Source organism: Pinus tabuliformis, chromosome 4_2, assembly GCF_031772625.1.
Source record: "Pinus tabuliformis cultivar Carrire ecotype Pingquan chromosome 4_2, CPIR1, whole genome shotgun sequence".
NCBI classification, from domain to species: Eukaryota; Viridiplantae; Streptophyta; class Pinopsida; order Pinales; family Pinaceae; genus Pinus; species Pinus tabuliformis.
Genome location: NC_142304.1, coordinates 689714543 through 689786631, shown reverse-complemented (window position 1 = coordinate 689786631; position 72089 = coordinate 689714543). Strand labels below are relative to the sequence as shown.

The 72089-nt window shown below is 37.9% G+C and overlaps 1 protein-coding gene and 4 pseudogenes across 1 annotated transcript; 2 read left to right on the top strand and 3 right to left on the bottom strand.

Moving 5' to 3' along the window:
• Positions 1-7551: 7551 nt before the first annotated feature.
• Positions 7552-8224, bottom strand: LOC149171339 (2-methoxy-6-polyprenyl-1,4-benzoquinol methylase, mitochondrial pseudogene; annotated as a pseudogene).
• Position 8225: 1 nt separating this feature from the next.
• LOC149171338 (uncharacterized) lies at positions 8226-12598 on the bottom strand (annotated as a pseudogene).
• Positions 12599-50125: 37527 nt separating this feature from the next.
• On the top strand, positions 50126-52073 carry LOC149171337 (chlorophyll a-b binding protein 8, chloroplastic-like; annotated as a pseudogene).
• A 5549-nt stretch (positions 52074-57622) lies between these two features.
• LOC149171336 (uncharacterized) lies at positions 57623-67010 on the bottom strand. Its single transcript, XM_089425931.1, has 5 exons — positions 66849-67010; positions 66107-66689; positions 65535-65959; positions 58287-58571; positions 57623-57892 (listed from the first exon to the last, which is right to left on the bottom strand). The coding sequence occupies exons 1-5, from the start codon at positions 67008-67010 to the stop codon at positions 57623-57625; spliced, it is 1725 nt and encodes a 574-aa protein (XP_089282057.1).
• Positions 67011-71723: 4713 nt separating this feature from the next.
• LOC149171335 (serine/threonine protein phosphatase 2A 55 kDa regulatory subunit B alpha isoform pseudogene) overlaps positions 71724-72089 on the top strand; it is a 905-nt pseudogene continuing 539 nt past the window's right edge.

Sequence of the window (72089 nt, the reverse complement as noted above, 5' to 3'; positions counted from 1 at the left end):
AATACATCAAGAATTATAGAGCTATTTCATCAAAATTTTCCAATTGTTTTATGCTTTCTAATATGAATACTTGATTTTCCTGAGGAGAATATATACGAGCCACAAAAAGAGGGGTTTTATAGGAATATTTGACAAAACATCCCCAACAAAACACAAATTTTACAACACAATGCTACTAGGGAATTTTTTTTAACAGAGTTCATTTACCATTAGGGAATTATAGCAACCCTGATTTGGCCATTAATCTTTAATTCACCTATCTTTGATTTACACCCCTCGTTAGCATATTTCTCTTCTATTGAAGTCTCTTAGGACATGGAAATATGCTTTGGATGGGATATCTTCTGCAATTTTCCCGATTCTTTTCATGATGTTTTCCATAGATTTCTCCTTTGGGAGGAAGACTTTGACCATATGATGCACGATTAGGAGAGAATCTCTTATAACTGGAAGTGTGTCCACCTAATGTTACTTGGCTAACTAAATTACCTGGTAGAGACCATATACCTCTACTTGATTATTTTTAATATGACCAGACCCCTCCTCAGGGCCATAGAGTATCCCTTACACTCCTACTAGCCCTGGGTTTCATTTGGATGCCCCATAAAAATAGAGAATCCATCCTTGTTGCAAGCTCTTCCACGCTCTTAATTCTACCTTTGTCATTATTAGCTTCCAGCTTTTATCTATTCCAGTTTTGTTCCATCATGTGTTTTGGGGAAAATGCACAAAACTATAAACATTCTAAGTCAATCCCATTCCATTTTGTCTTAAGGTTTGTTGAGAAGAGTTCTAGTCTATTTTTTGAGCTCCGAACCCGACACACATTGAGATTACTTTCATTGCTATGTTCTAGGGAGGAGTGCTCACGTTATTAAATATTGCATTATTCCTTGCTAATCATACTTTCCAACATATTAATTTTGGGAGAGCTTCCCAATATTTTTTAAGAGAGGTTTCCTTGAAAAGCTTCCAGCATAATTTTTTGTACAGTAAGAGAATAATTCTTGAAAATCAAAGGACCATTTCACTCTACTGGAGAGTGGGGCAATTGCTTCCATCCATGACGCTCTGGTATAATCACAATCTAGAAAGATATGGGAGATGTCTTTTGCTTGATGTAAGAAAAATGACACTGAGAGGGGGGGCATGAATGCCTCTTTTTCTTAATTCTCAGCTTTTAGAAATTTTCTATGAGTAAGAAGCCAACAAAAAGAGTTTACCTTTGGATTGGCATTAACTTTCCATATTTTCTTCCAAGTTTTGAGCTTTGGGGGAACTTGAGACTAGAAGAGCAGACCAACCTATCCCTCCTTCACCAAATATGTCAAGGTGTTCCATCCTACTTGATCCACTTCCTCTTATCTCCATGGTGCACATCCCACTAGTCCAATTACCTTCTTTGTCCCAACTAGAAATATCAACTAAGGTGAATTTTCTTTGAGCACATAAGAATTATCTTAGTGGAAGAAACTCCTAGAAACATTATAGTGGTTGTTGATGCATTATTTTATTACTCCACAATTTTATACTTTCCCCATTTTTTGGCTTCCACTATAGGACTGAATGAATGAGAGGGTTTGTTGATACAAATAGATTCCAGATTGAGGAGCACCTCTTGAGGCTTGAATTGAATTCAAAATTCTAATGGTTTCTCCTTGAAGGTATTTTTCCTTGAGAACTGCCTTCCACCAATCTTCTTCTTGGGTGATGAATCTCCAAACCAATTTTCCCCTATTGCTTTATTCATTAGAATAGGGTCCCTAATTCCAAGCCCTCCATGATTTTTACGATGCTTCACAATAGCCCATTTAATCAAATGGAATTTCTTTATACTTGTTTTTTCCTCCTTCCCATAGAATCTTGCATATTTCTTTTGCCAAAGCAGAAAATGCTTTATGGAGCAAGAAGCATTGAGAATTGGCAAAGTGGGAAAGCAAAGAGAACTACTTTGATCAAAACAACTCGCCCTGCGAGATTAAGCCATCTAGCCCCTAGGGCAATGAATTTTCCTTTGAATTTTGAAAGAACACCTTCCCAAGCTTGGGTTGAGTGTGATTTCAAGCAAATAGGAATGCCTAAATACTTAAATTATTTCCATGTTTCCATCGATTGAAAGCTCATTATTCTTCCAATTTGTCTTTGCTTTCTAAATGAAATATTCCATGTATAAATTTGAGATTTCCCAAAATTTGTTTGACCTCCCGAAGCTTCAAGAAAATTATCTAGAACCCTTTTGAATCTTCTTGCTATTACTAAGGAAGCTTCCACCCATCAAAAGCGTATCATCAACAAATTGAGAGTGATTGATGCTCTTGATACCTCTGACAAACTTGATTCCTAGGAGGTGCTCACATCTTTCAAATTCCAATATATGGCTAAGGAATACGCCATAATGATATATAAGAAGGGAGATAAGGGAAAACCTTGGCGAAGGCCTCACGAGGCACAAAAAAACCCAACCACTCTCCCATTAAAGAGGGGGAATCCAAGGCAATTTTATGCAAAGAAAAATGAATCAATTTAGCATCAAGACAAATTTTGTCATCACCTTAAATAGGAATTCATGACTCACTCTATTAAAGTCATTTTCCATGTCAAGTTTGACAATCATGCCTTTGTCTCCCCAATTTTGACTAGAATTGATAACCTCTCGAACACGAATGATGTTATGAAATATTTGCCTCTAATGCACAAAATCTCCTTGATTTTTTGATATTATTTTTGGAAGAAAGGGCTTAAGTCTTCTAGAAAAAATCTTAGAAATCACTTTATATGAAACATTACAAAGAAAAAATGGGTCTGAATATTGAAAAAAAAGCAGGGCTTAATTCTTTTGGAATCAACAAAGGAAGAATTAATTTCAGCCCCTATGCAATTATTCTTAAAAGTGTAACCCACCATTCTAAAAAATCAAATTTTATTGCCTCCCAAAACCACTGATAGAAATGGGAAAAAAGTACATCTGGTCATGGAGCTTTGTTTGGGTTAAAGGAGAATACCTCCAGATGGGTTTCCTTTTTAGTGGATTTTCTATCAAAGCAAGGTTATCCTCCTGAGATATTGATTCTGGAATTTGTACCAACATTGATAATTCCACTTCATATTTGCCTAGGTTCATGGCATTGTACAAATCATTAAAGTGATAGACCGCCTCCTCCTTGATTCGAGCAAAGACTGAGATTTTAGTACCTCTTGTTGTTATCTCTTTGATGTTATTTTTCTAGACTTAATTTTTTTCTCTTGCCTTTAACCAAATACTCTGAGACTTTAAATGCCAAATTTCCTCTTCCTCTTTTAATGTTTTATGATAAGCTGCAATTTCTTCCCTTTCTTCCTTAAGCATGTCATTTGTTACAAGACCATCCTCTATTTTGGATTTTATAAATTCCATTCTCTTTTCGTGTGCCTGTATCATTGATTGTCTCTCTGTTTGTTGTTCTCAAGCCCACCTTTTGAATGCATTTTTTAATCACTTAATCTTTTGTTCTCGGAACATCACGGAGCTACCCATGACCCATTCGCTCCAAAATTCCTTTGCTAGATCATTGAAACATATTATCCTTACACATATTGGAAAATAAAAGAAGGGGAGGGGCCCAAAATCAATATTTTTAGTGATTTCAAGAACAATTGGTCTATGATCCAAGCTATTCCAAGGAAGAATTTGAGAACAAAACAATATATTTTGAGACAAGAATGAGTATGTTATTAAGTATCTATTTAAACTAGAAATATGCGTTGGTCCAACTCATTTATTGCTCCAAGTAAATTTGTTGGAGGAAGGTTTTATGTCTAACAAATTTAATTTATAGATGAGATCTTCCAAATTTTCTTGAAACTGATCTCTAACCCAAGATCCCCCTTTCTTTTCCCATTGTTGCAGAGTTGTATTAAAATCTCCTCCAAAGATGCAATCAAAGGCAAAAATGGAATCCCCAAGATCTAACAAAGAATGCCAACATTCTTGCTTTTCTTGAAATTGTACTAGGATACAGATGTTAACAAAATAACATACCTAATTTGAGGGGATATGAAGAAATCTGGTAGCCAACTAGTGGGTGAATAACAGATGATCAAGAAACCTAAGCGATTATTGAAACCATAGGGTGGGCACATCACTTGATGCTCCCCTTGAACTAACATAAAGAATCCCACTGCTATTCCAAATCTTATGTTGTTTTTGAAGGATCTCTTGATACCCTATTTTTGTCTTATGGAGTAAGAGAACTAAGGGTCATTCTTTCTTGATCAATGAATTCACCTCCTCCATTCTTTTTTTACCTCAATCCCCTGCAATTCCATGGGAACCTTCATTACTTATTGCTTGTATGAATTTCCCCTTGATGAGGGACATAGTTTCCTCCTTTTTTGTTGTTTCTATATCCTTTGATATTTGGATCTATAATTGACTAAGTGCCCATTTCCTTATCTTCTTTTGTTTTCTCCAAGATCACCTCTATGTTAGTCATTCGACCTACCTTTTATTGTAGCCTCTCTAGTTTTTTTTCCTTCTCAACCTTTGATTTCTCATTTGCCAAACTCGGAAAATACAACCCAATCCTATTGATTTGAGGGGAGAGGAATTCTTCCTCCACCATAGAAGACTCCACGATCTGTTGTGCTAGCATCGGATCTTCTTCTAATGGAAACATATTTTCATCAATTATTTTTGGATCTGGATTTTATATCCACGTTTGATGTTTCTCTTGTAAGAAGGGGTCATTTTGTGGAATTTCCGTTGTTACTATTCATCATATTTAATGCCTCATAATTGTTACTATTCTTTTTCTTCCCTTTGTTGTTTTTTTCTCTGCTTCTAGGATTGGTTTATTTTGGGGGAGGTTGGTCCCTTTCTTTTTATTCCCAATATGATCTAGTTGTCTTGCCTAATTGTTCTATTGTTTTATTGGGACTTTTCTCCTTTTTGTTGTTTCCATTGTTCTCCTTCCTCCCCTTGTTTTAGTGCTCCTTCTATTTCTTTTTGCAACTTCTCACAAATTGGCCATATTCATGCTATACTTTGCATTTGAATGGAAGTTGATCGTAGTTTACTTCTTGGATATGGGATCATCTATCCATATCAAGATTTATGGTTGTTGGGAGTCCCTTATGCAGATCCACTTCCACACAAATCTTGGCACAGGGGAAAACCCCCTCTTATGGCTCGGCATAATCAATATACTTGCCAGTGGCATTCCCAATACTTCTGAAAATGGTATTATTCCAACAATGCAATGGAAAAAAGGGAAGTTTCACCCATATTGGGATTGCAGATGGAACATCACTTTTCGTGTTAAAATATGGACTCCACCAATCCATATATAACCCTTGAACCCCCATGAAATAAGGCCCACTTCTAAAGATCGTGTCTCGATTTGCCTTGTTTTCAAAGAAGAAAGTAAAAAATCCTTTTTCGTAAAAAGATGAAGAGATAGGACCATTGATCATGGGTTTCCAATTTTTTCCCCCCACAACCTCACAAAACATGTGGAGGGCCGAATCCCCATGACTTGGTTGACCAAGCTACACTTAGCCAGTTGCAAAGGGTTGAGTTCTTGATTGATTCGTAAATACCTCCACATTTGGGATTTTCTCCAATTTCTTACTGAAATGAGAAGGGTTTTCCTTCTGAAACCTTGGCACATTCACAACCAACAAGATAAAATCATCTATATCGGGAGTAGGCGAAGGGGGAAAGGGTGCAGAACCCCCCAAACTGGTCATTGAGCCGTTGAAAACACCAATACATCAAAAACCCTCAGAGTCACAGATCCTCACCCTTAGAGCAATTTAGAACATTTATGAATTGATTTTCGCAAAAGAGAATCAATCAATTATAATATACTTAATTACTCAATAATTATTTATGACCTTTTCTTTCTCGGTTTTACCTACCCTTATTTCTACTAATTTTTCCTCCAATGGTTAATTAACCCTAATCCTCTTTAAATTAATTGGTCTTGCTCTCTCTTCACCATGAATTTTCAAGATTAGGGTCAAGATAGGTTAAGTGTTCACCCTAAACATCGGACTTTGTAGTTTCTCCATAGTTTTTTCCAAAAAAATTGTCCCCGACATGAATTTGAATTATGGAAATCTACATTCTCTATTAGTCATATTGTCACAAGTAGTGAACTAATTAGGTTTTAAATCTAACTTGTCATTTTTACAAATTTGTCTTAAAAGTTTAAACAAATAACAAATGCTAATTTGGGACAAGTCAAAACAACCCACCCAAAAAGAATTCACAACTCTAAATATGGAAACATACACAAAGTGTTAATCCCTTTGAATCATCAAATCATTTTACAGTATCTACAAGCAATTTAAAGGAAACCTTTGCAAAGAAGTAATAACGAAAAAAAAACATGAAAGATTAAGAGGGGCTTGTGTACTATAAAGCATACTAATTTGTGAACTATACCAGTTTATACATTTTATAACCAAATTCAAGGAAATGCAAAATGCTCCAGCACCATTGCTTTGTACTAAACCCTGTTAGTGCCTAAATCTACCTCAGGCTGAAAAAGACAGGTTTTAGGGTAACATCAAACCACGCTTAACTTGGTAGCTAGCCCTACCAAGTCGAGAGAGGGCTCTCTCCTTGCCAACAAGATGTGGCTACAATAAATGAAATTTTAGGCTAACTATGGAGTGCAGGAATTTGTTTGAAAGGTTTTGGGTCGAAACAACAAGAGAAAGGGTGATTGGGCTATGGAGTCAATGCCAATTTCTGTCGGCAAACTTGGGGCAAATTAAGTGCCATGTTCAGCGAGATAAAGATTGTGAATGTGAGAAGAATAGAGGAGAGAAAGCAGATGAAAGAGAAACACGAGACTGCTCAACAGAGCATCTAGTAAAAGATGAATTCTGCAAAGACAACCATTACAACTAACAACAAAATCATCATGAAATGAGCATCATAGGGAATGTATTCCTAACATATCACTTAGATAACGCTGTGACAAAGCAGAAAAAACAAAACATGTAAATGAATTACAAGAAAAAACATATTGAACAATAACACCGTGATGGATCCGGGGTCCAAAGAGCAAAACACTGATTTATTAAAATAATATTCAGAAAATTTTACACAATGCCAAACAGCCTCTCTACTACCAAAATCTAACCCTTACATCTTCAAAACTAATTCTATTTATAATATTACAAAATTATTTTTATTTCCTCAACCTAGGAAATAAAAAATAAAATAAAAATTAATAATAAAGTCCTAACATAAAACAATATCATAACTATAAAACAAAATTAAATAAAACTCTCGTGAACTATGGCAAATAGAGTTGTTTTGAAAACCAAAATTAGAGAATTTTTGGTACAGATATGTTTCCTTCCAGCGTGGAATTCCACAAACTCTGCCCTTTTACAGCTGTTTCAATCTTTCACCGCTGATATTAAGCCCTGAAATCCGAGATTTCCTCAACCACTGCTGGATTTGTAGATTGCCTACAACTGGATCAAGAGAATGTGAAGCAGGTTTGCCTCCTTCTGTGTCAGAATGTTTTTCACTGCCCATCCTCAGAAAGCACATTAGGCTCCTGCTCTTCTAACAGCATCTGTGTCCTTAATCATGGCAGTGAACTTTCCCTGAGATGGAAACTTGTGTATGCTCTCCACTAAATATTGGTAAGATGTGCGATCGCCAGCAACAATTTCTCCAATAGATGGAATAACTGAAAATGAGTAAAAATCATATAATTGTCGGAAACTAGGGATGTTGACATGGCTCAACTCAAGACACAGAAATCTTCCACCCCGCCTTAAGACTCTGTATGCTTCGCTCAGAGCTTTTTCTATATGTGTTACATTTCTTATTCCAAAAGCAATAGTGTAACCATCCATTGACACATCTTCAAACTTAAGGGCTTCTGAATCTCCTTCCGTCCATATTAGTGAACGGGCTTCTCCCAGCCCTTTAGCATTCGCACGTCTTCTACCAACATCCAGCACTGCAGGGTCGATATCACAGATAAAGACTCGAGTCTCATTTTCAGCATCTTCATCCACTACAGCATTTGAGATCTTTTGACGTTCAAGGGAATGGAGAGCTTCCAAAACACGAAATGCTAAATCTCCTGCCACACCAGCTACATCAAGATGCTGCATTCCTGGAAATGGACAGCCGGTGAAGACCAACACTCGTTGTGTCATTCATGATGTCATATTTTGAGGTAACACCACTGAAAACATCGATAAACTGAAAAATTCTGCAAAAATTCTGGAATAAGCTCGTTCAGGTCAGCAGTGTTATTTAGGACGTTTTGCCAAGATTCTTCCATGCTATCAAAAAGTCAATCTGGCGTGTCAAACCGTCCATTCTGCAAACGAAGCATGTGAGCAGGGGCAGAACGGACAAGCCAATATAGCACACAGCCAGGAGTCGAATAATGTGTCCCATACAAAAATGGTGGCTCAGAGGTACCACTTTCAATCATCTGCAAGTAGCGATCCTTGAATATAGCAAGTCGATTAGGATTAAGAGCTCCTATTGGCTTGGAGAGGTCGCGAAAGCATTTAGGATCAGACAAAACTGGAGTCCTGCTTTTGTAATCTCTCAAAATCCAAGGCATCACTGGCCACTGAGTTAAGTCACAAAGCTGCGGCCTGCTGCGAGATTCAAGTACACCAAGTAATCATAGTTTGAAACCCGGCGTTCCTGCCATGCTTTACATATGGCTCGCAATACAGAGGTTTCTGTATTGAGTAAAGAACCCACGAAGAGTGGTAAATCAGCGTGCCCTTTAAGTTTCTTAAACAACTCAGTAACTGTGGTATCACGTTCGTGTACATTTTGGAAAGTAAAGAAGGCACTTGCTCCATAGGCAGGCCCAAATCCAGTTGCATTTCTAAAATTATTATCCTCTTCCTTGACAAATATTTCCAATCCAATCTGTCTTAATGCATGCCGCCTCGTCGCCACTGAAATGATTGAACTTAAAGGATGTAAGCGCACTGGACTGTCATCATTAAGATTGAACAATGGCTGAAAATATAAATGTGCGTGGGTAATTACAAGTCGTCCAGGCTCTCGTACCAGAGGCGTCGCCTATGCTGCAGGAAGATCAAGGGAAATCTTCTCATTTAAATCCACTAAGCTGGTAGTATCAAAATGAGCTCGAGCTTCTTTTTGAGCTCTTGTATTGTACAATACCATGTCTCTTTCCATGCTTGGAAGAAGATTTATTGAAATGTAGGATTTAGCCTGTTTGAGAAACTGTTCTACAGGTGAAAATTTTAAGGCAAACCACCATATACTATCTTGCTTCTCCAAAAACATCTGGAGCATCAATTCCATTCTCCTTCATTGTCACATGTAGAGCTGCCTCTAAAACAAAACGTTATTATATCCCAAACCATTCCCCATTCACAAAGTTAGATGAGCTGGGTGTTTCTGTTAAGGCCTCAACCCTTTTAACTTTGTTCATAGGGAACCTGATGATTGGCACTGAAAAATTATCAGGCTCAAAGAATATTGATTGAGAACACAAACGCAAGCGTCTCTTCATTTGGTGTAGCTGCCAAGATAGCGGTTGAATTTTCTGCAAACCATCAAATGAACCCTGCCTGCAGGTTGCTATCCAGTCTTGGATATAGAACTCCCCTTCATCCAACAAGAGGTACGAAACCGTTACATGACTTTGGAACAGAATCTTTCCACCTGACTTCCCAACTTACGAAGAGCTCCTCCTAGTCTTATGATCCATATCCATGTATAAGAGGTTTCGAAATTCGAGTTAGACCTATCAAACTATAGCATGAGTTCTTCAATGCCCTTGTTCAAACTGTTACATCAATCAACAACATTGCTATACCCACATAAATCCTCAGTCTTTCCAATTGTTGAAGCAACAGAGATTAATATGGCAACACAGAGTTCGGGATTGCCTTTCTCACATACAACCCATAGACATCTAATGTAGGTAAACAGATAGACACAAGCTGATGAATTGAAAAGCTTGGAAAAGATGTAAATGACAGCAGATACTAAATGAACATCTATAAATCTTCAAGTAATTCCTCTTTAGAACCATGAGACCAGCAGCTGTAAACCAACCTTTCACCCGCAATATCACTGTCAGCGATGTACAATGCCCTCCGGATCATTCAATACTTGAACTGCTGCACGGGAGGGTCTCTGAGCCAATCACTCATTTGGTCATATCTTTTGATCCGGGAGCCAGTTTTTGGAGTGTAATATACCGTTGGAAAGCTCTTTCCGAGCTGCTCCTGATGAACAGACTTATGACATGTTTTGTGCTGATTATCATGTGCAAAACATCTAACCAAACCAAACCTAGTAAGAGCTCATGTTGATCCCTGGTGACAGGCTGCAAAGACTGGAACTAACCTTATTGGAAATGGCAGCTCCTTGGAGGTGTCAAGAACACCGTAGACCAAGTGCCTCATCCATTGGGCAATGCGGCCAAACAACTGCGAACCCAAAACAACTCATACCAATCCAAACATACACATACTGCAACCTGTACATAAGAAAATAGCATGCTGCCTTGGGCAGCTTATTTATTTACATAAACCTACCCTACTTTGCTGCAAAATCAATGGATCAAGTGATGTTGTAATGCCATATCAACCATTCAAGCAATTGTGACAAAGATGCTGCTTGAAAGTGCTTCAACCAGAACACAAATGTAAATGCTGACAACCATCCATGCACAAACTGAATTTGGATGTGTGAAAGACAATGTGACTTATCATTCAAACTGAAAAATACTCCATATATGCAACAATAGGATCAAAGAAACCAGACTCTGTTTGCTGCCCTAACTCCTCAACACAAACCTCCAACTGCAAACTGTCAATGCAAGCATCCACAGGTAGCTCTATTGTTTTTTGTTTTGAATGAGGGAGAGTTTCCAAGAACTTTTTGGGATCTCAGAATTCATATGATTGGATTTGATCATTTAAATATTGAATCTCCTTCTCAAATTTTTTCAACAATTAACTCAAAGAAATTAGTTTTAGCTTTAGGAGGAAACTTTGGAGATCTCAAACATTGAAGCACAGTAATGAAAAATACTTCATCAATTTCAATATCCACTAACTGATCTCTAACTTATTTTAAAACTTCACAAAACACAGGGTTTTTCAGAATACCTTCACGCTGCAAGAGATAATTAAGAAGATTTATGATCGGAAGGCAAAGGCAGACAAATTTCAGATTGAAGACATAGTGCTAAAGTGGGATGCTAGAAACGAGGATAAAGGCAAGCACGACAAGTTCGAGAATCTGTGGAAGGGACCATACAGAATTGCTGCATATCGGGGTCAAAATGCTTTTCTACTCAAAGAAATGAACGGGGAAGATTGTCCAGGAGGGTCGGTCAATGGTCAGCTTCTGAAACGGTATTATCTTTGAGAAGTTTTCTGCTGTCACATTTGTCATTGTACATACCATTTTATTTCTTTCATTGCAAAGTGTGTACTGTCGTCATTCATTCAGTTTGGGGCCCGAAGTGAAGGCTATAAAACTGAATGTCTGGCTTCAGTCTTTCATTATTTAGTGATTGTTGATTGAGTCAGTTTTGAGTCAGTCAGAGTTAGTTTTCAGTCTTTGTAATTGAGTCAGTTTTGAGTCAAGAAATTTGTTTTAGTCTTCAGAAGTTATTGACTCCATTTTGCCCAATGGAAGAGGCACTGGTATGCTTTCCAGAGATCTATCGTTCTTGGCATCTCCCAGGAGCTACCATTCCCATCGGAGCCAATGCTAGTGTCGGTATTTTCGTCCCTCCATCAGTGATCAAATTTCTCTTTTTGCATGCATATTAGGTGTCCCATCTGATCAGCTGCATTCCATTAGGTCTTGGATCAACTGATGGTAGTGGTTCATTGTCATTTTCCCTCATGACATTTACCTGCTGGCCTGTTTTCACGTGTTTAGGTCATGTACTGTTATTTTATTTCATTCCATTTACCAAAACCATTTTTAGGGTTTTAGGTCTCACTAGGTTTAGGGTTTACCACCATGGTCATAAAAAACTCAATAAAGGGTCAGCAGGCACATGAGGTGGTCTTATAAGTTCATCAGATCAAAATTTCACTAATAATATGCTCAATAAATGATTTTTACCTCAAAACTCTGTTTTGAGGTGAAAACAGAGTTTTTTATTTTTATGTACAAAATTTATGTAATTTGAAATGTTTTCTATATGTAATAAGTTCCAGCTGCTGCCCTTGCTCACCTTGCCAACTCCAGCCACTGCAGACAAAAGCAAAAGCATCAATGCATCAGTTTACCAAGTGACCAAGAAAAGTCAATTTAAATGAAAAAACAGAGCTAATGACCAAAAGTGACTTGGACATTAGAAAAGTGGGTTTGAATAAGTAAAAAATTTAAAGCCATCCATATATAAAGTCAAAGGAGTGCCATTCATCATTTCATTGTGCAAAAGACCATTGGAGAGCAAAAAATCGCGATTTGGAGCAAAGAAGGTCAAAAACCCTGTTTTTCAAGCAAACTTGCCTGGCGTTGCGCATCAGAGGCAGTGTGCTGCGCATCAGACTGGCGTTGTGCATTAGTCACTTTTTTCCAGTGTAAATTTGCACGGGCGCTGCGCATTGGGCCCAGTGCACTGCGCATCAGTCTAGAAGTTCCCAAATCGTTCCAAATTGTTCAATAACCCTAAAAAATGTTGTATTTCCACTCTACAAGTAAGTTATCATCATCCTCAAGCTGAATTTGATCTCTTACCACTGTTCTTCATGAGTTTTGCATGTTGAAAGTTAAACCCTAGCTTGTCTCCACTATTCTCCATTTCATTGTTAAATTTCACTCCATAATCACAATCCATATCATTAAAACTCTTTCCTCCCTTCCATTTGCCTAAAACACTCCATTTATCCCATTTTCCATATCCCACTCCCCTAAAACAACTCATTCCCTTCACCAAACCCTAAATCCCTCACTAAACCCTAGTTTCTCAAAACTAATCCCTTCATCCCCCAACTCCATTTCCATTAGTAAAATCTCTTCATACTCATCACTCTTGTCCTCCCTCATTACCATTTTTCACCATATCATCATTACATCCCTTCCCTAAGACAAGCACCAGCACCATGGCAAGAAACAGTGAGTCAAGCTATGAAGAGGAGACACTAAGTGACAGTTCAAGAGAAAGGAATGTACAGCCTAGGAGACCTCACAAGGGTGGGAAAATTATCAGAGAGGAACCTATTAGCATTGTTGAACTCCTTGCTTGCCCCCTTGCAACCACTTGTTTCAGATACCAATCTTGCTTTGAGTTTTGTGAGATGGTTGAGAGGGTTAAGTATCATCATGAATTGGCAAGGCAATTTGTCATCAACATGGAGAACAATATGGTAAACCTTGCTGGCATCAATTTCACTCTTTCACCAGCCATTATTGCAGAAGCAACTAGAATGCCAGATGTAGGGGAAAGGTGGAACAAAAGACAGAATATCAACAAACAACATTATGAACCATACATTAAGGCCAAATATCATGGTAAATTGAGCAGGGTGTTTCCTTTCAAGTTCTTGGAGGACCGGTATGTTCCACTCATGAAACTCATCATCAAATACTTCACATGTGAGGGAAGGTTCTCCAGACTCTATGCCTATCATATCAGATTACTTATGCATTTCACCAGGGTTAGAATGATGAGTATTCCATATTTCATTTGCAAAAACATAGAGAGGATGACTGTGATTGCAAAGAGAAAACCATACCCACAACAGCTTAACAGTATTTATCACTTTGTTGTCATCAAGATTATTGTTGTGCATCAGCTTACTCAATGGGCCTCAAATTTTTGCGAATCCTCAAGAGGAAGGTGGACCTTCCGGGCAACAAAAAGAGCATGAAGGCAAAAATTAAGAGGCTCACATTCCTATGTTTATAACTTATGAAAAAGGTACAAGAAGACTTTTTGCAGCTGCCAAACGAGTATTATCTCCACCAGGGGTGGAAGGGGTCTCATTTCCTTCACCGGATCACAGGCAAATGCTATCTTCACCTGGGGTGAAAGGGGCTTTGCCTTCTTCTTCAGCAGTACAAGTACAGGACAAAGGAAAGAAAAAATTGCATGATGAAGGGCCTACTGAAGGGCAAGACAGAGATTTTGTTTTGGTTGAAGAAGATGACACTGATTTGGGCTCCCAAAGCTCAAGACTCAAGGATGTGGTCATCAAAGAGAAAGAAGCTGAGATCCAAGCCTTATCACTTGACCTTGAGAGGGCTAAGTGGATCATTAATTTCCTTGAGCAAGAGAACAAGAAATTGGAGGAGAAACAAACAATCATGGAGCTGCAAACCATTAGGGAAAAACAAGTGGCAAAAAGAAGGAAAATCAAGATGACATCACTAGAAAAAGAAATAGAGGTTGACCGAGAATCATGGTTGGAAAGAGTGAATGTCCACCTTGAGAAGCTGCTTGATAAGGCTAACAAGGAGAAGAACATGTTGCGCCACATCGATTATCACTATTTGGCCTGGAACAGAATTTGCAAGACAAGGATAAGAAACTTAAAAGCTAAGTTAAAGAGAGCCTTAGAAGCCAAAAGAGAGCAAGATAAACTTAAAATTTTGGTTGAAGCTTCCTTAGCTCAGCAAAGCAATCAGTAGCTTGCCTCTTGCCAAATTTGAAGCAATTTTTGTCATTTCACAAATTTTAATTGCAAAACACAGCAATTTTGCTCTGATGCGCAGTGCCACTGGCGCTGCGCATTGAACTGGTTCAGAATTTTGACAAATGGCTTACCATTTTGGATTCATCATGGAAAAATATTGAAACCTAGAAAGTTTCATGAAATTTGGAGGAGATCTGGGTCACCTAAAGGGCAAAAAAAAAAACCTAAAAAATGCCCTCCCTGCCACTTTTTGGACCCACAGGAAGCAGTCTTGGGAGAAGTGATTTTTGAAAGGGCAAATGGACTCAAAATCCAAAAATTTCAGTTGTCCTAGAAATTAGACAGACAGAGCTTTCCAACAAGCTATCTTGGAGCTAATTTGGTGAAGGGGAAGGCCTTCAAACTCAGCCTTGAAGCGGTGCTACGCATCAGGCAAAATTTTGCCAATTTTGCTCAAAAACTGAGAGTTTTGCCTAGTTTTCTACCAGTTTGACTTTTTCTTCTCTCATGGTAAAATTCATGATATAATATGATGTAACTTGATGTGATATGATGTAAAAATTATGAAAAATTATTTAAGGAGGTAGATACATTAGTTATAGGTGGTTTTGAGTTGAATGAATCAGTTTCCATAGTTTTAGAGGCAAGTTGTTCCACTGCCTATTTTTCAGTTCCTAGTTTATATCTTGTTGAAATAGCTCCTTGACTCATGGATTCGACCCTTGATGGCTAGCATAGGTGGTTTGATGCCTATATCTTGTACTTTCTTAGTCATTTGTCAAGGTTGGACTCTTGTGGATGCATTGAGCACTATTGTACATCACTTCTGCAGTTTGGCAAGGAAATAAACTAGGGTTTTGCAGCATTTTGTGGGATTCTTGTGGTAATGTGAATTAGCATTGTTTTCTTCTCTGTTATTTAGTTTATCTTATGTTTATGTGTGCCATCATCTCTCTCTTTCTGCATAACTAAATGAATCAAGTTTAAAAGGTGGAATCCATTGGTGTTTCAGTGCTCTACCTTGGGGTTTATTTAGTTTTAAATGTTTTCTGTTGTTTGAAGAGGACTCATGACATTTGCATGCCCTCTCCAACTCCTCACCAGTCTTTAGACTCACCATTACATTCATTTCAAAGTGCTAAAACACTTGCCTACCTCGCCCCACAGAAACCTCTACAAATCTGAGTTGATTTCCCGGACCCAAAGCTGCCTTCCTCATTTGATCCAGCAACCAACCATTAAAATCAATCAAAATCCTCTGAGCATATACCTAGCCTAAAATTAGTATTCATATCAGTCATCTCAAGCCTTGTTTGCCATATTTTCTTTGAGATTGACAAGGAGAGAGCCCTCTCCCGACCTGGTAGGGCTAGCTACCAGGTTAAGCATGGTTTGATGTTACCCTAGACCTGCCTTTTTCAGCCTGAGGTAGATTTAGGCTATAACATAAGCCAAAAAATTATGGCTTCATAGTCATTTAAATATGTTATAATCACCTTCCAAACTTGTTCTTGAAGGGAGAAATGTATGGAACATGAGTACTTTTGAACACATTGAAATTAGGCTTGGCATTTCTAATAGAAATAATAATTTGATTTATATTGTTAATTGCTCCGCATCAACTCAATTTTTGACTCTGTTCCAAGAAAACAGGCCTCAAGTTTGGGCTTGGCTATATGTGGTCTTTGTTTTTTTCTCAATGATTATGATGATAGGCATATGTATCGATGAGTTCTGCCTCTCTCGATCTGGATCCATCTCATAGAAGTTTTGAACATTGGTCTGCTCTTTTTTCCACAGTCTCCATGTTTAGCTGTGCTATCTATCATCCCTCTTGTGTGCTTTTTCTCAATGATGTCTTGATATGGGGTTGTTCAAGTCATCCTTTTGTATCTAATCATGGTTTTTATACTGACTTAATATAATCTATGGCGCTTTTTTCTCTGAAAAAAAACATGTAGGTATAATGTAAGTATGTAAACAATTTTAAATGTAGGCTTAAAAAAAAAAAAGAGTTAAAAGTGATATGGTGGATGAGTGCAAACATTTAAATGTTGGCTCAATTAATAGTAAAAAGTTAAAGCAATAAAAATAATAAAATTCAATTTGTTATATTTTGATTTAGTTATTAACTTGTGAATAGGTTTTGTTAAAATATTATGGACCAATACCATGGCTTATTAATACCACATGCCCAAAAACCATAACTTATTTCACAACCAAAATATTTTATAACAATATGACAAGATTCTTAACCATGGATATTCACCTGAACTTTACCGTGGATATTATTAACTAGTAAAAACTAGGCTTTGTTACAATACAATGGGCTAATACAATGGCTTATCAATACCACATGCCCAAAAAAACATAACTTATTTTACAATCAAAATACTTTATAACAATATGAAAATATTCTTAACCATGGATATTCACCCTCACTTTACCATGGATATTATTAACTCTATAAATAAGTTTTGTTACAATACCATGGGTCAATACCACTACTTATCAATACCACATGCCCAAAAAACATAACTTGTTTCACAATCAAAATATTTTATAACAATATGAAAAGATTCTTAACCATGGATGTTCACCCTGGATTTGTCATTGATATTATGAACTTGTGAATAAGCTTTGTTACAATACCATGGGCTAAAATCATTGCTTATCAATACCACATGCCAAAAAATCATAACTTATTTCACAATCAAAATATTTTATAAAAATACCATTATGGGGGTGCGTGCCCAGGAGGACAGTTGGATAGACGATCACTCCCACGTGGAGACATGACTCGAAGCTTAATTCAATGTGGTGGGAGGGAAGGTGAGCCGCCCCCAACATTGTTTCATTAATTCTGCAAGTGTGTGACAGTTTAGCCCCTCTGGAATGGTGGCGGTACAACAAGATGGGTATAAGAGATTGGGAATAAGCCACGACAAAACATTCGAAGATGAAGTCGTTGTTGAAACAAGCTTTGCAACACCTTTTGTATACCAGTGGGGTCTCGAAAGAAAGTTGGTGCATGTCGGCTATGGTATAGACAGGAATCCAGGAGACTCTAACAATCTAGGCAAACCTGGACTCCAAGGTGGCGGGGTCCTTTTGGTAAGTTTGCTCATCTTAAATTTTTTTTGTTCATGGTGCATTCAACTGTCTAGATTCTCTGTATATTGGTCTTTGAACAAGGCTAGGGTGGTGTGGGTGTTGAACCAGTTTTATCAAGATCAAGTGTTGCTCTGGTGGATTGTGCATGGGGTTCTTTGGGGGTATTACCAGTTTTTAGGCTCAATATTCACATTTGCATACTGGGTTTTGGCTTGTTCAATGTTCTAGAGAATTGTCTCTCCTTTGCTTAAATTTTTAGTTTGGAAGGTTACTGTGTTAGTGTTCAGGGTGCCTAATGAACTTTGGTAAGCTGAGGAGCTCTTCCTCCTGGTTGCGGTAAAGAGACGACCCCGCAGGTTTGTCAGTGCTATAAGATTGCTTGGGATCTCTGGCAGTGGGGGGAATACTATTTGTGGTGGAATCTGTGGAGGTTGGGTGTCTGGTGCACGAATGCACAATGGATTGATAGGAATTGGTGGAGTGAAGTCTGGTTAAGGGGGATAAATTGTGAATTTGAAAGTGAATGGCGATTTAGGAAAGGAAATCTCCCTGTTACTCCTCTTGGTGTGGTTACAAGTCGTCTGGTTGAAGGGTCGGTGCACTCCCTGGGAGGTTTGACATGGTTTCGAGGTGAATGAATTTTAATTGTCTATATTCATGCCTGTTGGTTCTTTGGTGGTGCTGGTGAGGCTGGAGAAAAGATATATATGACTTCGAGGTCCTTGCATTGGGTCAAAGCCTCCCTTGCTACGCCTCGTTATGAGGGAAATGTTCAATGTGGGGGTGTGAAGGCTGGTCGTGGTGTAGAGGGGATAGACATTCTTGTGGGGGTCATGGTCGTGGCAGTGGATCCACCCATCATAGCGGCAGGGGTGGTCGCAGGAGCCCTGCTGGGCGTGGGAGTCCTCGTCATGTGACCTCTTCCAGGATATCAATGCATTATGTTCAGGCAATGTTGGAAGCTCAGGACAAGACTCGCCGGGAAGAACATGAGGTTGTGATGGCAGCAACTACAATACTTCCAATGCCACCTTCATGAGCATGTGGTTGTTGTATGACATGGAAAAAATCTGTTGTCGGAAAAACTGGACAATTTGGAAGCAAGGGTGACTCATCTAGAACAACATGTAGATTACCAGTATCACCCACCCCCCACTAGGGACAGGGCTTGATAATCCTGTGTCCATCACTTCCGATGAATAGTCATGGTGACTGGGGTGCTATGTATTTTGCAAGTTTTTTGGTGTCTTTGACCTTCTCGAATATGGGCAGTAAGCCCTTAGTTTATTTTGGATGTTTTGTAATGATATGGTCAACCAACTTTATCGGGGTGAGATCACTAGTTTTTTGATGTTGCATGTAAAACCTTTTGACAATTAATAAAAAGTGTAATTCACAAATATATATATATATATATGTATGACAAGATTCTTAACCATGGATATTCACCCCCACTTTACCATGGATATTATTAACTTGTAAATAGGCTTTGCTACAATACCACGGGCCAATATCATGGATTATTAATACCACATGTAGAAATTTGGAATAATTTAACACATATTCAACAGAGATTATCCTGATCATGTACTATTGCGGAATACATACACAATACATAAGCTCCTCTACGTTGATCATCAATATAGCAGCATCAATAACAATAAAACATCAAGAGCATTCACACATTAACACAGTATGTAACCCGGGGAAAGCATCTCGCTAAAAACCCCACACTATCTGTATATTAATGATTGAGACCATGTAACATTACAAAGTACAATTCTTATCACAAGCAATCCAGTACCAGCTCCACCTGTTACACACAATACAGCTAAGATCTGATCTCCAAATCTATTCCACTGCTTGCCTGCCTCCACTGCTCAATACCTGCTCAAGAACTGAATGAGAATGGTCTACCAAACTCGTATTTCACCTCCAAAGAATCACTCACGCTCTGTTGGGCGTGAGCACAAGCTACAAACTGGGCAAATACATGAGCAAACTCATTGGCATACTCAATCCCTTGATTGTGCAAGATTTGATGCACAACTATAGTCACAACTGATAGCAATCTGATTCTCTAACACCTGTCCCTGCTGAACTAAACATGCATTGACATGCAACTGAGTTAACTGATGTATTCTATAGTTGTATTATGAGTTAATAATTAGTTTAACAACTCATCATTAGTCTATCTGCAGTTAGACTAACTACAACTAGTTTAACCAAGTCAAACTGAACACAACTCCATCAACTCCACAATGAACTCCACCAAAATCAACTGATTGAGTTCTAACTGAAGTCATGCATGCAACAACTCAACCGACTCATAAGAAAAGTGTACTTCCTTCTGACAGCTACATGGGCCACATCTGTAGCTCAAACTGAAGTGCTCCAAGAGAATAAGATCAAGTTTATAGTCCAAATATTATTATGAGACAATAATATTTGACTTTTCTATTTTTGACAGCCAGTCTAAAAATAGACTTTGATCACCCACACTGTGGTCACCCACACTTTGGTCACCCACACTTTGGTCACCCACATTATGATCACTCACACTTTGGTCACCCACATTGTGATCATCCACACTGTGATCAAAAATAGAACTTGCGCCATAATTTGCCTGCGGGCCCACTTAGTGAAGGCGACTCTTTTCACTAAGCTCCATCATCTTGTTGCAATCTCAACACTCCCTCTCGACAAGATATGGATTATCAGAAACCCCTATCTTACCTCGGTGGTACTCGAATTTGCTCCTGGTGAGAGCCTTCATCAGAATATCAGCATCCTGATCCTCCGTTGGAATGTATGAAAACAAAATGATCCTCCGCTGCACACAATCTCTGATATGATGGTACCTGATGTCAATATGCTTAGATCTATCATGAAATACAGGATTAGCCGAGAGTTTAATGCAACTCTGGTTATCACAGTAAATCACAGTAGGATCCAAATGAGAACCGAACAAACCAACCAGGATCTTCCTCATCCATATAGCCTCGCATGCAGCCAAACTTGCTGCCATATACTCGACCTCCGCTGAACTGAGTGCCACGGATCTCTGCTTCCTGCTGTACCAAGAAACTGTTGTCGATCCAATACTGAAGACCCCTCCTGATGTGCTCTTTCTATCCGTTGCGCTCCCTGCCCAATCTGCATCCGTGAAGCCACATAGCTTCACCTCATCCTCCTGTCTGTACCACAAACCATATCCCGATGTGCCTCTCAAGTAGCGCAATACATGCTTGCCCGCCTTCCAGAAGAGCTTGGTAGGCTTAACCATAGCTTTTGAAAGCTGGTTAACTGCATAGCATATATCAGGTCGTGTATTGACCAAATACATCAACGACCCCACCAATTGTCGATAAACAGTGGCATCCACTTCTTCTCCCGAAGTGGCATCCTCCTTCCTCCAACCTCCAGGAAGAGGAGTATCAACAGGCTTGCAGCCATGCATGTTGAACTTCTCCAGTATCTCCCGAGCATACTTGCCCTGAGAAACAAACAGTCCACCATTGCACTGCCATATTTCCAATCTTAGGAAATAGTGAAGGAGGCCCAAGTCCTTCATCTCAAACTCTGTAGCAAGATCCTTCTTGCATGACAGTATCAACAACTCATCACCCGTTAGAATCAAATCATCAACATACAGTACAATGATAAGCAACTTACCCTCCACCACAATCTGGTATAGGTTAGGATCCGCCTCGCTCTTGGAGAATCCAAGTCCTGTGAAATAGTTGTCTATCCGTGTGTACCAAGCACGTGGTGCTTGCTTCAACCCATACAACGCTCTCTTGAGCCTGCACACATGCGACTCGCTGCTGAAGACCTCAAAGCCTTCGGGCTGCTCAATGTACGCCTCCTCAATGAATCCATTGAGGAACACAGTCTTCACATCCATCTGATGAATGTGCCATCCCATCTGCGCTGAGAGAGCAAGAATCGTCCGTATGGAAGAATACCTTGCGACAGGTGCAAAGGTCTCCTCATAATCGATCCCCTCTATTTGTGAAAAGCCTCGGGCAACAAATCTTGCCTTGTACTTCTCCACACTCTCGTCAGCTGCCTGCTTGAACTTGTAGATCCATCTCGAACCCACCACTGATTTCCCTTCCGGTCTAGGAACAATCTCCCATGCACTGTTTCTGACAATAGAATCATACTCTTCCACCATGGCGTCTACCCATGCAGGATCCTCCACAGCTTCCTCGAAAGAGGATGGCTCAGTCACAACACACTTGCTCATCAGAGCCATGTATCCAGTGTACCGATCAGGTGACTGTCTCTGCCTGCGTTGGGCTGTAGGTGGTCCTACAACTTTCTCTGCATCTTGAGCCAGTCGCTCAGCTTCTGTCAAGCGCTTTCGCCCTCTGATGGTTGGCGCTGCATGAGTGGTCTCTTCCACTCCATGAACCTCGTCCTGTGCCTGATCCCATCCTGAAGCTCATCCTTAGGAACTAATAGCTCCTCATCTGCATGCAATTGTAGCTCCCTCTCAAGCAAACACTTCATGGCTTTCTCCTCCTGAAATTTTATATCCCGTCGCACAACAGTTTTACCACTGTCTGCAAATACACACGATAGTTGTGGGGCGTATCAGTGTACCCCACAAATATCCCAACCTCTGCGGTCGGCTCCAACTTCTTCCTGGCATCCTTCGTCACATGCATGTAAACGTTAGCACCAAAAATCCTCAAATGAGAAAGATCAGGCTTCTTACCAGAATAAGTCTCCTCAGGTGTACTCATGCCAAGTATCCTATGAGGACAACGGTTCTGCACATAAACTGTTGTATTGCATGCTTCCGCCCACAAGTGAAGGGGTAGGCCCTGATCATGCAACATTGCCCGTGCAGCACCCACAATCGTTTTGTTCTTCCGCTCAGCTACCCCGTTCTGCTGTAGGTTATGGGGAGCTATGAGCTCTCTACGAATCCCTTCTACCTTGCAGAAATCCTTGAACTCGTCCAAGATGTATTCACCACCATTATCGCTCCTAAGAGCCTTCACCTTCTTCCCCGACTCCTTCTCGACCAGTGCTTTGAATTCACAGAACTTTGAATATGTCTCGCTCTTCTTCTGCATGAAGAAGATCCAGCACTTACGAGAGAAATAATCAACAAAAATCACATAATACCTGAAGCAACTGAGAAAGGTCCACACACGTCTGTGTGAATTCTCTCAAGGATCGTCGTGGCGCGACTATCCTTCTCGTGAAAGGTGGCTTTCACAAACTTCCCAAAGTACACCCCTTTCACTGATATGACTGCGCAAGTGTGCCTTTAGGAAGCCCTGTAGTGATCTGCTGCAGTATCTTCAAGGTTCCATGGTGAAGGTGACCCAATCTCCTATGCCACAACTCACCATCATCCCGGCTCACCAATCCTTCTGCCTTGCTTGCCATTGCTGCGCATCCATCTACATGCAACTGATAAAGGTTCCTCACTCGAACCCCTATCTTCCGGGTCTCACCAGTTGTCTTGCTGCGCAGGAAAGCCTTTCCCTCGTTGAAAACAACATCATACCCCTTGTCTTCTAACATCGCCGCTGAGATGAGATTCTTCGTCAATCCTGAAACATGCATGACTTCCTTCAATACGAAGGGTTTACCAAACTCCCTCTCAAAGGAAATGGTACCGATACCGGTCACACTGTATCTGCCATCATCGCCCATCTCGATGTGCACTCCAAGATCTTTGTCCTCCAGATCAGAGAACAAATCTCTATCTCCCATCATGTGAAAAGACGCACCACTGTCCAAGAACCACACTGATCCCATCACACTTGAAACCAAGCATGCAATCAATGAAAAATCAAGCTCAAACTGTGAGGCTAGAGCCTCTCCTGCTGCAAATCCAACAACCTGCTTGTTCTTCTTCTTCTGCGGACAATTAGTGGCATAGTGTCCGTGCTGGTGACAGTGAAAACACTTCACCTTGGACATGTCCTCCTTCTTGCCTTTCGCACCGGAATGAGAAGCTTTCTTGTTCTTCCCCTTCTTTGCTTTGGCAGCCAAAGCGCAATTCTCTTCATCAAATACCTTTGATGAAGATCCATTCTCACCTTTATTGTTTCTGAGTTTATCCTTGAGCGCCAGGTCGCTCTTGCTTTGGAATAACATTTGCAATCCGTTGAAAGACATTTCAACAACACTGCTGCAAATTCGATTTCCACCAACTCAAACTCAACTGCTTCCGATCTAAAATTCGTGAGAACACAATATTTCTCGTACAGAGATTGACTGTATGGGCATTCACTAGATATCTCACCTTCCAAAGGAAGGATGAATCCAGAGGCTACCTGGCCCGATTATAGACTCTGCCTGAAGAAATAAAATGTAAACACTTCCTGAATAGTAGATCTGATGATCAATCCTCGCTTGATATCCTGTAAAAATCTCTTCTACAAATCAAGCAGCTCTGATACCATGTAGAAACTTTTTCTACAAATCATCTAGCTCTGATACAATGTAGAAATTTTGAATAATTTAACACATATTCAACAGAGGTTATCCTGATCATGTACTATTGCGGAATAGATACACAATACATAAGCTCCTCTATGTTGATCATCAATATAGCAGCATCAATAACAATAAAACATCAAGAGCATTCACACATTAACACAGTATGTAACCCAGGGAAAGCATATCGCTAAAAACCCCACACTATCTGTATATTAATGATTGAGACCATGTAACATTACAAAGTACAATGCTTATCACAAGCAATCCAGTACCAGCTCCACCTGTTACACGCAATACAGCTAAGATCTGATCTCCAAATCTATTCCACTGCTTGCTTGCCTCCACTGCTCAATACCTGCTCAAGAACTGAATGAGAATGGTCTACCAAACTCGTATTTCACCTCCAAAGAATCACTCACGCTCTGTTGGACATGAGCACAGGCTACAAACTGGGAAAATACATGAGCAAACTCATTGGCATACTCAATCCCTTGATTGTGCAAGATCTGATGCACAACTATAGTCACAACTGATAGCAATCTGATTCTCTAACACCTGTCCCTGCTGAACTAAACATGCACTGACATGCAACTGAGTTAACTGATGTATTCTATAGTTGTATTATGAGTTAATAATTAGTTTAACAACTCATCATTAGTCTATCTGCAGTTAGACTAACTACAACTAGTTTAACCAAGTCAAACTGAACACAACTCCATCAACTCCACAATCAACTCCACCAAACTCAACTGATTGAGTTCTAACTGAAGTCATGCATGCAACAACTCAACTGACTCATAAGAAAAGCATACTTCCTTCTGACAGCTGCATGGGCCACATCTGTAGCTCAAACTGAAGTGCTCCAAGAGAATAAGATCAAGTTTATCGTCCAAATATTATTATGAGACAATAATATTTGACTTTTCTATTTTTGACAGCCAGTCTAATGTTGAGATTGCAACAAGATGATGGAGCTTAGTGAAAAGAGTCGCCTTCACTAAGTGGGCCTGCAGGCTTTTTTTGGCGCAAGTTTATTTTTAGACTATGTCTATTTTTAGACATATGGATCATGTCTATGGATTGCAAGTTGCTGTTTATGGATGATTGGTCAAGTTGGAAAAAATAGATGGACTTCTATTTTTTATCAAAGTGTGAGTGATCACAGTGTGAGTGATCAAAGTCTATTTTTAGACTGGTTGTCAAAAATAGAAAAGTCAAATATTATTGTCTCATAATAATATTTGGACTATAAACTTGATCTTATTCTCTTGGAGCACTTCAGTTTGAGCTACAGAGGTGGCACATGCAGCTGTTAGAAGGAAATGCGCTTTTCTTATGAGTCAATTGAGTTGTTGCATGCATGACTTCAGTTAGAACTCAATCAGTTGAGTTTGGTGGAGTTGATTGTGGAGTTGATGGAGTTGTGTTCAATTTGACTTGGTTAAACTAGTTGTAATTAGTCTAACTGCAAATAGACTAATGATGAGTTGTTATACTAATTATTAACTCATAATACAACTATAGAATACATCAGTTAACTCAGTTGCATGTCAGTGCATGTTCAGTTCAACAGGGACAGGTGGTAAAGAATCAGATTGCTATCAGTTGTGACTATAGTTGTGCACCAGATCTTGCACAATCAAGGGATTGAGTATGCCAATGAGTTTGCTCACGTATTTGCCCAGTATTGTAGCCTTTGCTCACGTCCAACAAAGTGTGAGTGATTATTTTGAGGTGAAATACGAGTTTGGTGATCCATTCTCATCAGTTCTTGAGCAGGTATTGAGCAGTGGAGGCAGGCAAGCAGTGGAATAGATTTGGAGATCAGATCTGAGTTGTATTGTGTGTAACAGGTGGAGCTGGTACTGGATTGCTTGTGATAAGCATTGTACTTTGTAATGTTACATGGTCTCAATCATTAATATACAGATAGTTGGGGTTTTTAGCGAGATGCTTTCCCCGGGTTACATACTGTGTTAATGTGTGAATGCTCTTGATGTTTTATTGTTATTGATGCTGCTATATTGATGATCAACATAGAGGAGCTTACGTATTGTGTATGTATTCCGCAATAGTACATGATCAGGATAATCTCTGTTGAATATGTGTTAAATTATTCAAAATTTCTACATCTAAAAATAGACTTTGATCACCCACACTGTGGTCACCCACACTTTGGTCACCCACATTGTAATCACTCACACTTTGGTCACCCACATTGTGATCATCCACACTGTGATCAAAAATAGAACTTGCGCCATAATTTGTCTGCGGGCCCACTTAGTGAAGGCGACTCTTTTCACTAAGCTCCATCATCTTGTTGCAATCTCAACACCACATGCCAAAAAACCGTAACTTATTTCACAACAAAAATATTTTATTTTAATTTAATTTTAGAAAAAAAAATATTAATGAAGCTAAAAATAATTTTTTTAATTACTTTTGAGATATATCTAAGTTATTCCTATAGAAATTAATTAAGGTTTTATTAAAATTAAAAATGAGAATACTTTTATATTTAAAGTTGTGAAATGTATATAATATAAATAGTATTATTAAGAACCAACATAGATCCATCTTAACTAAGGATCCAAGCCATAAGAGCAAGCAAAGTGACTAACAATAATAGAGGAAAGATAATGCATGATTTTTTTTAAGTTTTTCATTATTGTATTTTCTTTGACATGATTGATCAAAAATATAGGTTTAATATTTTACAACCAATTGAGTTTTTTCAATTTAGATACTTTCTTAAACACAATACAGTGGGATCAAATTTAAGGGGGAGACGGAAGGAGATAGTGAAAAAGTTGGAGAGAGAGAGAGAGAGAGGATGATGGAGAGAGGAGATGGGGGGGAGATAGGGAGAGAAGGGCAAGAGAGAGAGAAGGGGAGACACAAAGATAGAGGGGAGAGAGAAGGGGATAGGGAGGGAGATAATGACTGAGTTGGAGGGAAAAGAGAGAGAGAGAGAGAGGAAGGTGGGAGAGAAAGGGAGAGAGAGAGAAGGAGAGAGAGATGGAGTTGGAGGGGGGGAGAGAGGGTAGGAAGAAAAAATACATAGAGGGAGAAAGAGGGAGTGACAAGGGAGCGATGGAGAGAGAGTGAGAGAGAGAGGAGAGTGTGGGCCAAGAGAGAGAGAGAAGGAGATAAGAGGGAGAGAGAGAGAGAGAGGGAAGAGATAGAGAGAGAGAGGAAGAGGGAGGGAGAAATAGAGATAGAAATGGAGAGAGAGTGTGTGTGTTTGGGGGGTGACATAGAGAGAGGGACTACGAAAGAAACATACAGATACAAATATAGATATTATACAATATTATATAACTAGCCTAGAACCATCCTAATTCTAGATCTATCAAGCACCAAGAGGGATCAAATCTCTCGAGGTGCAAACTTTTCCTCAAGTTTTTCACTCAAGAAAGAGGTTTGCACCTCGAGAGATTGGATCCCTCTCAACGCTTGATAGATATGGAGTTAAGATGGATCTACTTTGGTCTTTATTATTGTTATCTCAAAGTTGTATCTATCTTATGTAATGTATTTTAATTTTGTGGTGTCACTGAGAAAAAGAGTAATAATAACTAGTGTTTTTTCCAGTATTAAAGCCAATTGTTACTTTTGCTACTTTATCTTTTACATTTTAGAACCACATAGACATAACTCAAAGATTCACCTTGATGCTTTGAAATTCTTTCCATCACTTAATGCAATTGGTAATTACAACTTTAGTTGTTTTCCTTGTTATATTTGAGTTCCACTTGTCATTACAAGAAAGTTTGAATGTTGTTTCACTTGTGACTATAGTGAAGTGGATGTTGTTTTTCTATAAAACACATATTTCCTTGAAATGTGTAATAATAACCAGATATTATTCCTTGTAAAAGGCATTAAGATGATTAAGATATAATCCCATATTTATAGCACATTTTATTATTTTTTATCAAAAGATTCTCTAAGCTCATAATATTTTATATTACGACAAGCAAATCTCACTCCAAAAACTATCACTTTGTAACATTATTTAATAAACATTAAAATTTATCACTCCACCTTTTTAACTTTATACCACATTATAATATATAATATATAATATTATAATTACAATAATAATGTAAAATAAAACATGCTTATTTATTTATTATTCTAATAAATATATAAACATTTGCGACTTTAGAATGTTTTAAATTTCGAAAAAGATATTAATGAATTATTATAATTTAATGAACTAATTTGAATGATTAAGTACTTTAATTCATTCTACAAAAGGTAGAAAAAAAATATTTAAAAGTTTTTTTTGGTATTTTTTTATTTTTATAATTTTATAACACTATTAAATAAAAGAAAACAAAAAACCTTATATCTATATATGTATATATAATAATAATAGTAATGATTTATATATATGGGTTTATTTATTATATATCTTTTTGTCTTTGGTAAAAGTTATTATTAGTTTCATTTTATTGTACAATGAACGGTTATTTGTAGTTTTTTTGGTTAAAAAATAGTTATTAGGTAAATATTTTGGTTTTTTTTTTTTAATTTGGTAGTTTTTTTTTTTTAATTTGGTAATATTATTTTTGGTGAAATTGTAATTTTTTGTTATTTAAAATGAACTTTTTAATATATAAATAGATTCAATACTCTAAAAAATATCGAAAACACTTAGATTTTACAGATTACACCATATAAATATACTATTCTAAAAATATTTTAAACAAATTGACTTAAAATAAATCATAAAAACCAAAATATTTATAAATTAAAATAAATGAACAGTCCATCAATATAACTCTCTATGTATATAGTTTCATGTTTCCTTAACTTGAAACTAATTGCTTCGAAACCTATACGAATCCCAAAAACTCAACTCAACTTAATATAGTGTTCTCCACTGCTCTATGCATATAGTTTCATGTTTCCTTAATTTTAAACTAATTGCTTCAAAACCTGATATTCTCTTCAGAACCTAGATATTCTCTATTGCTCTATGCTCTATTTAGCCGTTATTTGGATATTCTATCCGACCTATTTATAATGCATAGTAAGATCTGGTTGTCCTGACAATGAATCACATTGGTTGGTTCGAAACGCGTTGGCAAAAATTATCTCTATATAATTTTCGCTGAAGATTCTTCTCTAAATTGATATGGATCACAGAAACCTAAATTCAATAACCTATATGAACCCAAAAACTCAACTCTTTCTACTATTCTCATTCGTGATTACTCTTTGGTTCGTGATTACTCTTTGGCAGACTCATCATTTGATTTGACAATCTGGAGGCCGACTATGAAAGCAGCTCCAAAGATTGCATTCAATAACTATTTCAATTTTGCAACAGCAGCAGAGCCATTGGTTTGATAATCGGGCAGGCCGACTGTACAAGCTCTCAGCTAAAAGGTGGAGCTTTGGATTTTATGAGTGCACTGGCACAGCAAAAGTCGTTTGAATGGTGAAGTTCTACTAAAACACTAAATCATAAATCTGTCGCTACCCAGTGTGTCTCCTTGTATATACTTTAGTTAATCCCTGTTTTTGTGGGCATTGCTTAGCATTGTTTGTTTGTCCTTTGGTTTGTTTACGTATATTTAAACACATTTTACATCCTTGTAACAATTAAGGACTGCACCATTATTCAGTTTACAGGGGAAATAAGACCAATTTTCATAGCTGAAAGCTACATTGAAACTTCCTATGAAATCTTCATATACATATACCATCTTCTGCAGCAGATTTTGTTTTCTTCCGTATACAGATTTAAAGATTTACTTTTGTAAGATTTCGTTAAAGGTTATTATTTTTGCAACGAGGGTTCCCTGGTTTCCATTAACAAAAGCACAGGCGCCAAGTAATGAGAACCAACTAATTCTGTTTGAAAAAATAAAAATACAAAGGTATACAGCAAGGTATACTTTGCGGCAAAGGAAACTTTTCAAAGAGAAAAGATTTGAGGGAAAGAAAAATGAATTTTTCAAAGAGAAAAGATTCGAGGTAAAGAAAAATGAATGGCTTGGAAAAAGAAGAGTTCAGTAATATGTAATCCAAAAAATATAGAAAAGTGTTTTTATTATTTTTTTTTTAGGTTTAGTAAGACTTTTTTATTTTTTAGGTGAAGCTTCAGCCATCCCCATTTGAACTACCACAGACAGACTTTATTAATAGCTTTTTATAAATATAAAGAAATAGTTTTTTTCCCATAGAAAAAAATACAAGAAGCTTGTGGCTTTTTATTCTAATTTCCCTGTAAATTTAGTTTTTTTTTTTCTAGATCTGTCTACTTTTATTATTATACAAAAAAGCAAAAATTACAGTAAGGCTGTGGCCTTGAAAGTTTTGCCAAGAGGTTGGCAATTTACACAAGTGTTCACATTGTTAGTTCTCAGAGGACCTCAATTTTTGATATGGCCTCTTATACGACCCGACACATATACATAGCTGAACAGAGACAGTAAAGTGCCCGAAACAAGGCTAAACAGAGACAACAAAGACAGTAAAGTACCCGAAACATTGCTAAACACAGACAGAGACATTGCTAAACACAGACAGAGACCCGAAGAAGCAAAACAGAGTGGTGTTCCTGCTGCTGAAGCTGCCTTTAGCAGAAAGCCTAGAGAAAACAATCATCATCAGTGGTATATGGTTCCTCTACAACTCTACAACCAAATTCCCTGTAAACTTAGTTAACTTAAGTACCCAATAAAATATAACAATGGGGTTTTCCAAAAAAAAGAAAATAGATAAAAACCAAACTACACATGTATTTGGCTTTATCTTTAAGAAATGAACTATAAAAATATATAGGCAATCTTTTGGCTTTATCTTTAAAAAATGAACTATAAAAATATATAGACAATCTTGACTTTTATTCAGCGTGAATAGTGGAGTGCTGTGACTTTCAAGTTCTTGAACTAGTCCCTGTTTATTTCCTGATATTGTGAGTGTAGTGTAATAAGCCATTTTTGGATTCTTTTTGCTAGGTAAGATCACAATATATTAGTGTGTAAATTGGATTTTTTTATTGTAAAAATAGATTTAATGATTTGGGAAAATTTGAGTTATTAGTGTTGTGTAACTTAATAACTAAAACTAAAATTTGGATTCTTTTTGCGATGTAAGATCACAATATATTATTGTTTAAATTGGACTTTTTTAATGTAAAAATGGATTTAATGATTTGGAAAAATTTGAATTATTAGTGTGGTGCTATTTAATAACTAAAACTAAAATTTTCCACATTTCTGAACTAAAATTAAAGTTTTCCACATTTCGGATCAGAGGCAAAATCAACTAAAAAATCTACCCTAAAAACCCAAAAGTTCACCTGGTTAAACTATGCTTTGTGAACCTCACTCGATGTCCCTGTAGCTCTGAGGTGAGATCACAATATATTATTTTATTGTTTAAATTATTTTTTTAATATAAAAATAAATTTTACCACTTGAAAAAACCTTTGGTTGCTAGTATTGTGCAACTTAATGACTTAAACTAAAATATGCTTTGTGAACCTCACTCGATGTCCCTGTAGCTGTAGTTTTAGGTGAGATTGTAATATATTATTGTTTAAATTGCTTTTTTAATATAAAAATGAATTTAACAATTTGTGGTTAATATTGTGACTTAAACTAAAATTCTCCACATTTCTGATCCTAGGCAAAATTAGCTAAGAAAACTACCTTAAAAGAAACCAAAACACCTTGTTAGACTATGCCTTGTGATCCTCACTCAATGCCCCTACAACTTGAGGGACCAAAACTGTACCAAAAAAGACCAAAATTTCACCTTGTTAGACTATGCCTTGTGAACCTCACTCAATGTCCCTGCAGCTTGAGGCACCAAAACTGCCACAGCAAAGTAACATCCTCAAAAAGAAGAAAGAATCCCCCAGGTTTTTCCAATATCTATATTTCAAGGAGGAAAATTCCTTCGACTTTATTCAAATTTCCAGAGATGCTCAATGGAGAAAACATAGAAAAGACCATCACCTATGCATTTACTAAAATATACCATATCCATTTAGCTACTTGTTTTACATTCAAAGATTCATGTTCGTGCTTCTACGTAACCACACATCACACTTCAACATGAAACTTGTTTGTCACATCAACATATACTCTCTAATGTTTCCTTATCACAAGGAAGGACCATAATATTTTCGATTGGAAGAAGTATACTCAAGGTTTTGGATTTCAAACAAATTAATATAATCTATATAATTTTTCTGTTATTGTTTATATTTCTCAATGTTGTTCCACTCAATCAATGTATTTAGATTTCTCAATGTTGATGCTGCACTTATCACAAAGACCAAAAACAACATTAATTTTCAGAGAATGAGATCCATACTGCCAAGGCAAAGAACACAGCCAACTGATATGGACAAGTCCATGGCCAAATAATAGATGAATTGAATTTAAACACGACTCACTGAAGGCTATTCAAAACCTAGAGCACATAAAAGGCCAGATAAACTGACGTTAACAAAGGCCTCGCATATTCATGATATGCCAATAACTAACATGGGCAGAATTTCAGAATTAGATGTCCTGAAATGAGAGATATTTGAAAATCTAAAAACACTTGTCAACATCTCATCTTTAGCTGGTATACAAAAATTTTGGTTTCTGATGTCTTCATTTTGGTTATCTATCTGTATTTGAAATAAAAATCATATAAACAAAGGTCCACACATCATGATTCATAAGTTAATAAGCAGATCGTATATTTTATATTGATAAATGCATTGGTAAAATTCAAGAAACTTTAGTTGTAGTGCACAACAAACACAATTTAACTCACACAACCAAAATGCAAACATATGGAATTATGTGAGCTTTATCTAAATAGTTCAATTATACAACTCCATTTGAAAAGTTTAACAATTTACTAAGAAAATTCTACTCATCGTTTCGTGTCAACGCATTGCATTTCACTGTCCCTTTGCCACAGCAGTTTGGATAAAGATATTGCATACGATTGAGAAGCCACCATCCTAGGATCATATCGACATTTTCTCATGTTTATACAGTTGGACCACAAACTCTCATCTCCACTGAGCACTGGTTTTCTTCATCATACAGGGCATATGGCAGACTCAAAATGCTCTTATATTTGATAATGAGAAACCCAGCATCTAGCGCACCTGGTGCAAGATTATAAATTTTCACCTTGAGTATTGTGCACCTTCAACTCCAACTCCACTACACATCCCTCCACCTTGCAACATTTGGGAAACATTCCCTATAGGTTTCTTTTATGGGTCTTTTTCATTCAATTTATGCGGATGTGGCATGGCTATTTTCATAAATGCTGCACATTCTTATCTTTTCCACTGGCATGGTGGGACTAGAACCAACACAAGAGCCGGACTCCTTGCCTTATGGGGAGTTCTTCATTGTGCTAACTGGCTCGGACTTCAGGAGATCAAGATTTTTGGAGACTCCAAAACTGTCACTGATTAGGCTAATGGGAATGGCTCACTGCACTCTCCATCTCTTGACAACTCTCCATCTCTTGACAACTGGAAAACCAACATTAAAGCATTGATCAAAGTATTCTAATCCATCAACATTCCCACATTTACAAGAGACAAAATAGGATTGCAAATCGACTATCAAAAGAAAGATGCTCAACAGACCCCAACCGAATATATTATCAATCCTTCCTACATAAATGTCTGCTTGAGTCGGGCCATATCGAGCTATAAAGCCCACTATCTAGACATGAATGCGGTGTTAGGTGCTTGGTATTGAGATATATATCTCAACCCTTGGATGATAGACTCAATGCATAATCGAGTTGTATGGATAAGAGGGAAAATGTGTCTGCCCATGACAGACCCACAACTTGCTAAAAGAAAACCGGATTTCCTCTACAAACATATCAGGGATATGAGGCAGAGCATACTCTATTTTAGGAGGCAGAGGATGAAGAAGTACAAGTTCCTTACAATCATCTCACAAAGGGTCTAATTATCATGCAAGGTTGTTGATTTATTCTCTCTTCATAACGGATATAAACACACATTGAAAATACAGATTCTCTGCTTTATGTAACACAGGGAAAGCCCTGTAGAACACAAATGTATTGTGTAAAAGGGATCCCCACATCCGAGTAACAATGTATTTCTCTTACTTCCAGTAACAGAAACGTTATTTTTTTTTTTGAAAATAAAATGTGAATTCAAGTCACTGATACTTCATGGAGTATGGCGACACAGAAACAATGGTATGGCGAGGTTATTGCACTTGATAGCTAACTAATGACAAGCCTTGGTCGACCTAGAATTGGAGTTGATAGTAATGTGGATTAGAAGGGAAAAGAATTGATTTGAAAAAAATGTAAAACAAGCTAAAATAACAGAGCATTGCATTCAAAAAGATGGTTTCCAGTCAGCCTACAACTAACAAGACAAGAAACACGTAATAAATCCATTCAATTTCATAAGTGAAAAATTGAAAGCCCTCGAATTGAGTATCATGTAAGAAATCCCAATCTGCAAATTAAAGTTGTTGTAATCCTTCGGGATTTCTATATAGTTAGAGATTTAGTTATAAATTAGGTATTTTTAGTTATAATTGTTTCAGTTATATTTTTCAAGTATAAATGTAACCTTCATTGAATGAATTAATGCATAGATTCCAGCATTTGAATCAATTGAGTTCTCCAGACTTCTTATCAGTGGTATCAGAACCTAGATCGAACTCTGTTGAACCAGAACGCCTAGATCCTCCATTGTTGTAAACCAACAAAGAATATGTGCTTGCTGACCTGAATACTTAACTGTCAGCAAAGTTGGTAGAGGCGTGACCTGGTAGTGTGCGCAACAACATTGGTGGAGTTGCAAAAGAAGGGGTGGACAGGTCCAGGCAGGTGTCAACTTTGTCTCACGGAGCTGGAGACAAATTTCCACATGTTCTTTTGTTGCCCGGCCTCCTCGGCCATCTGGTTTGATCTATCCCTACTCTACGGCTTCCCGCACATGCATTTCTCTTCGGTTCAGGAGGCCTTCGTATGGTGGGGCTCTCAACGCCCAGACTGGCAGGCTCTCTTCATCTTCACATGCTGGCAAACATGGAAGTGGAGGAACTGCCGCATCTTTCAAGAATGTGAGCGGCCGCTTGCCTCCATTATCCCTACAATCCTCGGCTCTTTGGCTCCACCGACTTGATTTTGCTGGCTGCTGTCATTTTTTCCTGCTTTATCATCTTCACCAGCAGTTTTGGGATTTGTCCCTTTTATTATCGTCATTGCCATGTATGCTTTTGCTCTCCCTCCACATGTTTTCCGCTGAATGGTTGTTTTTTACAGTTCACATTCTTCTATGTTATGGAACAACAGTCAGCTGCGCATATATGCTACATCATTTTATTTTTCACATATCATGGACTGTCTTATACGCTCCAGTATCATCTAAATATGCTGTGATCAATGGCGTTTTTGGCTGGCTATGTACAGGCTGGGCTCGATAGCAGCCCACAAATGATATAATATATTCTGTTTTTCCCTCTGAAAAAACAACATTGGTGGAGTCAGCAGCGTTGGTAAAGGTGTGCTTGGTGGAGGCTCTACTTTGGTAGTTTTTTTTAATATTGGTGGAGACTCTGCTCTCGCTGTTTTTAATATACAACCATTTGGTTGTTAATAGTTTTTTTAAGACCACCATACATTGCCTTGGAGCGGATATATCCGTGGCTATATTGAATCTGTAAGTTAATACAGAAAATATTTTTAAAAAAAGGAAATTTATAATAATTGATAATTAATGTTAATGTATTAATAATAATTGATAATGAATGTTAATGTATTAATAATAATTCATATTATTATTAATTATTAGTTATTAATTATCAATTATTAACATTAATCATTTATTATTAGTTATTAATTATCAATTATTATTAATATCAATTATTATTAAAAACATTAACATTAATACTATTATTGTTTATTAATTATTAATTATCAATTATTATTAATACATTAAAATTAATTATCAATTATTAATAATACATTAACAGTAATATTATTATTAATTTTTATTCATTAAATATCATTATTTATTAGTTATTAATTATTAATCATTATTAATACATTCACATTAATAATATTATTATTAAAATTAATTAAAGTAAAATTCTTTAAAAAAATAAATAAATAAATAAATAAACATAATAATAATAATAAAATAAAATAAATAAATAAAAATGATTAAAATAGCGGACATTCATTTAATCTTCCCACTTCAAACTATTAAAAACTATTTAATACCCTCAAGCTCTTCTACTATCATCATTCAAGAATGTCCTAATGATGGATCCTGTTGGGATTTGAAACGTTGATGAAAATGGTTATTACTGTGGGTTCTCCGGTTAATAAGTTAAAAGAAAATTTATTCTGTAATGGTTGAAACAAAAAAATTTTAAAGAATTTTGTTCCTATAATCATAACAATTTTTTTTAAGAATTATGTCATTATCTGCCAAAAAAAAAAAAGATGAACACTTTGGTATCTTTAATTGGGATTGTTCTATTCGGAAAGGAAAATTACCAAGAATGGTTTAGGAAGGCTAAAAATACACTTATTTTTAATGTTCTGTGGGATGAAATTGTTGGGCGTGGAGCCTGATTATCTTCTGTATTCAAAGGTATGGGGCGACAACGCCGCCCGTAAAATATTCGCTGTGGGGGGGATCTAGGGGGGGGGGGGCCTGCAACCTTTGGGAGCCCCCCTCACTGGCGGGGGGTCCGGGGGCAACGCCCCCGAAGTTAAGAATAGATGTAAAATTGCCTTGAAAAATGTTGTAATTTCGTAGTCAATCTGGGTCGTTCATTAGGCGGAGATCTGACAGTAGAAGTTATGTTTAATTTAGGGTTTTTTGCCTTAGAAGGTAACCCCTCGCTATATATGAGGGAATTGTATTGCGTCTATATATATCATATTCTTAGTGAGGAAGAGAGAGGAGATTGAGAGCGAAGAGGGAATTACAGCGGATCTGTTGTACATTGTATCTCTTCAGTTTGTTGGATAATATAAAAAGAAGGACTAGCTGTTTCTCCATGGACGTAGCCCAAACTGGGTGAACCATGTATATTTGTGTCTCACTTGTTTTATGCGTTTTCTGTGTTTATATTTCTACAATATTTTATGTGTTCCATTGCTTTGTAATATATAATTTTCTAACAGGAATCTGTGAAGGAAAAGAAGAGAATTCACTAGATCAACCCAACTATGAGAAACAGTTAGCAATCTGGAAAAGTAAGGATAAAAAGGCCTATGCCTTAATTTCCATTTCAGTCTCAGACGAGGTAAGAAGATACACTGCTCAGAATAAAACAGCATATGATGCCATAAAAAAACTAAAAGAGCTTTATGATTCACATTTTGAATTGGAGATAATTCAGCTATTGTTGAAGTTATTTAATTTGGAAATGAAAGATAATGATCCTCTAAAACTTGCTTCTGAAATTAAAGCCATCAATCATGAAATTGAATCTACTGGAGTTAAATTTGATCTGCAACTCATTGCCTTTATAAAAGCTCTTTACCCTAGTTATTCACACTACTTGGAATCTCTCCAAGCTAGTGGGTAGTTGAAAGATTTAGATTTTGATAAATTAGTAGGGAAAATTGCAGAAAGAGAGAAGGCTTTTGGCAAGAAAGAAACATCACATAATTCTAATATTGAAACCCTATGTCTTGCACAAAAAGATCAAAAACCTCAAGAAGAATCTAACAGAAATACTAAGGGTAATAGAGGTCGAGGTAGGAAGAATTATAGAGCTAGGGGGAAGAAATATTCAGGGAGATAGATAGCAGAATGATAAACAAAGAAATTTTCCTGATAAAACAATTGTAAAATGCTTTAGATGTGGTAAAATTAGACATAAAGCTGCAAATTGTAGAATTCCCTGGGAGAAAATTAATGAAAGAAGAGAATAAATTCTTGAAAAGAAAGATCATCTAATTCCAGAAAAAGGACAGTCTTCTGAGAAAGCACATTATGTTGTTATTCATTGTAATTTTCATATAGAAGATATATTTAGTACCTCTTTTTCTTCATGGAATGACAATTGGATTTTAGACACATGTTCCACTTATCATATGACCTTTAGAAGAGATTTGTTTGAACAATTCAATGATAATATTGATGGAATAATGTATTTTGCTGATAAGTCTCAAATCAAACCATCGTGGATTGGTTCTATTCAGTTAAAAATTCCTAGACTTTCTTATTATACTTTGAATGATGTTCTTTACATTCCTCAGTTCCAAAGAAATTTATTATCTCTTGTACAAATAAGACAACGGGGACATTCCATCCACATATTTGATGGTAAAGTGGAAATTCGAAGAGCAGCCGACAATAAAACTATAATGACTGGTGTAGAAGAAGATAAATTGTTGAAATTGAAAGGTGTGTCGTCTATTACATTGAACACTAATTATTTGGTTCAACAAAATGATACTTTGTCATCTTCTTTATTGTGGCATGCACGCTTTGGTCATATTAATTATGAAAGTATTAGAATTATGAGACAGTAGGGGATTAAAGGACTTCCAACAATTCCCAGAAAATTGACCCCATGTAATGCGTGTATATTGGGAAAGCATCACAAACCATCTTTTCAGAATTCTACTTCTCAAGCTACAAGAAAATTAAGTCTCATATACTCTGATTTATGTGGGCCTATGCCTGTACCAACTGCAAATGGCAATAAATACATACTGACTTTTATTGATGATTATTCAAGGATGTGTTGGGTTTATATGCTTAAGGAAAAATCACAAATTTTTTATGTGTTTATAAAATTTCATCTTTTGATTACAAATGAAGCTCAACTAAATATTGGTACTATAAGAACTGATAATGGAGGAGAATATATTTCACATGTCTTTGAAAATATTTGCAAGAGAATAGCATCAAACACCATACCACAATACCATATAATCCACAACAAAACTGTGTTGTAGAACGAATGAACAGAACATTGCTTAATATGGTAAGGTCAATGATGTTTTTTAAGAATGTAAAATTGATGTTTTGGGGAGAAGCAGCGCTCTACGCAGCATATATTAGAAATCGGTGCCCATCCTCTATCATTAACAACAAAACTCCATATGAAATGTGGTATAATTGTCTTCCTGCTGTTAAACATTTCATAGTTTTCAGTTCTCAATGTTATGCTTTGATTCCTAAACAACAGAGGACTAAGTTGAGTGAATGAAGTAGAAAATGTATTTTTTTAGGGTATTCTATGACTTCTAAGGCATACCGATTATATGATGAAGAGAAAAAGAAATTTATTTTGTCAAGAGATGTAATTTTTCTTGAATCTGATAAAGATTCCCTCACTATTAATAGAAAACTTAATCAGATAGAAAAGTTTGTGCCTCAAGAGTTTTATTATGAATCAGATAATATACTTCCACATCCTAAAGGGGGGATACCTATATTAGATCAGTCTGTGGAGTTTCCTTCTCTCAATGATGATAATTCTATTATTGATGAGAAATTGGTTGATGCAAGTGTTTCTACAGACATGACAGGGAGAGAAACGGAAATAGAGTTGACAGGGACAAAAATGGAAAGAATCGAGACAAATGAAGAAGATGAGGAACTTCCTACACAACCTTTGCAAAGATCATCTCGTATTCGAACATTTCCGAAGAAATATGATGAGTTTAAGACTGGAAGTTCCTCAGGTAACTATTCTCATTGTGAATTTAACTTTTATGTGGATTGTGAACCTACTTGTTTTGAAAAAGCTACTAGTTATGATCAGTGGAAAGATGCAATGCAAAAGGAATATGATGTTCTCATAAAAAATGGCACATGGAGGCTGATGGATCCTCCTGTTGGAATCCAACTTATTGGTTGCAAATGAATTTATAAAACTAAGTATAAAGCTGATGGTTCACTAGACAAACACAAGGCAAGACTTTTAGCGAAATGATATGCACAGAAAGAGGGTATTGACTATACAGAGACATTTGCTCCTACAACTAAATGGGGCACTATTAGATATTTGTTTGCTATTGCAGCTCAAAAAGAATGGAAAATTCATCATATGGATGTCAAAACTGCTTTTTTAAATGGATATTTGAAAGAAGATGTTTACATGTTTCAACCAGAAGGTTTTTCCATTAAAGGGAAAGAACAAAAGGTTTGCAAACTAATGAAGTCTTTGTATGGCTTGAAACAAGCGTCACGAGTATGGTATGAGAAACTAACTGAACATCTTCTAAAGTTAAATTATAAACATTTTGACCTAGATGATGCAACTCTTTTCGTTAAGAAAGTTGGAAGATTAGTTGTATATCTAGTTGTATATGTTGATGATTTGATGATCACAAGAAACAATGATGAATATATATCATCTATTAAGAAGGAATTGAAAAAGGTTTTTGATATGATAGATTTAGTTTTACTTCATTATTATCTTGGAATTGAAGTTGATCAAAAACCACAACATATTTTCATCTCTCAGAAGAAGTATGTTGGTAAGTTATTGAACAGATATAGTATGATGGATTGTAATCCTGTTGCTACACCAATGGAGCAGAATTTGAAACTTACTTCAAAAGAAGGAAAATCATTTGAAGATCCAACAAAGTATAGGCAACTTGTTGGAAGTTTGATTTATTTATCTATTACTCATCCTGATATAACATTTGTTGTAGGAATAATTTCCAGATTTATGCATCATCCTTGTGAGGGGCATTGGGTAGCAACAAAAAGAGTACTAAAATATTTAAAAGGAACCCAAACTTACAGCATCAAATATACCAAAGTTTTAGACTTCCATCTTGCTGGTTATTCAGATTCTGATTTTGATGGAGATAAAGAGAATGAAGTCTCTACTTCTGGCTATTTGATGAATCTTGGATCAACAACCATCAGTTGGAGATCACGCAAGCAATCTGTTCCTGCTGATTCTACCACCGAAGCTGAATATGTTGCAGTAACTCAAGCCACTAAGGAAATCAGTTGTCTTCGAAAAATACTTGAAGATTTGCAGGGGAAACAAAAAGCTTCAACCCCTTTATTTGTTGACAACTCTTCTGCAATTCAATTGGCAAAGAATCCAAAGTTTCATGATCGAATCAAACATATCAACACCAAGTATCATTTGATTTGACATCATGTAGAGGCCAAAACAATTCATCTGACACATTGTCCAACATCAGAACAAATTGCAGATATCTTTACTAAAGCATTGGGGTGTGAAAAGTTCGATAAATTTAGATCTTTACTTGGTATGTCAGATGTCCCTTCAGATTAAGGGGGGAAATGTTGTAATCCTTTGGGATTTCTGTATAGTTAGGGATTTAGTTATAAATTAGGTATTTCTAGTTATAACTCTTTCAGTTATATTTTTCAAGTATAAATGTAACCTTCATTGAATGAATTAATGCATAGATTCCAACATTTGAATCAATGGAATTCTCCAGACTTCTTATCAGAAGTATGAATCACAAAATAGATAAGAGTAAGAATGGAATATTAAACTGAAACACGTAATAAATCCATTCAATTTCATAAGTGAAAATTGAAAGCCTCGAATTGAGTATCATGTAAGAAATCCCAATCTGCAAATTGAAGTATGAATAAAAAAATATATAGGAGTAAGAATGGAATATTAAATTGTGTTGTTTAATTATTATAAGTTTTGGAGTTTTAGATTGAAATTTAGAGAATTTTTTTAGTTTAAATTTTGATTTTTGTGATTTAAAATCAGTTTTTGATTATTATATATAGATTTAACATTTCGAAAAAACTCCTAAAACACTTAAAATATAAAGAATTCACAATTTACATTTATAATTCTAACAAATTCTTATCAAATTTTAAATAAGTCAAACTGAAAAATATGTCCTATTTTTTCCGAACTGGAAAATTTATCCAAAATACCTCTAAAAACCACTGCAACATATTAAATTGTTGTAAAAAGGAACTCATTCCAACCATTTATTAGGTTCCACAAGTTTTGGAACTTGTAGAAAATGTTCCTCTGGTTCTTTTGGGTGAGGTGCACACATCATAACCATTGAACCCACAAATAACATCCAAAATGGATATGCGTTTTTGAATCCTTGTAATTGTGTGGTTTACATGCTAATATTATTATACTTGTCGTATGTATTCAGTTTTGTTTTGATTTGCATATTAATTTGTCTTTGACCAAAAACTTATGCCGCTTATCCACAGTTTAACATTACAAATTCATTTTTTGTTATTTTTTGTTATTATTTAAATTTATTTATTTGTAAAGTGATTGGTTGAGATCTTATTATGGGCTCTTTAGCAACTTCAATTTATGTTAATTACTATTTTTTGGTTTTTAAATTTATTTCCTTTTTATTTAACTTTTTTATTTTGATTTTTTTTCATTTTTTCTATTATTTCAATTTTCATGGATTATAGGTTTTTCTCCATATATTCAATTTAAAATAATTTATTATTATATTAAAATATATATATATGAAAGTGTATTTATGTTAATATAAATAATATTGGTTAATCATATTTCTCAATTTTTGGTGATGGCATTCCACAACACAACATTTTATTAGTGGTTTTATTTTTGTGATGAATTTTTTGTCTTTGTTATTCTTTTAGTTTATTTAAACTATATTTAAGCTAAGCGGTAGGTACTAGCTATTATGTAGCCCTTGTTAATATTCATCTTTTCATTTTGGTCCGTTGTCAATGGCCCATGACGATGAGGAGTCCAAGGCACTCTCAAAATACATCTAAGCGCAGGGTTTAAGTGAGTTTTTTTTAATTGATTTGGCCAAAGTTAAAATATAAGGTATTTGGTCAAAAAAGTATAATGACATAAATGATAAATTTGTATGTATTGATGTAATTTGGATTATAGAGTTAATAATTAGTTGTTTTATATTTAGTGAAACTTGGTATTTTCTTTTAAGCAAGTATATTTACATTATGTTAACATGACAAAAAAATACATAGTTTACATCCATGAGAACTGCTTCTGCCTTTGGGCGAAGAAACCATAGAGAAAAGTGAAAAACCTATGTCTCGAGAAGGGGAAATTAGAGCCCAATTTGTTGAAAAGGTTGACTTTTTCACATGGCCTGACAGTAATCAAAATTTAAAACAAGAAGCCTAGTGGCTTATGTTGCATATATGTGAACAAAAATTGGTGAGGAACCAAAAATACAATAATGAGCCTAGTGACTCTGCGTCGAATGCTCACAAACCAAACTAAAAAATTGCAACTGTGTGATAGTCATCAATGAACCAAGCCAAACTAAAGTTTACCAACTTGGTCACCATGGTACTTGGGAGATTAGCACTTGTCACGTTGAAGCTTCATTAAAGCCATGTTGGAACCACCCTGAAGTTGAGTGTTGTTGTGGGCCTACACGATGTCAGAGTTCGCGGTAGTTTCCTCCAAGATGTAACAACCATAGGGACTGGGAAGGGGAGGTGAAGGGAGGGGAGCATCAACAACCGGAGGGACGGGGATATGTGAAGGCGGGGGAGGGGCCATTGGACCACTGGTGACATGCAGAGAAAAAGAGCCCACTGGAGGGGAGCGCGAGGGTGAGAGTGGGAGAGGAGGGGGATAGAATGTTGGGGGGAAATTCAATTTTGATATCGCTAGTTAGGCGCTTAAGGGGGGAAGAGTGGTTATGGAAGGCATAAAGCTCTGTTATACATCAAATGGCTTTTGCTTTCTCCTAAGCTCTCTCCTTGAGCTGGTGAGCAAAGAGGTTTCGAAGTGCCTAGATTGTTGGATGACCTATGCAAGTCTCTTCCTCCTCCAGAGCGAGGACCTCTTCTTATGGGAGCTTGAATTCCATAGTAAAAAATGGTTACAACAAAGGCTTCATCAAAGGTGGTGGAGGGACGTCCATAACCTCTGCCTTTGCGAGAGCGTCATCCCCTGCCTATGTCGTGGTTCAACATTGGGTGGCAGAAGTTCATCGTCGCAAAGTTGGAGTCGAAGGGAGAGGAGGGAGCCTTGAGGAGAATGACTAGGTGAAGAAACTACTTGGAGACAATATCTCTTGGTCTTTTATTTCCGAATTGGACAAGCAGGGGAGTGAGCAGGGTACACGTCCTATGAATGCAGGAGAATTTTAGTGAATCTTTGTATCATTATTTATATATACATATTTTTTTAAGAGAAATATTCTCTCTAGGTTTAAGGGCAAGAATGAAGGTCAATACTGCAACAAACAATAATATTTTCTATCATCATATCAATTAGAAGAAATTGAACTAAGATGAAAGAAATAAAAATCATTTTACCCAACCACCCAAAATAAACTCTAATTTACATTTTATTTATTTATTTATATCTATATATATTAGATTATAATAAATTATATATATATATATATATATATATATATATAATTCATATACGAAGGATAAATGTATTCTTTTAAATATGTATTTATGTGATTTACACCTCAAATCATTAGATTGTAGAATTAATAACTATTGTTCTATTATAGGGCATTTTTTTGCTATGTCACTGCCCGACGGTGCCAGAGCATTACTTTTGCTCATACATAGAGAAATTTCCCCTCTGCACATATATATTTTTATGTTTTCTGATGTATACTTTATTATTTCAAATTATTGGGTGGTGACGTCAGCCCGCCACCACCAAGGCTTTAAAGGTCGAGGCACGACATCATCGTTGTACGATCTGTTTTCGCGCTCAAGGATCGTTCATTGCATCGTCGTTTTGATGTTGACTCTTTCCATGGTGTGTGTTTTGGATGTTTGTTGGGATGCCACATAGATCTTTTTTTTCTTGAAAGTGATAAAATTTTGGTCATATTTTGAAAAAAAAATTGTAGAGAATTTTGTGAATCTAAGTAAAAATTGTCAAACTTTATAATTTTAGGTGGTTCAGAGTTAGGTAGTTTAGAGGTTTTTGATGGTGTTGAATTCATTTCCATCATCAAAAGCATGATTCAAACACTGTCTCTATAAAAAAATTGAAATTTTTTACCCAAATTCCAACTACTTTTAACGGACAATTCCTCCGCCTCCATAAACAACTCCAATAATATTCCCTCTCACACTTCACCTTTCTACACCACGTACAATTTGGCTATTGCATGTTGTCGAACACTGTCGTAACTAGCAATAAAAAATACTCCTCGAGTCCAACCATCTTTCTCCTCGACGTCTATGTGGAGCCTGAGAAAAGTTTAACAGTTAAACTCTGCTAATGCGAATAGAGCTCAATAACTGATAGGGTATGAGTAGGAAACATAAACACGAGTGAACAAAGTATATGCATAAAGAAATTGCTTCATACCAAGTGCAAGCCATCAGTTAGCAGAATTCAAAGGCGCGGACGGTGAAACATGTTAAGAGTAAAGCCAAATTCATGAATCACATGCAGGATTCTAGATTCTTCTACACCGTCAGTAGTTTCTAGAATCACATGCAGGATTCTAGATTCTTCAACACCGCCATCCAAGGCTATAGTTGGAGATCTATTTATGAGGTAGCAAGCGGTCCTGACTGCTTCAGCCCAAAAATTATTCTCCAAATCGGAATTGGACAACATACTTCGCACCTTTTCCATAATGGTGTGATTCATCCTTTCTATGACACCATTCTGTTGAGGAGTACCAGGCACAGTCTTCTCATGCTTTATGCCAAACCTGTTACAATATTCCTTAAATGAATTTGAGCAATATTCTCCACCATTATTTGTTCTTAAACACTTCAGCAATTTGTTAGTCTCTCTGTCAATACCAACATGGAATTTTTGAAATATTCCAAACACTTTACTTTTACTTTTTATAGGATATGCCCAAAACTTCCTGGATGCATCATCTATAAATGTTACAAAATATGATGCTCCTCCTAATTATTTGATGTTAACAGGCCCAAACACATATGAGTGTACCAATTCTAACACATTTTTCTTTCTGTCATGGCCACCTCTAAGGAATGAAACCCTTCTTTGTCTACCATATATACAATGCTCACAAAGATCAAGATTGTAGGATTTCAAACCTGGAAATAAATTTTTACCAACAAGGATTTTTAAGCCCTTCTCGCTCATGTGACCCAAACGTTTATGCCACAGATCTGCTGAATTTCCTTTTTTTGTGACAACAGCCAAATCTGATTTTCCTATCAGTGTCTTCAATGTGTATAATGTTCCTGTCTTGGGTCCTTTGGCTACGACCAATGCACCTTTGCTAATTTTCCAGCCTCCTTTTCCAAAGCTTGTGGAATAGCCTTCATCATCCAGTCGTCCCATAGAGATTAAACTCATGCGCATTTTTGGTACATGCCTGACCTGTTTCAACAATATATCTTGTCCATCTTTCATCTTGATTTGGACATCTCCCACTCCAACAATAATGCAAAAATTATTACTCCCCAAATGCACTCTACCATAATCACAAGGATTATATGAAATAAGACTATCTTTGCATGGAGTTACATGGTGAGATGCCCCAGAGTCAAGGATCCAATCAAAGCTATTGCTAGATGTATATACACATGCATCCTCTACTGAAACAATAAACAACACATCACCATCTGTGGCTACAGCAGTGGTCTCACCTTCATTTGTGCTAGATGACGTGTGATTTGTATTGGACGGTCTCTGATCCGTTTGTCCTTTCTTCCAGAATCGACATTCTTTTTTCATGTGCCCGGGTTTGCCACAATGAAAGCAGATGATTCTGCCTCTCCTTGATTTTGATCGGCCTCTCGATCTTGATCGCCCTTGTCGGCCTCGATCCATTCTCCTACCACGATCAGCTAGAGCTAGAGCCTCTCCTCCCTGGTTTTCTGCAATTGACTTGCATCACAGCTCCTCATTCATTAAACTGCTGCTGACATCATCAAACTTCAGGGTCCCTGTAGTTGTTGAAGTGCTCATAACTACAATTAAATTTTCCCAGTTGTCTGGCATAGAACACAACTAGTTGAGGATGGGCCTAGTTAGCAAGGTGACCCAGGATCAAACCTCACCTGGGGTGTTTGTGCCCTGTGCTAGGGGAGGAGATATGCTAAAAAAATTCAGTCAGTGTAGGGTTGGTGGCTAGTGTGGCCCAGGCCAAGTGTAATCCCTGGGTGACGTTGACGGATTAGATGCCCCTGGGTGGCGGCTCAAACCAAGCCTCGAGAATCAAAAACAACTTGACAAACAAAAATCTCAATGGCGAAGTCCAATGAATCTCCATGACTTTAAAATATTTTACATTTTTTTATAAATATATAGATATTTAATTCATATATTATGTTTTTTTTCTAATTATTAATACTAATAATTTGAAATACAAATATAATTTAGTTATTTTAATGATTTTTTAATCTTGACAATGTGAGAGGTATTGTGACACAAGTATTTTGATGTTTATCCATATTTACTAGTCATTTAATTTATATATTTGCAATATATATATATATATATATATATATATATACACTTAATTTATGGAAAATTTGATCCTTGAATCTTATGGTTTACATAAAGAACAACCACCAACTACAAAATGAACTATACCATAAACTTTTATATTCACTTATTTAAAAAATAATTAAAAATTAAAAATAAATTATAAACCAAATTAAAAATTAAAATATAATTTAAAATATTTTGGAATAACCTAATTTGAAACTTTTAAAAGCATTTAAAAAAATGTTGAAGGCTTAAAAGTTGCATATGTAATTTATTGTTTTAAAATGTGTATGTTTAAAAATATTTATATAGCTTAATTAATTTTACAAATTTTGGTTTTTTTTTTTTATAATTAAATTAAAATAAAAATATATTTTAGTTTAATTTAATTTATTGTTATATATATATATATATATATATATATATATATATATATATATATTAAAAAAAATCATTTAAACAACACATTATATAGAGATCGATTTATGTTCCTAAACACCATGATAAAAAAAAAAATTGGAGCCACTTATAGTTATTGATCGAACTTTTCTAGTACTATTTTTTTTTTCTCTGTAAATACTAATTCTATTAAAAAAGTGTAAAAATATGTACAATGAGGTCAAAGCCTCAGAGGAGGCCGAGGCCATTCCTCATCCAAAAACTCAGGGACAATACAGTTTAACCTGTCAACCAGATTTACAATGCAGACCTCAAAGATTTGATTTCGGTCCCTGACATACTGACAAAAATTACCCAGACTACAGTTATCATACCCTTCAGTGACCTCAAAAACACAGTAGCGCTTAACATAGCTGACTTTAAAACAAAAATTGAAGTCTGTGTTAGCTGAAATTGCTACCTGAAGCATGAGACTAAAACAGACAAGAGAATTTAGCTGCATAATCGAAGACACAGGATCAAAAAAGCATAGCATGTGCACCCAGTGGAATTCAGTCCGCCTGACTTGGAGAAGCTTGCATATCCTCCTTCGCCTGGCTTGGAGAGGCGACCCAAGTAACGAACCCGTCTTCGTCCAGAAGCGGCGCTCCACCAGAATCAGTAACCAAATGTAAACAGCCAGTTGGTCTTTGAGATGGCTCGCAAACATTGTCATCTTCCTTAGCGGGATCGGGCTGCTGAGGCACTTCCGGGACAGGGGCGTCCTCATTCATGCGGTCAACATGAAACACCAACCCAGTCATATCCCCAAGTAGAATGTTGTCATCCTGAGAATTTGAGGAAGCAGGAGGGGTCGAGCTGAGCTGGTTGCTCTCCTCCTCTGAAACAAAAACTGTAAAATTCACTGTCACCACTGGCCTGTTGAGCCGACTCTGGAATACAAATCTGGAGGTCTGGTAAGAGTTATTCGGGATGAACCTCTCTTGGTCTGACAGCGGAGATGAGGGAGGGACCAAGGCAATTGGGGCAACCTGCTGAGGCGCAGATTGAGAAGGGCAAGCCCTGATACCAGACCGACCCCCCCGACGCGGAATACCTCGACTGCGAGGCATTGTAACAGAATCAAAAGACCTGAGAGATTGATTGAGACAGAGGAAACCCGAAATGGCTGGAGTGCTGCTGATGTCCTGACAATTCCAGAGCCGAACGATTAAGTCGACAGGAAAGACCAGACGAAGAAACTGAAGCGGCATAGCTTCATATAGAGCATAGTCATTAACTGCAGCCGAGAAATTGAGCCGATCCATGTTGATGAGCCGAATCGAGGACAGAGTAGCCATGCGCGCATTGAAATCCAGCTCGCTTCGAGCCTGAACAGGCTTTAATTCGCCTGCCTTAAACCTTAAACTACCTCCGATGACGCGTACCTGGTAGATCTCCCGCCTGCCATCCGTCAGGCCAGGTGTCTGCGTGGTATGCTTGATCATTGATTGCAGATGTGAACACCCGCATTGGGGTAACTTTTCTAGTACTATTACTATGTAGATAAAACATATTTATAGTTAGAATATAAAATTGAATTACATTAAAAATAATTTTTTTATTTGAAATTTGAAGATAAATTACTTTTTCAAAATGATCTTCCCAAATCTTCTATTCATTCGGTATATCTTCAAACTTGTGTCATAATATTAATATTATATAAAAAGCATAAATAATGTAATTGCGTCGTAAGGCATTCCTCTCTGAAAACGACTCTCCTCTCTTGGGTGACACCGTGTATTTTTTAGCGTCATTGATATTGTGTTAGACAATTAAAGTATTTTCCCCCGTTGGATCACAACATAGGTATTACGCTGAAGGTAGTTATAGGTGTAACTGGAAGGTTGCCTTGGGTTCATTACAGTCACTCCAAGGAGGTTCTTGGTGAAGATTCAGGGGCAACTCATGAAGTAATGAAGAAAAGCAGAGGGAAAAACCCACGAAAGGGAGCTTGAGAGGTGTTAACTTTTAAAATCATGGAGGAGCCTTGGCATTGGTTGTGTAATAAAGTATTGTTTCCCATGCAGGTGCCCATAACCATAGCACTCATGCCCCCCATTGCGAGGTTACTTGTGAGGCGGAGACTGATCAAGGATAACATCAGGTAGAGTTTTGGGTTTTATTTGTGATTGATGATGTTTGTGAGTTAAATCATTTTGCTTTAAGGTTTCTTACGTTGTGAGTAGGGTTCTCGATATGCTGTTGATGGTCTCCACCATTTTAAATCTGTGCTTAGTGGATGTCTATTTTGCAGGCGTTTAAATCTTTGTGACAAAGAACAAAATCAAGGGCATGTTCCTTTCTTTAAGTTTTCTTGTGTGGAACAAGGACTTAGGGAGCTCTGGATCTACTTTGTTCTGTGTAGAATCTGCCACCATTACGACAAAGAACAAAATAAACAAGTCCAAGTGCATGTTCCTTTCTTTAAGTTGTGGCTTCAGACTCAAACAATACCACACCTCTGCATGTCGGTAGTAGATTATCGATGGATAGAAGTTCCAAACCCAAAACTCCCGAGCATAAATTTCCCAAGAGCCCATTATCTGAGGTTTTATCTTCTTCCTTTATCTAGTTGTTTTTTTTTTAAACACATTATCTGAGGGTTTATCTTTGTCCTTTGTCCAGTAGTGTTTTAGAAGTCGTTATTTGAGGTTTTATCTTCTTCCTCTGTCCACTTTCTCATGCTTGCGACATCTAATGTTTCATGCTTGAGTAAATTTGGATGAGCAACATATATCATGGAGAATAGAAGGCATAAAGACATGCCTATAGGTTTTATAGTGAACCCCTTGGCAGATGTTAGAGTGCTCTCCAGGAGAGAGTATTGAGTCAATTATGGATGGCACTCAACGACCTATATAGAGAACTTGGAAAGAGATCAAATAATGATAGGGGCACTAGACTGAAAAGGTTTGGAAAGAGCGCCTCTACAGGGAGTGTTTGGAGAGCCTCAGAGGATGATGTTATTCTCGTTTGCAAGGAAGAATAGAAAAACAGACTTGTTGGATCCGTGAAAGAAAAATTGAAGACCAAATACATTCGACACTAGCACTGAGAAATTTAAATTCTAGAAGGACAAGGCATGAAAGTAGTGTTTTCTGAAGTGCTTAGAAACTTGTTGTAGACTTTCTCTAAATGGGAGATATAGACTTCACATTTATAGAGGTCCTATGTCCAGCGAAGATCTAAAGGTATGCCTCTTCCAGAGCCAATGCTCTGTTAACCTCTGTTTTCCTTTCCAGAATTCTAGTGAGGAAAAAATATCAAAGACGAATATGCTCACCTATTAATGTAAACATCTCCTTAGGCTGGTCATTCATGCGACATTAATATATTTGGAATGGTGATTCTTCTTCTGATTATTTGAATATATTTGGGTAATTACAGGCTTCCTAGTGACTTTGGATTTGATTTGTTGGGCTTGATGGATCCTGAAGGACCTGGAGGTTTTATCGAACCAGGTTGGCTCGCTTATGGAGAAATCATGAACGGGCGATACACAATGCTACGTGCAGTTGGAGCCATTGCTCCTGAAATCTTAGGCACTTCCCTAGTTCAAAATTGGTGTCATTCCTCTAGTAGGGACATATGATTACTGGGCTGACCCTTTCACTCTTTTTGTGCTAGAGATTGCCTTGATGGGATTTGCATAACACAAAAGATTACTAGATTACAGAAACCCTAGATCGATGGGAAAACAATATTTATTTCTTGGGATTTCAGAAATACTTGGGTGGTTCAGGTAATCCCGCATACCCCAGAGGTCCCTTATTCAATCCTCTGGGATTAGGTAATGACGAGAAGTCCATGAAAGATTTGAAGCTGAAAGAGGTCAAGAATGGAAGGCTTGCAATGTTGGTTATCTTGGATTATTTCATTCAGGGCCTTGTTACCAGAGTTGGGCCATTTCAGAACCTCTTGGATCATTTGGTTGATCCAGTAAATAACAACATTCTCACCAACCTGAACATCGACTCCTCGGCCAAAAATATATAAGGAATTACATTCTGAAATTTATTTTGGCTTTGACTGGTTCATGTCGGTTCATTTTTTGAATATATTGTATAATGAACCTTTTGTATCTGTAAAATTACAATGTAAAAATAGAAGCATCATATTCATGTTGAATAGTATTACTATTTATTTATGAAATGTGTAATGAAGCCTATCAAATTATGTTGCAAAGTCTCCAGTCATTGCTATTACAATAATATGTTGTAGATTCGATCTACTGGGTAGTTACAACGGCTTTCAATACCTTTGGCACAACCTGGTGTGGCATATAGGATGTAAACATAGCTAATTGTACGTCAGCAGGCACAAAAAGCCTTAATATTTAGCTTAGGTAATCACTACAGTCAAGTTTCGACCCAACATAAAATCCAAACAATAATCTGATATACCTATAATTATAATTATAAAATTAAATTTCTTTCACAAAAAATTAATTGATGGTGTTCCCTTGCCTAAATTTTTTCTCCTTTATCTACTTGATATTGGTAGCTATTAATCATCCATTAAGTTTTAAGATTGGTAAGAAGCTCCCTAAAGCATATGGCTTTCCATTTTCCCTATAATTTGTTCTCCCAAACTACCATTTGGGTGAAACTCACCCACATTCCTGGAGATTTCCATATTCCAAAAATTATGGAACAAGGATGCTAACTATTGGTGAGAAAAAAAACTACCATTAGTTAACATTTCTGCATTCCAAAAACTTGTGTAACATAGATTCCCTCTATTACTAACACTGGTCATGTCTTCATGCATGATATATTTGCTGAACTTATTTATTAATCTATTTGTTGAATTCCTGCATTCCAAAAACCAGAAACCTGTGTGATAGAGATCATGTCGATAGGAAAAACAAGACAATTACTAGCCACAAAAGTAAGTTATTTGGTTTCTAGATACCATTGTACTGAAATTTTTGACATCTTATATATAATCACCACAACTACTAGTCATAAAAGTAAGTTATCCTAGTCTAGTTGAGTCAAGTCATTTGGTATAGCTGACATGGGGCAATATTTCAAGCAAAACTTTTGACATCTTGCATATTACCACTATGTTTCTGTTATAAAGTTAAACAACCTATACAAGGGGTTATAGAATTATCCTTTTATATAATGGCCAATCAAGGACAACCAACAAATTGAGAATATGGGATCAATATGGTATTTTCCATTAGGAATATTGAATATAGAATAAATTAAGAAATGAATTCACAATTTATTTCTCATCAAATCACAACCTATCAACGTTATTTGGCAACACATTAGTATTGATGTGCAAATTCAACCGTTATCATGAAACATGAAGATAACTTTCTTTAACATGCATCTTAATTTAGATTCAGTTAACCATAGATCCATGTCTACAATAAAATTGGCCCATAACTTTAGCAAACTTTTACACAATGAACAATGAATTGTGTTATGAAGTACAATAAATTAAGTGTAAAGAGTTGCAATTGATAATTGTTTCTTCACATAAACTTTGCAAAAGCATTCCACAATGTTAAAGTTCAAATAAATATTGAAATAAAATAACTTTCCACCTCTGACCTCCTTGCAATAATCGTGCATCAATATTGTTATTAACAACACAACCTAGTACATGATACTCAACATATATTACAAGTTACAACTAATAGAAAGGAATGCTAAAAATATAGAATTTCAAAACAATAAATGTGAGAAGGGATAATGGATATTCTACCTAAAATTATAATTAAGTTAAAAAATCTATTCACAAAGAACAACATAGGATAAGCATATCATTTAACAAACGCAGCAATCCTATGATCACTCTAAAAAATTTAGAGGAAGGTTGAGAATGAATGGGTGTGAACGCTCTAATCCTAAAACCCAAATAAGGACCTCTTCCAGTATATCCTATGAGTCATGACAAGCATGCCCACTAGAAACCTCTGATAACCAAAACTCATGGATTGAATCTTATGCAGATTATGTTGATAACAGACCATACCATTGCTAGGCTGACATTCTTAAGACCTGTCATTCCCCTTAGGTTCTCCAAGCTCTTCCAAACACATCTCACATTCCTCTTACAATAAATCTACCCTTCCTTAAAAAGCTTTCATCTCCACAATTTGTTGCTTGCGCCTCTTCTCCTCAAGTGCTTCAGCTTTCACTCTGTTCAATAAAGGAATCGATCTTCCAGAGTGAATTCCAGTCATCAAGTCGCTATAGAGTGCTAAACATGATCAACCCTGATGTTCAAGAAATAACCCTAAATCATATCCTTTTTCTTTACTTGGGATTCCTCTAAGTTCTTTACAACAATATTTTTCAACTCATTCACCATTTCATCCCTTTCTTCTCGGATTTGAATATACAATTCTCCAGTGATCCACTCAACATCCCCTCCATTGCTCTCCACTAAGGCATTAGTCACAGTCTTGTTACGTTTTGGCTCATCTTGCCCCTCCTCCTCTTCTTCCTCTTGATCTTCCCCATATTTATTTTTCTCCCTGTCGTCCTCCTCTTCTACCTCAATGGTCGGCTTCTTCTTCTCTGTACCATTCATAGATTCTTTGCCTACAATTTACACATTGAGACGATGCTCATCATCACCATCATTACTCTCGTCCTCCCCACCACACAATTGTTTGCAGATTTTATACATGGGAGCCTCATCCGTACTCTTAAAATTGTAGTTATTGGCCCCCATATTCTCCACAAAGGAATGAAACTTGGCCTTCAAGCACCTAAGCTTATCACGAAGCTACTTAATACTATACTGAATGTCCAACATGATTCTAATGTGATCATAAGAAGAGCTCATGTTTTTGGGGAACCCCTTGCCTCCTTTGGTGAAAGACAAGAGCCGATTTAAGAAAGCGAGCTTGTCTTTAGAATTCCATACCTAAGGTGCCTTCTTACTAGACTTCTGTGGCGAAGATGTCAGCCTGATTCTTTCTGCAATATTTTGTTTTTGTGCCTTCTTCCTTTCCTTTGCAGGGACTCTGCCACTAAGTTAGGAAATGTGATTTGTTTCTTTCTTCTTGGTCGAAGGAAGTTCAGGGATTGCATCGTTCTCCTCTTTCCTAGGACGTTTCACCTACGCTTTAGTGGCACCAATTTTTTTAGAAAAGAAAGCGGATGGGGTGGTGATGGCGATGGTGGTGGCACCTACTTCTGCGGTTTCTGTTCTTTCCTCTACTATTGTTGCTGGTGTGTTTTGGGTGGTGGAGTTATGGAATCTGAATCATCATCAGATTTTGATCCAGATGGAGGAGGGTGAGAAATCATTCTTGCCTGCCCAGGGGTAGGGATTCGACTGTGAACCATCTTCTCACTCTCCTCAGAGGAGGAGTTTTCGCTGGCCTCTGTTGTAGAGTCTTAGAAAACCATCGGCTATGCCTGCTTGATAAAACCTAAATAAAGAAAAGAGGGTTTTATGTTCTGCTCCTATGTAAAAGAAAAAAGATGAGGGTTTTATGCTGGGGGGTTTGGGTTTAGGGCCAAAACGGGGGGTTTCTCTTCTGCAAAAGAAAATAGAAGAGGGTTTCGCACTGAAAAAAAAAAAAAGTATTTTAGGACCAAATAAATTTATGGCATGCTTGCTGAGGTAGGGCTTTAAGCCAAATAGGTGGCTTTCTGTCACTCCCCCAATTCTTTTTTCACGAACTGGACTATGTGCGACACCGACCAAATGCCTAAACATCTTGGTTTCTAAGTCATTTCCTGGACTACGCCTAACACATTCATCTTTCACCATTTTATTTAATTTAAGTGCGGAATTACTTAAATATTCATCACAACAAGAACAATGCAAGAGACACATATACAATGTAAATATCAGTTATATATATTGAATTGTTATCTTACAATGCTGGGAGTAAATACTCAACCAGGATATAAAATAATACAATCGTTGTTTTTGTGTTGCTCAGTCGGTCGGCCTGCTACACGACTCGGCCGCAACACCGTTCACCCTCGCCCCACGACGCTACCTGGTTCACCACACCTATTGCACTACCGCTGCAACTGTGTTCACTGCCATGGTTTACCGTGTACGCTATCTCTTGGCGATGCGGTCGTGTTGGCTCACCCAACCCACGAACCACGCTATATTTTTGTTCAGACGAGTTCGATATCCGCCCCACCGTTCAACCAACCCACCGCACCCAGCTCATGGGTAGCTCCACCCAACCTGCAACCCAGCTTGCTTTCTGACCTGTGGCCTTTCCAAACTTCGTAAAGCTATAACTTCACCCGTCACCGTGAGCTCATCCAAACCTGCAGCTTGTATGCCTCCTGCGCTCACCCAAATGATGCGACTAAGGCATATTTGCTTCTTTCTTGGTGATGCCTTTCCACTTCTCCTCCACGTATGTTTATATGCTCCTTAGGTCCAGGGGAGGGGGCATGGTGTTACCCAGCCGACCCACCCAATCGTCCTTTAACATATTTTTAACACGTCGGCTCCAAGTGTGGGTTTGAGTGGCACGCCCAGTTTGTCGCTCCCCAACTCGTCCCCTATAAACCAAGTTGACTCGTGCTCCTCCAACACTTAGTTTAATTTCTGTGTTGGTGCGCCCTCCAACTCGTCGGTTATGTGCGCCCCTCCTAACTCGTCAGTTATGTGCACCCACCCAACTCATCGGTTAACATGCCCCAGTGACTCGTTCTCCAACTCGTCGGTTAAACGCGTCTGTCGTGCGCATCCGACTCACCCAAGTGCAATGATGACTTAGGGTCGTGACATCCTCCCCCACTAGAAGTCATTGTTGTCCTCGGCAATCCAGCTACTCTTCTCAACTTCTCATCGTACTCTGCAATCTCCTTCCTCCATCTCCATAGTGAATCCTCCATCTCCCAGCTACTCTCCTCCGGTGCATTCTTCCATTTAATGAAGAACTCTCGTCGCATGTTACTCCCAAGACCTGTAGTCTGAAGATCCATGATCTTCTCCAAAACAAGGTTTGGTCTATCTACAATCATGGTTGGTCCCCTCAGTGGTTTCATCCTGTCTGGATGGTGTGCATCAAGTCGACATCTCTTGAGCTAACTCATATGGAACACAGGATGTTTCGAACGCATGTGGTTTGGAAGCTCCAACTCATATGCAACTTCTCCCACTCGCTTCTTTACCTGGAATGGCCCCTCATACTTCCTCGTCAAAGATCTCGTAGTCCCTTTCAGTGGCTGAAATTGATCCCCGGTAATCCTAAGAAAAACCATATCCCCAACACTGAAGTGTGCATCCCGTCTATCCTTATCTGCCCATTTCTTCATTCTCCTTGCAGCTTCATGCAAGTGCACCCATGCTAACTCCAAGGTCTCCTCCCATGCTGTCATGAATCTCTTCGCATGTGGACTCCTCAAGAAACCTCTCGATAATACGGTGTGTGGAGAAATTAGCATCTGTCCATTCACCAACTCAAATGGACTATACCCAGTTGTGGAACTCTTCTGCATATTGTAGCTAAACTAAGCCACATCCAAGAGTTCAGGCCAATTCTTCTAATCAGTCATCACATAATGTCTCAAGTAGTCCTCTAGCAGTGCATTAATCTATTCAATATGCCCATCTATCTGCGGATGGTAACTTGAACTCTGCAACAACTCTGTCCCAACCAACTTGAACAAAGTGGTCCAAAATCTGTCTGTAAATTGCAGATCTCGATCCGATACGATACTCAATGGCATCCCCCAATACTTCACAACATGTTTGAAGAATAACTCAGCAGTCATCTCGGCCCCACATGGTATCTTCGTCAAAATGAAGACGGCATACTTGGAAAAACGATCGACCACGACCATAATCCCATTATACCCTTGAACCTGCGGTAACTAAGTAATGAAGTCCATCAAAACACTCATCCATGGTCTCTCTGGAATCGATAAAGGCTGCAACAATCCTCCTTATCTTTGGTTATCTAATTTGTCCTGCTGACAAATAATGCATGTATGTACATACTCCTCTACATCTTCCCGCGTCTTCTCCCAAAAGAACCCTCTCTCCAACAATGCCAAAGAACGACATTGCCTTGGGTAGCCAACCCGTGGAGAATCATGGCACTCCTTCAAAAGGTGTCTCCTAAGCCCTGATGACTTCAAAATGTAAAGTCGGTTCCCAAAGAACAAGATTCCATCTCATATAAAAAAACCTTTGTGTCTTTCCCTCCTTCACCTACTTCACAATGCTCTATGCTTGAGTATTAGTCTCAATGCTTACTTGAATCTTATTCTGCATCTCATCAGTCATTTGTACCCGAATCCTACTCCATGTTGCCCTATCTTCTTCCTCCTCACCTGCGGCTAACGGTCCCTTCCTGTTGAGGGCATCTGCAACTGCATTGAGTCTACTCGGTCTGTACTCAATAGTCATGTCAAACTCTGCCAAGAAGTCTTGCCAACGAGCTTGCTTCGCTAACAACTTCGGTTGTGATGAAAAATAACTCGCTACAACTTTTTCAGTCTTGACAATAAAAGGCTTCCCAATCAAGTAATGTCTTCGTACCTTTAAGCAATGGATAATCGCAATCATCTCCTTTTCATGAACCGGATACCTTCATTCCCTAACCTACAACTTCCGACTCTCATATGCCACCAGATGCCCATCCTGCATAAGAACTCCTCCTATCACAAAATCTAAAGCATCTGTGTGTACCTCAAACGGTCTCTCGAAGTCATGTAACTTCAATATCGTCGTTGTAACCATCCTCTTTTTCAAGTCTTCAAAAGTTGTACGACACTTCTCCGTCTAATCCGAGTTGACTCAACTCACGGATTTAACCAAGATCTTTTACTTCCGTGATGTTGTTAGAATTGCATTTAAAATAGCATAAAGGAACATATATGCATGTTCTAAATAAGAAGGAACATGACAATAATCAGCAACATAAAATAGAAGATGCTGATAACGGAGTTTGTCCAGGAGGGACTACGTCTCTAAGCCCTGGTGTCAAGATGGTGTAGGCCACTACATTAAGTGTTGGAAAGAGTGATGATGTACATGCATGTGTTTTCTCTATCATACAAGGAATATGCCCTCACGCAAGAGTGGCTCCAAGATATGTTCCGCTACAGGAATTGTCATTCACTAAAGGACTCCTATCAGCATGACATAATTTCATGTATGATAATAATGAGCATCCCGCCAATCATGGCTTCATAGGGATCTCAACTCAAACATACATGGTGACACATGAGCATCCCGTCAACATGGGGACAAAGGGATCTCAATAACAACATGACAAGAAGTACCTCTCACATCAAGAACAAAACAAGATCACACATCAAACATCAAACAGGGATCTATACAGCACAATGCATCTCAAGCAAAGAGATAAAGAAGTACATGATCACACTGCATATACCTCACATCAAAGATTTATCTGAAGAAGAGGATGATAAACTGCTGGATTTGGTTGTACCATTAATCTCATGGCATCAAATATCATAGAAATGATTGCTCACACATTTAATGCTGACACCTGCACTCGACTTTGAAAAGTGGCCGAAAAATGGAATGGTCAAATGGAAAATTTGATGACACCATCAGATTTGTGGCATCGAATAGTGTAAAATCGACTGTCAAATTTTTGAATTCTGACAAAGTAAAAATCTAGGAATACAGGAATCTTTTAGATTCCCCCTAGATTCCTCAAAGATTCTTTCCTCCAGGTCATCTAAATATCTACTGCTCAGATCAAAATTCTGTCTACGCCATCAAGATCCTTGTAAAATTCTGAGAAGAATGAGTATGAAGTTGGCTGCATTCTGACTCTGGTGAATTTCAGCCTCCAAGGAATCTGGAAGATTCCCTCAAGATTCTCCTCCGCTGGGAATCTGCAAATATGTTGCTCAAAAGGTGAATATGACCTCGCCATAGCGTTCCCTGCGAAAATCTAAGAAAATTGATTGTAAAGTTGATTACATTCTGATAAAAAGAATTTTTACCTCCCAAGGAATCTTAAAGATTCCTCAAAGAATCTGCATGAAAATTATCCCCTGGAATATTCTGGGCATCTGCCTCATTTTCCATGCCCAAGGTGGACCACCTCTGCACTGCCTCGCCTCTATTCCATCGCTCTCCCATTCGGTGTTCCGTCCTCTGTCATGCAAATGAAAACGAAGGTTTAAATGCATTTTGTGGGCGGATATTTCCAAGGAAACCTATTGGCATAACGATGGCACACTATGTTGGGTGGGCGGAGATCACAAGGTCGAACACCCACCCTACCGTTGCATAATTTTGGCGTGGCTTTTAATGTTGGTGTGTTTGTTACATTAATTGTGTTTTAATTGGTATGTTGACCCTTTAAGTGGAGGCAGTTTGTTTTGGTAACCGTGCGGCAGTTTTGGGTTATGTATTAAGTTTGGGTTGGGCCACCCATGGAGCGGGCCAGCCACGTGGCGGGGCGGGTTCAATTCCCGCCAGCCCATAATAACATACATTATGAATAGTGGTTGGGCTGTGGGTCGAGTCCACGGGAGGTGGCCTGCCCACCCCATATAATGTAATATATGGTTGCGGTTTTGGTTGGGGGTTGGCGGGGTCATGGCCCGTCGACCATTTTTTAATTAACAATTCGTTATATATATATATATATATATATATATATATATATATATATATAGATATTCAAATAGATCGGTGGGTGGCGGGGATCGGTGGGTGGCGGGGGTGGTGGCCCGCCACACACACACACACACACACATATATATATATATTTGTTTTTATTTTTGGTTAATAATAGATTTTTTTTATTTTGTCTAATATAGGGGATATTAGACAAATTAAAGAGGCAACAATTTCACCTGCTTTCGAGAGCTAAGTTCCCACGCCAGTTGATGGTGAATTTGTAGGACACTTAAACCTGGCCCACAACCCAACTTTGACCAAAACTTTGACTGGCTCTTTCTCCCTCATACGAGCTCGGATTTGAGTGTCGTTCACACCATTGGAATCAGGGTGACAAGCACTTCGATCTGGTGCTAGTTTGGGAGAAATCTGACCACTTTGAATTTTGACCCTTTTTGAGTCCTCTTGGACTTCTGCCTGTGTCTAGAGCCACCTGGATCAATCCTCCCCACTAAGGAGCTTTTGGTCCTCCAAAAGCATGAAAATAATCTGCCACTTCTTTGTACCTTATCTGCACTTACAAGTATCTGATAAGTCACCCTTCCTTCTCCTTCACCTTTGTCCTTCGGAGCCATAAGCAATGAGCTGACACCTACAACCTCTGCAAACCTGTAGTACATTGTTTTGCAAATTACATGCTTGACTTACATCAAGCATCCCATACTTGCCACGAGTTTATAACACATACTCGGTGGTCAAGTTTACATCAAAATGGAAACAATACCCCAGCTATGAAAACAAGGCCAAAATATCATTGTTGCTTCAACAAGTGATGGAAAACACATCATCACTACAACACATGATTTACAAAAATAAGGCCAAACACTATTGTTTCTTTAACAAGTGATGGAAACACAACATCACTTTCACAGTTTAAAATGCATCACAAAATAAGACCAGACATCATTGTTGCTTAACAAGTGATGGAAAAGACATCATCACTTTTACATTTTAAAATGCAACAAATTATTTACAAAAGCACGACCATGACAAGCTAACATATCTAGAAACCATTTTTCACTTATCGATGTGAATGGGTCATCCCCCTATGGTGGTTTTTCTTGTCAAATGACTTTTTCAACTATTTCATGCATTGATGCTTTTTCTTTAAGGCGCTACTTTGGATGGAGCCTCCAACACGTGGCACTTTGATGACCACTTCTGTTGCAATGACTACAATAGGTCTTTTTCCTCTAGCTTTACCTTCTTCTTTTCCTATTGTTGAGAGGGTCTTTCATGCCTCCTCCTTTTGTGTGTTGCTATTATTTTCTAGCACTCAACAAAATTATGGTTATGTAATCCACAAAAATTACATTTTTTTTGATGCCATGTTTTACATTCATCATTAACAATGTGATTGTAATCGAAATTAACATTCAAATATTGAGACTTGTTATACCTTTCCCTACTATCTCTGGTGTAATTACGGCGATGATAGCTTGCCTAAACTCTTTCCCTGCAATGGGCACTGTCATGGGATGATGGTGATGTGTTCCCATCATTCTCTTTCCTCAATGATTTCGACGATGTCTCAGAACTGCATCTGACACCTTCGAGCATCCTCCTTCGGTGTATCTCAACCCTACAAATCGAGGTCTCTGCACAACCTCCAATGGATGAGTAATTCCTTGGCTATTAACACCAAGTTCTTCTTCTTCCTTGTACCTCATCCTAGTAAGGACCCTCATGTTTGTCCCTGTAATTGGTATCTCCACATTTCCAATAGAAATCATACTATGTGAAGATGAAATTGATGAGAAATCAACATCTTTTACCTCCACTGTCGATTTGGAAAGAACTAATGAGGACCTCTCATCATCTGTTGTTGGTGGTTCGCTCGTTATCTTGGTGGATTCCCCAACTTCTTTCCTGACGTACCCAAGTCCTGCCTGATGTGTAATTCCTCTACTTTGATGGGGTTGACAATGCTTTAGCCATTAATTCCCAAGCCTTTTCCTTCATACCCCATTCTCTTTAGTAGTTTGGAGCCAATTCCTGTGGTATGATGATCAAAAACAGTGAAATCATCATCGGGAAACATACAAGAAGTCAGAGAACTACTTTTTACCTCACATGGGTCACGCTGCAACTTTTCCAAGGCCTCATCCTTAGCTTGTAGTTGTTGTAGCAAACTATGTTTCTCCTCTTTCTCTTCTTGTAGAAGCATCTTCAATTCAATGTTCTCTGCTTGAAGACTCTGGCTGTTGTGCTTCAGTTCTTCTAGGGCCTCTTCCGTGGCTCGCAACTGAAGCTGCAATCGCTCCTTTTCCTCTGTCTCTTTTTGTAGAGCTTCATACATTATTTCCACCTTTTGGGAAATTATGAGCATGGTCTCGTACATCGCTTTTTCATCCTCCATCATTGCACATTCCATTGTTCACGCTCGCAATTCACATCCACGCGAAGACCGCTCTGATACCAAACTTGATCCGAGTTGACTCAACTCCTGGATTTAACCAAGATCTTTTACTTCCATGATGTTGTTAGAATTGCATTTGAAATAGTATAAAGGAACATATATTCATGTTGTAAAGCAGAAGGAACATTACAATAATCAGCAACATAAAACACAAGACGTTGATAATGAAGTTTGTCCAAGGGGGACTACATCTCCGAGCCCCGGTGTCAAGATGGTGTAGGTCGCTGCATTAAGTGTTGGAAAGAGTGATGATGTACATGCATGTGTTTCCTCTATCATACAAGGAATATGCCCTCACACAGGAGTGGCTCCAAGAGATGTTCTGTTGCAAGAAATCTCATTCACTAAAGGACTCCTATCAGCATGACATAATTTCACGTATGATAATAATGAGCATCCCACCAATCATGGCATCAAAGGGATCTCAACTCAAACATACATGGCGACACATGAGTATCCCGTCAACATGGAGACAAAGGGATCTCAATAACAACATGACAATAAGTACATCTCACATCAAGAACAAAACAAGATCCCACATCAAACATCAAACAGGGATTTATACAACACAATTCATCTCAAGAAAAGAGATAAAGAAGTACATAATCACACTGCATATACCTCACATCAAAGAGTTATCTAAAGAAGAGGATGATAAACTGTTGGATCTAGTTGTACCATCAATCTCGTGGCATCGAATATCATGGAAATGATTGCTCACACATTGAATGCTGACACCTACACTCGACTTTGAAAAGTGGCCAAAAAATGGAATGATCAAATGGAAAATCTGATTACACCATCAGATTTGTGGCGTCAAAAATGTAAAATCGACTGTCAAATTTCTGAATTCTGACAAAGTGAAAATCTGGGGCTACAGGGATCTTTTAGATTCCCCCTAGATTCCTCAAAGATTCCCTCCTCCGGGTCATCTGAAGATCTGTTGCTCAAATCAAAATTCTATTTGCGCCATCAAGATCCTTGCGAAATTTTGAGAAGAATGAGTATGAAGTTGGTTGCATTCTGACTCTGGCGAATTTCAGCCTCCAAGGAATCTAGAAGATTCCCTCAAGATTCTCGAAGATTCTCCTCCACTGGGAATCTGCAAATCTACTGCTCAAAAGGTGAATCTGACCTCGCCATAGTGTTCCCTGCAAAATCTGAGAAAATTGACTGTAAACTTGATTACATTCTGATAAAAAGAATTTTTACCTCCCAAGGAATCTTAAAGATTCCTCAAAGAATCTGCATGAAAATATTCCCTGGAATATTCTAGGCATCTGCCTCATTTTCCGTGCCCAGGGTGGACCCCCCTCTGCGTTGCCACGCCTCTGTTCTGTTGCTCTCCCATTCGGTGTTTCATCCTCCGCCGTGCAAATCAAAACGAAGCTTTAAATGCATTTTGTGGGCAAATATTTCCAACGAAACTTGTTGGCGTAACGGTGGCGCACTATCTTAAGCAAGCGGAGGTCACAAGGTCGAACCCCCCGCCCTACCGTTGCATAATTTTAGCGTGGATTTTAATGTTGGTTTGTTTGTTACATTAACCACGTTTTAATTGATGTTTTCACCCTTTAAGTGGAGGCGGTTTGTTTTGGTAACTGTGCGGCAGTTTTAGGTTATGTATTAAGTTTTGGTTGGGCTGCCCGTGGAGCGGACCGGCCACATGGCCGGGTGGGTTCAATTCCCGCCGGCCCATAAATAACATACGATACATATAGTGGTTGGGGTGTGGGCCGGGTCCACCGGAGGTGACCCGTCCACCCCATATAATGTAATATATGGTTGGAGTTTTGGTTGGGGGCTAGCAGGGGTCATGGCCCTTCGGTGATTTTTTTAATTAACAATTCGTTATATATATATTCAAATATATTGGTGGGTGGCGGGGGTGGTGGCCCACTACCCATATTTTTATATTTTTATTTTTTTTGGTTAATAGATTTTTTCGATTTTGTCTAATATAGGGAATATTAGAAAAATTAAAGAGGCAGCAATTTCGCCCACTTTCGCGAGCTAAGTTCCCACACCGGTTGACGGTGAATTTGTAGGACACTTAAACCTGGCCCACAGCCCAACTTTGACCAAAACTCTGACTGGATCTTTCTCCCACATACGAGTTAGGATTTGAGTGTCATTCACACTGTTGGAATCAGGGCGACGAGCACTTCGATCTGGTGTTGTTTGGGAGCAATCTAACCACTTTGAATTTTGACCCTTTCTGAGTCCTCTTGGACTTATGTCGTGTCTGGAGCCACCTGGATCACCATCCAATTCCATCGCTTGTCCTTCTTCAAAAGGTATGTCAGTGACGATGTCACTTTGGAGTACCCCTCTACAAACTTTCGCTGGTAGTTGGTCATTCCCCAAAACACCTTCATATCATGGACATTCTTCGATTTGGCCAGATCCTGTATTACCTTCACTCTGCTCGGCTCCATCCGTATGTGCCCTTGGCCTACAATGTGTCCAAGGAATGGAATCTCGGTCTGGGAAAACATACACTTCGACTTCTTCAAGTACAATTGATTCTTCTTCAGCACCTCAAACACCAAAGCCAAGTGTTTCTTATGATCCTCCATGTTATCACTGTATATCACGATATCATCCAAGTATATTACTACGAACGAATCCAAATATGGACGTAATGCATCGTTCATCAAAGTGAAAAATGTGGCAAGAGCGTTGCACAACCCGAAAGACATAACAAGTAACTCAAAACTTCCATACCTTGTCACAATCGTAGTTTTCCTCTCATCTCCTTCCGCTATTCGCACCTGATAATATCCATGCCTCAAGTCTAACTTCGGAAACACTCGGCCCTTCGCAAGCTTGTTGAAGCAATCTGCAGCGAATGGCAAGGGATCCCTGTTCTTTATCGTTTGCTTGTTGAGAGCACAATAATCACAACACATCCATAGCTCATTCGTATCCTTCTTTCATTGGAAAAATACTGGAGCTCCATATGGGGACTTTGAAGGTATTATCAAACCTGCATCAGTTAATTCCTTCAACTTCCATTTCAATTCCTCCAACTCCAGTCTTAATAATCGATAAGGAGCTTTTGTCGGAGGTTGCTTCCCTGACTCTAGCTCAATGCTATGGTCCACTGCACGCCTTGGTGGAAGTGTTTTAGGTAGCTCATCGAGCATCAAATCTGCATATTTGTCCAATACATCAGAAATCTTAGTTAGAACAGGCATCCCCACTCCATCATCGCTATCAACCTCCCTGATGACTGTCACATATGTCTCCACATCTGACTCCCTGCATAGCTTCTCCAAGCTTAGTGCAGAAACATGTTGCACCTGAACTTCCTTCCTTTGCTTATGAGTAGGAAAAGTCCAAGTTTGTGAGCCTCCAATCAACATAATCTCATCGCAAAAGGGGACAATAATTGCCTTATTTCCCTTTAGAAAATCTTGCCCCAATATCATGTCAAAGTCGTTCATCTCCATCACCATGAAGTCCAATCGACCCTGCCAGTCTCCAATTCGAATTGGCACTTCATCTACCAACCCCGACACCTTAGCCTTCGAATTCACTACCTTGACTTCCACATTAGATGGAATAATCTACACTCCAACTTATTTTGCTAATATTATCATCATGAAGTTGTGTGTGGCATCTGTGTCCACCAATGCTTGGATAGTTTTGCCATGAACTTCCAAGTCAAGAAACCCCAAACTATGAATCCAAGATTTCTTTTCCAAAACTTCATACTACATACATACTTGGTCTTTGCATCTTGCTGTTGTTGTACCTCTGATACCATCTATCATGCCCCCAATTAGTTTTTCATGAATTGGATTACGTGCGGCAACGACCAAATGCCTAAACATCTTGGTTTCTAAGTCATTTCCCGGACTACGCCTAACACATTCATATTTCACCATTTTATTTAATTTAAGTACGGAATTACTTAAATCTTCATCACAACAAGAACAATTCAAGAGACACATATATAATGTAAATATCAGTTAGCCTCAAGGGTTAGCTCAACTGGTCAAATCGGTGCCTCGCCGATCTAGAGGTCACAGGGTCCATTCTCCCCGAAGCCCTTGGGGTTAGGCCTAGTTATTGGTCACGGGGCTTGATTCCCTTCGGGGTCGATCAGCTCAGATTTTTCCATGGATGTAGCAGCCACCCAATGACCAGGGTGTCCATGAACCACACCAAAAAAAAAAAAAAATGTAAATATCAATCATATATATTGAATTGATCTCTTACAATGTCGGGAGTAAATACTCAACCGAGATATAAAATAATACAATCGTTGTTTTTGTGTTGCTCGGTCGGTCGGCCTGCTACACAACCCAATCGCAGCACCGTTTAGCCTCACCCCACGGCGCTACTTGGTTCACCACACCTGCTGCACTACCATTACAACCGTATTCATTGCCCCTATCTACCGTGTACGTTGTCCCTTGGCGTTGCGGTCGTGTTGGCTCACCCAACCCTTGACCCGCACTATATTTTTGTTCGCCCGAGTGAGAATTCCTTTGGCTATGTTTGGGAACCACAATTCCAAAAGTATGAGTGCTACACATGCATACAAGAAGTCTTCTTAACCTTGATTTTGTCTAACACTGTGTGGATATATGCTAGATTCATGAATATGTATTTGACAGGTATAACAGTTGGCTTCCAGTTATAGTTGGATTCGTCAAGGAATTGGAATCCCTTGAGAGATGATATATGTATGTGTTCAGCTACAAGGCAGCGTGCTTATCACAATAAGTTAAGGTAATCAGTATATTGTTATGTTTATTTATACACTGACAATTATGTGTTTATGGCAGTATGATGTAGTGGATTACATGGCAAAGAGACTATCGTGGAATCTTGGAGAAGGCTCAGGTTGAGATTTCATTCGGATCATTAGGAACCCATGGGGATTGATTCATGGTGTTTGATTTTCAATTTTGTTTGTGTCTGGTGCATGGCCATGCCACTATGTTGTGGTGTCGTATTTCTATTGGTTTTTCATGTTTTCTTGATCTTGTTTTTTATGCTTTGAGGGTCTTGGGAGTTGGTTAGGAAAGAGGAAGTTAATGGAGCTCAGGGAGAGATGAATGAAAATTAGTAGGTAATGTAAAACCCGAATAAATCTCAGTGCATGAGTTCAGGGAAACTAAAGGAAAGAATATAGCAGTTAGTTGGATTGGTTGGGTCCATTGGAGTAAATAGACAGTGGCATGATAGTCATGAGAAAGGTAAAGTATATGGATCTGAAGTAATAGATGCCTTGGATATGTTGGTAATTGTTATTCTCAATGCTGTGCATGTTGTGCACAGATAAAGGGAGTTCTCTTAACCTTAACCTTATGATATCTAGTAATTGTGTTGTGGCCATGATTATGTTGATGTTTAAATATGTATGTGTGTATGTATGTATGTCGTTGTCTGACAGGGTTGTCCAGGATCACGATTGTTTTATGATGATGATTATATATGTATATGTGTATGTATGTTGTTGTCTAGTAGGGGTGCCATGGATCATTCTTGTGGAGGAATGATTGCTTATGCAGGTGAATGGCATGAAGAGGTTCCTGGTTTCATGAGGAATCAAATGGGAAGAGTATCCCTGAAAAATCTATGAGGTTAGTATCATGTGGGTATGATTTGATATTATGTGATTATGCCTATTTTTATGTTATAGTAGGTAATGCTGAGGGATACATCAGCTAAATGAAAGCAATGAGATTCGTGACATGTTGGGACAAGCATGGATAGTGGAAAGACGCTAGAAGCTAGGTTTTTTGGTAGAGACGGTGTGGCCTCCAATTGTGTAGTACTATTGTTGTGTATATGTTGTACATGTTGTACTTATGGTGTTGCATACATGTGGTACGGTGTGCATGTTGTATATGTGGTTCTATGTACAGGTTGTGTTGTGTACATATGGCATATGTGGTATTGTGTACATATAGTGTTGTGTGCATGTGCATATGTGGTGATGTGTACATATGGTGTTGTGTGCATGTTTTATATGCGGTGTTCTGTACATATGGTGTTGTGTGCATGTTGTACATGTGGTGTTGTGTGCATGTGGTGTTGTGTACATGTTGTACATATGGCGTTGTGTGCATGTGGTATTGTGTACACGTTGTGAACGTGGTGTTGTGTACACGGGGTGTTGTTTACACTTTGTGTAGGTGTTGTTGTGTACATTGGGTGTTATGTACACGTTGTGCAGGTGGTGTTGTGTACATGTGGTATTGTATACACGTCATACATGTTGTGTTGTGTATATTCGGTATGGTGTTACGGGTATTGTGTAGTCATTGTATTGCGACATGTGTATTCGTGGTATTGTACGATGTGTACGTATATGTATTGTGTTGTACACCAGGTGTAGGTGTATGTGTCGTGTTGTACACTGGGTGTAGGTGTATATGTGGCATTGTACACCGGGTGTAGGTGTATGTGTTGTGTTGTACACTAGGTGTAGGTGTATGTGTCGTGTTGTACACCTGGTGTAGGTGTATGTATTGTGTTGTACACTGGGTGTAGGTGTCTGTGTGGTGTTGTACACTGTGTATGTATATGTGTTGTACAGTGTGATGAGATTGATAGGTACCGGACTATTTGAACCCTTGTTTCTATTGAGGGTTGAGGCAGGGTAGTTTATGGATGTCCTTGTTGTTGATATTGAAGGTTGAGGCGATTTAGTTTCAGGATACCCTTGTTGTTATTGAGGGTTGAGGCGGTTTAGTCTCGAGATACCCTTGTTGTTGATATTGAGGGAGGAGGAAATTCAGCCTCTGGATTCCCTTGTTTCTTAAAGAGAAGGCATTGGGTGCTTGTCGTGTTTGGCAACTGATTAAGTGTGTGTACAAAAAGGACAAAGAACACAGGTAGAAGCAAAGGACCGATTGAAGGATAAGTATGAGTATTTTATTTCAGTTTTGTTATGCATGTGACCTATGACTTTGATTTATGATGGTTACATATGATTTATGATTTTGATTTATGATGGTTGCGTTTTGAGCTAACCAGATGAGATGTTTTTATACATGTTGATTTTATCAAACAACTCATTTAACTTGTTGTGACAAGAAGTAAAAAGAATTGCAAGTGTACCTTATTGACAGGCCACCAATGAGGTATGATTTGAATTTATTTCAATTCCTTTTTATTGTAATGGAAATTATGTGCTTGGTACAAGAAAGCACGGAAAATGCTCAGTTGGGTGGTTGAAACTGATTATAAGAGTTAGCAGCAACAACAAAAGGAACTGGAACAAGCAGTACTATGGTGGTAAAGTATTCGGGAGCAAGGCCATTGTGGGACACTGGTACCCAATAGTGTCCATTGATTTCCATGAGCATGCTATGACCGGTATGATGGTTTTGAGGCAGGGATATGCCTTGGTTTTTGGAACTTCCAATGTGAGGAAACCTTGCCAAGGGACAGATTGCCCAAGATAGGGGATGTTAGGGAACTTGGAAGGTGAGTGACTGCATGGAAGGGGATGATCGGATTACCCAAGGGAATGTGTAGCAGAGAAGGGTAGGCTAGGGGATGGATTCTTTTTAGTCATTAGCATTATCAGATGGAATCAGATGCACATTGGGCGTGTTCACTGGAACAATGATTCGGTAACTGTTCACTGAGGGAACAGATAACACAAGGATCATAACGTTGGATATTGGATGCTGGTTTGATTTTAGCAGTGGATTACGGACTTCCTGGGAAGGAGGTGAATCTTGGTATTAATTTGGGGGTGGAGGAGTGAGCCTTTGGACAACCCTTGTTGTAGATGCAGGCATTGTATCCTTTTATTTGTTGGTTAGAGAAAATGTGCATATGTATATATGTGTATTTTATTGTAAATACTGTATCAAGTTGGATTTATAAAGCTCCATGAACAATATGGTTATTTGTTGGTTGAAGCAAATATGGTTGTTATTGTAAATACCATAATGAGTTATGTTATAAAGCTCCAGTAAACAATATGATTGTCATGTTTTCAACAGGATGTCATTGTAAATACTGCATCGAGCTAAGTTATAAAGCTCCATGGGCAGTATGTTTTAGTTTTCAGCTATTTTGTTGGTTATAGGTGTCATAGAACACCGAGGACAGTGTTCCCCTAAGGGGGAGAGGTGTGTAACAACCTCGGGTTAAAAGTTCATGTAATAAAGTTAATAAAGGCAAAATAAGACCAAGGTCATAGGACATGTTGTAGCACAATCTAGCCTAGCTAAAAGGTTAAAGATTTTAAAATAAATTTTCAACACAAGATTAAATTTGCAAAGTCTGGTGGCAATTGTCAATTTTTGTTGACAACTCTGCAAAGGGAAGACATTTTGGATTTTCTTGAAAATATATTTTTATGGGAGCCATTTAAGAACAAGCATCATATTTCTATAATTTTCTTTTGATGAAAACGATTTTTTGGCCAAAAATAGGTTTTTCATAAACCCTAATTGTCGCTCTTGGTTTCTATATAGAGAGGCACTTTATTTTAATTAAATAAAAAGGAGGCTCAAGGCCTAGTTCATGCCATGCATATGGCCATCAATTAAAATTACAGACCACCAAGAAGGAGTCCACCAAAGTGGGTTGAAAGTTACATTACACATTAATATCTTGGAGAAGTGATGGTGTATATTCATGCCATTGATATCATTTCGGAAATTGAGTTTGATAAGAGTGATGAGAATTTGGCTACGGGATATCATGGTTGTCATGTTGTAGTTTTTGAAAGGATAGATGGAAAAGATCCACATTCTCAAAGAGAGCTTGAAATAGGAGAAGGCCTGGTACCTAAACATCCTGAACATCGGTATAAGATAGAATGTCATAGCCATGAGCCTGAGTTTGATTATTTGAAGAGCTTGGAGATAGAGGAGAAAATAAATAAGATCACGTGGTATGCATCAGCAAATGGTGCCCTGTTTCTCCTCTCTACAAATTATAAAACCATAAAACTATGGAAGGTTCAGGACAAGAAGATTAGAAGAGTA

What these genes read in the sequence shown, in the direction of transcription:
- LOC149171336 (XM_089425931.1), bottom strand. Translation starts at nt 67,010, where the DNA reads ATGGTGAAATATGAATGTGTTAGGCGTAGTCCGGGAAATGACTTAGAA. An exon ending in CAGCAAGATGCAAAGACCAA is followed by an intron (nt 66,690 to 66,848) that starts GTATGTATGTAG and finishes GTTGGAGTGTAG; the next exon opens with ATTATTCCATCTAATGTGGA. An exon ending in GAAGGAATTAACTGATGCAG is followed by an intron (nt 65,960 to 66,106) that starts GTTTGATAATAC and finishes CATTCGCTGCAG; the next exon opens with ATTGCTTCAACAAGCTTGCG.